At 50.1% G+C, this 60,948-nt stretch overlaps 2 protein-coding genes across 3 annotated transcripts; both read right to left on the reverse strand.

Moving 5' to 3' along the window:
* Positions 1 to 6,684: 6,684 nt before the first annotated feature.
* LOC120239205 (cytochrome P450 4F3) lies at positions 6,685 to 26,525 on the reverse strand. 2 transcript variants are annotated; one of them, XM_039243370.1, is made up of 12 exons: positions 26,311 to 26,525; positions 21,987 to 22,131; positions 20,853 to 20,906; positions 20,634 to 20,761; positions 18,944 to 19,065; positions 18,014 to 18,284; positions 16,805 to 16,871; positions 16,484 to 16,613; positions 7,801 to 7,934; positions 7,641 to 7,705; positions 7,369 to 7,451; positions 6,685 to 7,038 (listed from the first exon to the last, which is right to left on the reverse strand). In XM_039243370.1, exons 1-12 carry the CDS (start codon positions 26,506 to 26,508, stop codon positions 6,861 to 6,863), a joined length of 1,575 nt encoding a protein of 524 aa, XP_039099301.1. In that variant the 5' UTR covers positions 26,509 to 26,525; the 3' UTR covers positions 6,685 to 6,860. The 2 variants fall into 2 exon arrangements, with proteins under 2 accessions (XP_039099301.1, XP_039099302.1); XM_039243371.1 differs by lacking the exon at positions 21,987 to 22,131 and adding an exon at positions 23,690 to 23,834.
* An 11,260-nt stretch (positions 26,526 to 37,785) lies between these two features.
* LOC120239207 (cytochrome P450 4F22) lies at positions 37,786 to 57,248 on the reverse strand. Its single transcript, XM_039243374.1, has 12 exons — positions 57,026 to 57,248; positions 53,480 to 53,624; positions 48,520 to 48,573; positions 48,271 to 48,398; positions 47,975 to 48,096; positions 43,896 to 44,163; positions 42,071 to 42,137; positions 41,830 to 41,959; positions 40,004 to 40,137; positions 39,075 to 39,139; positions 38,362 to 38,444; positions 37,786 to 37,971 (listed from the first exon to the last, which is right to left on the reverse strand). The coding sequence occupies exons 1-12, from the start codon at positions 57,245 to 57,247 to the stop codon at positions 37,794 to 37,796; spliced, it is 1,596 nt and encodes a 531-aa protein (XP_039099305.1). The 5' UTR covers position 57,248; the 3' UTR covers positions 37,786 to 37,793.
* Between the last annotated feature and the right edge of the window lie 3,700 nt (positions 57,249 to 60,948).

The following is a 60,948-nucleotide window of genomic DNA, read 5'->3' on the forward strand; positions in this document are numbered from 1 at the left end:
AATTGATATCACAAAAGGCCTCCCATTGTAAGAAATTCCTTTCTATGACTTCATCTTGTTGCTGAACCTTAAAATAAAGATACCAAAACCGACAGGACAGAGATGCCTGCCTGGTGATCAGAAAGAATCTCGGGGCTTTCTCATTCTCTTTCGCCGACACCGTCCATCCTTCAGGGACCCCTGGACCTGTCGGAGCCGGCGCGGCCTCCGACATCCGAACCCTCAAACCCCACCAGATGAGAAGTCTGTCTCTCCCTTCCAGCCCAGATCTTTGACACTCAAGGACCAGGGGGAAATTGCCCAGCCCCCACCACTCACTGTCCCCGGACCAGGTCTCTTCACCCTGTCATCTCGTCTGCCTGGCCTGTGTTCCCCAGTCAGGAAGCCAGGAACTCGGCCCAGTGAGCTCAGCTGCACTGCCAGTAGCTGACACGCATGCACGGGGAGCTTTGGGATGGTAAGGCCGGCCTCACATGGAGGAGGGAGGCCCTGCTGCCAGAGCCAGGGCCCAGATCCAGGTCTGCGGGCCTGTGAGCCACTCTTGTAACAATACGTCCTTCCTCTGTTTCTAGAGTTGTTCTCTCCTCCCTTAGTCTTCTCATTAGTCCTTCCAGACACTTCCCCAAGTCCATCCTCTATCCCTGGCACACCTTGATGCCTTTCTTCCTACAGGTGACCATGGTATATGAATAAGAACACCATTGGAGCACCTGGGTGGCTCAGTCGGTTAAGCATCTGACTTCGGCTCAGGTCATAATCTCATGGTTCATGGGTTCAAGCCCCGTGTCAGGCTCTGTGCCGACAGCTCAGAGTCTGGAGCCTGTGTCGGATTCTGTGTCTCCCTCTCTCTCTGACCCTCCCCTGTTCATGCTGTCTTTCTCTCTCTCTTTGAAATAAATAAAACATTAAAAAAAACAAGAGAATACCATTGCTATTCATGAACAACATTCCACGTGCCAGTCCTTAAACTAAACACTGCCCTTAAGTCTTCTTAGAAACTGCTTCCAACAGCCTCTGAGGTGGGTTCATCTAGAGCCCCCTTCACACAAATGATGAACTTGAGGCTCAGAGTTTAGTTCCCTCACCCACGGCCATGTCTGTCTTCAGGGTCAGAGCTGGGATTTGAACAGCTCTGCCTGACCCCAGGGCCTGTGTTCTCACTGCTCCGCTGCCTGCCTCGGGTACCCTGTGTTCTGACCTTGTTCACTCCCCACTCTTTGTGAGGGCAGCTCTCCATTCTTCTGGGTCCAGCTCCAGCTTCCAGTGATGGATCACAGGAAGTGCCTCCCAAGCTGGGGATGAGTGGAGGGTACAGCTTCCCTCTGCATCCCACTCCATCCCTACAGCAGTCAGGCTGCCCCAACCCAATGGCCATCCCTTCTCCAATCTCTTCTCTGCTTGGGGGGCACCTTCATTTGTGGGATGGACACTGGGGGGGTGGGCTGGGTCACTCCAATCACCTCAGCTTCCAGCAGGCCAGTCTTTTCTCTTTTGTTGGGATAATGCTGAGGAAAGTGACCATCAAAAAGAGAATTAGAGTCTGTCAGGCAAAGAACTTCCAGGGATTTGTTCCCATCATCCTGGGGAGAAATTCATTCAAGGAAGGGCAGGGGGCAAAGAAGAGCTGCCTGTCCCCCCTGAACACACTCTTATCCATGGATTTCTGGGCTCACCCTCTGACCCACTAGGTAGTGAATTTTCTGATGCTGATTTTCTTCCTGATAAGGGAGAAGAGATGGATACATCTACCTGGCCTTCTGCCTGGATGCCGGGTCCTAAGCTAAAGCATGACTTATGGAAATGATTTAAAATTCTCCACACACAACTGAGCCTTCCATACAGAGGAATGTTAGGAGCAGAGGCCAATGGGGTCAAAGGAGAAGAGCCATAAACCTATAATCCAGCCTGTCGGGGTGGAGCAAAGGTGTACAGTGCCCAGCCCTTTCTCGCCTGTTTGGCTGGAGGTGATGCAGTCTGACTGGAGGTGATGAGGGAGTATGAGGCAGGTGGAGGGCAAAATACAGGCTGGCACAACCCCCCCCCCCGGGGGTGATATTCCTCAGACACCCCCAGCTACCCAAGAACAAAGGAAAAGGGTGTAAGTGCTGGCCATGGTAATGCGGAAAACTGAGGCAAATGAAAAACTAAAGCCCCTTACTGCCTACAGCCCATGGACAATCCTTAAAACCAGCAGAGTGACCTCCTTTTAGGAGCTCAGCTGCCTCGATGATGACACTTTGCTGGGGGCAAAAGAGAACCTCAGCTTAATATTTTCCCACCTCAAGGATCCTGTAAGTCTACTTCTTTTATCTCGACTGCCCCAAGATATATGCTGGCAATCATACACCAAGCATATGGCCCCTGATATGCATCTGAAGGGTCTCATGACCGAGGTTGTATTAAACAGTAATAAATGGCATTTCCTTAGCAACAGTCAGGTCATGGAAACATTGCTTCCAAAATTCCTTAGAGACTTACTCTATCCTGACCCCCTCCCAACCGGAGGTATATAATGAGTTACCGGCGGGGCCCCAGTGCAGCTCTTCCTGCCCATGGGTCCTGTCCCCATGCTTTATAAAATCACCTTTTTAGACCAAAGACATCTTCAGGAATTCAGACCCTATGGCTCCAGACCCCACAAATGCTCCATCAACCCAAAACTTCAGAGGTTTGGATCCCTGGGCGGTGAGCTTCAGTGCAGCCCTCAGACACTGCAGGTGCCTTGAGCCGCCCCCACTGTTCTCGGCTATTCTCCTCTGTCCTTGAAAGGAAACTCTTGCTGCCCTTCAGACCCCCCACATTTCTCTTCCTTCCTGGATCAGCACAGAGACTGAGCTCGGCAGATGGATCATTATCAAATAGTGGTGGGAAAGAGAATCTTGTGATGAGCACTGAGTAATACATGTGAGGGTTGAATCACTGTATTATACACCTGAAAGTAATATAACACTGTAAGTTAAGTATACTGGAATTAAAAGCAATTTTTTAATGTTTATTTATTTTGGAGAGAGCACAAGTTGGGGAGGGACAGAGAAAGAGGGAGCCCATCTGAAGTGGGCTCTGTGCTGAAAGCAGAGAGCCCAATGCAGGGCTCAAACTCATGAACTGTGAGGTCATGACCTGAGCCAACGTTGGAAGCTCAACTGACTAAGTCACCCAGGTGCCACCCCCAAAAAAATTTTTTAAATGGCCTCTTCAAAGAAACCTGTGAGAATCACATGACTACATTTTTATACTGTCCTTCAATACTTGCATAAATATTTACACACTAGTTACAGAAGTATGTCAATATTACATACATGCCCTGTGTTTCCCTATAGACATCATAATTTTTTACCAACTACATAATATTGGTTCATCATCCACCCTTGATCTATCCAAAAGATATATATGGGAAAAAGAAAATAATTAAAAGAGAATGTACAGTGGATAGAAAATATGAAAAGCCCGTGGCAATAAACTCTTTAAAAAATTTTTTTAATGTTTATTTATTTTTGAAAGAGAGAGACACAGCATAAGGAGGGGAGGGTCAGAGAGAGGGGGAGACACAGAATCTGAAGCAGGCTCCAGGCTGTGAGCTGTCAGCACAGAGCCAACATAGGACTTGAACCCATGGACCTTGAAACTGAGCCACCCAGGTCCCCCTCCACAGTGGCCATAAACTTCCAAAATAAGAATTACTCCTAATGTATGAGTAAATGTAATTGGGCTAAAATCACCAGTTAAAAAAACAGCTTTTAGATTTAATTTAAATAAGAAACAAATGTCTTGAGGCTCCTGGCTGGCTCAGTCAGTAGAGCATGCAACTCTTGATCTCAGGGTTGTGAGTTCAAGTCCCATGTTGGGTGTAGAAATTACTTACAAATAAACTCTTTAAAAAATGTCTCACAGTAAGGGCATATACAAGACACTCAATTAAAACATAAGAATATGGAGGGGCACCTGGGTAGCTCAGTCAGTTAAGTGCCAACTTCAGCTCAGGTCATGATCTCGCAGTTTGTGAGTTTAAGCCCCGCATCAGGCTCTGTGCTGACAGCTTGGAGCCTGGAGCCTGCTTCGGATTCTGTGTCTCCCTCTCTCTCTGCTCCTCCCCCACTCATGTTATGTCTCTCTCTCGCCCAAAAATAATAAAAATTTAAAATATATATATAAGAGGGGCTCCTGCGTGGCTCAGTCACTTAAGCGTCCAACTTCGGCTCAGGTCATGATCTCACGGTTCGTGGGTTCGAGCCCCACGTCGGGCTCTGTGCTGACTGACAGCTCAGAGCCTGGAGCCTGTTTCAGAGTCTGTCACTCCCTCTCTCTCTGACCCTCTCTTGCTCATGCTGTCTCTCTCTCAGAAATAAATTAAACATTAAAAACTTTTAAAAAACATAAGAATATGGAAAGGTTTAGAAAAAAGGATGAGGGAATGGAGAATGACTACTCAATAAGAATAGGATTTCCTTTCAGGGTGATGAAAATGTTCTGGAACTAAATAGAAGCAATAGTTATTCAACATTGTGAACTTGCTGAATGCCACAGAACTGTTCACTTCAAAATTGTTAATTTTATTTGAATGTCACTTCACTTTTTAGAAAATAGAAGATATAGCCCACAAATATTAAACCTGGGGTGGCAATCTCAATCTGAATATTTGATACAATTAAAGGGAAAGGCATCTTATGTGACAAATAAAGACGCTATGTATTTTTTAAGGGGTCAAAAAAATTAGGAGTAGACATAAACTCGTAAATGATAATCCACAGTAGCATCAATTCTAATACTTGGAGCTTTTACCCCAACCCTCTTACAAATTGATAACTAAAGCAGACAAGACTCAGACTTAGGAATATATTATCTAAATAATGCATCTTGGAACTGTGGAGCACTTGCATGCCTCAGTTGGTTAAGTGTCAGACTCTTGTTTTCAGCTCCGGTCATGATCTCACGGTTCTTGAACTCGAGCCCCAAATCGGGCTCTGCGCTGAGTGTGGAGTCTTCTTGAGACTCTCTCTCCCTCCCTCTCTCTTTCTGCCCCTCCCCCACTCATGCTCACACTCTCTCTAAATTAATTAATTAAAACTTTTTTAAAAAAAGGTTTGAGTTATAAAATACAGAGATAAATGTACACCCGGGGGGAAGGAGGGGAAAGACTCCTTTTCTTCAAGCACATGGGGAATATTTATAGAAATTAATCATGGATTTGGCCCACAAAACACTCAACAATTCCAAAGCAATCTCTTTATGTGTTCAGCTGCATTGCCGTAAAATTAAATGACAAAAAAAAAAAAACAAAAAAGCAAAAAACAGCTTTAAAAAGGCACCTGTCTGCCGACTAAGTCAATGAAACCACTTTTCAGATCAGCAAAGGAGCAGGTCTGGGGTGAAAATGAAGCATTTGGTTTAGATGCAGTGAGTCTGAGACAGCTCATAACTTCCAAACACGAATGATCACTGAGTTACCATCTATTTACCAGCTTTTATTGAATTAACCAATGTCTCTGTTTTCTGTCCCCAAAAACACTGGAAATGGCAAACATCCTTTTACTACAGTCTGTTAGTTTCACTTAACTAAGGGGCCAACTTCAGTTCAGGTCATGATCTCATGGTTCATAAGTTCGAAGCCTGAATCAGGCTCTGTGCTGACAGTGCAGAGCCTGCTTGGGATTCTCTCTCTCTCTCTCTCTCTCTCTCTTTCTCTCTCTCTTTCTGCCCCTCCCCCACTTGGGTGCACACATGCTCCCTCTCTCAAAATAAACAAACCTTAAAAATAAAATGAAACAAAATTTTGTTTCATTGGGAAATAATCCAGATGTACTGGCTTTCTTGGTGCTCTGAGAGTTTTGTTTTTATTTGGTGTCCTTCTTTTCCATATTTTTGTCTTTGATATTGTATTACATTTAAATATCTATTTTGGTTTAGTAATACGTGAACCTGAGTAAAAATAAATCAGAGTGGGTGAATGAATAAATAATACATCCTACAACGGAATATTATTCCGCACTAAAAACAAGTGAGCTATCTAGCCAAGAAAAGACGTGAAGGAAATTTAAATGCATATTACTAAGTGCAAGAAGCCAGTATGAAAAGCCAACATATAATATAATTCCAACTACATGATGTTCTGGAAAAGGCGGAACTACAGAAAAAGTAAAAATACCAGTGGTTGCCAGGGGCTGAGGGGAGGAAGAGATGAGGAGGCAGAGCACAGGGGGTTTTAAGGCAGTAAACTACTCTGTATGATACTATAATAATGGACACATCTCATTATCCATTTGTCAAAATCCAAAGAATGCAGAACACCAAGAGTGAACACTATTGTAAACTATGCCCTTTGGATAATGATAATGTGTCAGCGAAGGCCCATCGTATGGAACAAATGTAGCACTCTGCTGTGACACATGACGCTGGGCAAGGCTGTGTGTGTACGGAGCAGGGGGTACATGGATGGAGGGCTGGCACGCTGTCTGGAGACCCCCTCCCAGCTGCTGAATGTAGACAGTATTTGGAAAAGTTAGAATTTTAGTATGCTTTTCTTTGTTTTATTTATTTCTTTCAACTCTTAAAATGATCTTTCTTTTATTTTTTATCTGTTCATTGGAGATATGGCGTAACCATAGGTTTAATTTTGAAAGAACCCGCAATCGGCATGGGGGCCTGTGGTCCGCTGGGAAGGCCCTCAGGCTCCTGCGCTCACACAGCAGCCTCCCCTCCCCCCCCGCCACGCCCACCCACTGCGGTCCCGCAGGTCCCTAGCGCCACCTGCCGGCCGTCGGTGGCGCCCGGGCAGAGGAGCCCACAGCGTTCTGGTTCCGGGAATCCGCCAGGGGGGGTGTGCAGGTAAGGCCGCGGTGGAGCCCAAGCCAGCAGCTGGAGGGTCACTGGGGGCGCGCGCTCAGCGGCTCCACCCGCAGCCAAAGTCCGCCCTCGGCGCGCAGGATGAGCTCCGGCTTCCTGCGCGGCTCCTCCTCGTCGGGCAGGACCCGAAAGCGCAGCAGCGTGAGCGCCAGGACCACCTTCATCTCGGTCAGGGCGAACGTCTGCCCGATGCAGTTCCTGCGGGCGGCCGTGGGCGCGCTCACTCGCCGGGGCCCCGGCAGGCCCCACCGCGCGCAGACCCGGGCCCCGAGCCCCCAGCACGGCCCGCAGGGAGTCGGAGGCCTGAGCTTGGCTCAGACCCCAGCCCTCAACTCCCAGACGGCGGGGAAGGGGCTCCCGGACCACGCAGCGCTCGTCGCTCCCGCCCGATCCCCACTGCCCAGGGAGAGAAGAGCCAGCCTCGACACCCGCCCCCGCCTCCCCGCCCCCACAGCCACGTCTGGGGTCTCAGTCCCAGACCCCCGCCCCCACCACCCCTTGCCCACCTCAGACGCCCGCTGTGCTCACCTGGGCCCCGCGGAGAAGGGAATAAAAGCCAGGGAAGACCTGTCCTGGGTGTTTTCGGGGTCAAAGCGGAGAGGATTGTATACCTGCGGGCGGAGAGAGGCGGGGCTGTTGGAGGGGGTCCCGGGACAGCCAGCTTCCGAGGGACGTGTGCGTTTGATGAAGGGAGGTGGTGTGTGATTTGCCAGGTCAGCACCCTGCGCCCGCCCCTGGGTCCCTCTAGGGAAGCAGCCAGGTACGAGGGCGGGTGGAGGGGAGGGGGGCGGAGGCAGCACCTCAGGGTCCGGCCACACGGATGGATTGTGGTGGGTCCCGAAAATACTAATGAGGCAGATAACACCTGTGGAGAGGAGGGGCCAGTCAGGGAGGGTTTCACCCTGTCTGATGGGCCCCTCTTCTTCCCCAGGAGGCTCCTCCTCCTGATGTCGTGGGCACCTTTGGGGATGACCCGGCCATCTGGGAGCGTGAAGTCCTGGGAGCAGCAGCGAGAGACGGCTGTGACCGGGGGGTGCAACCGCAGACTCTCCTTGATGCACATGGTCAGGAAGGGCAACTGGGCCAGGTCGTCCCTAAGGAAGCCCCCCAACAATTAGCCAGTGAACAAAAACAGAGACCCTTCACCACCCCCACCCCCACCCCCGTCCTCTACTGCCCCTTGAGATCGTCTCTCCTTGTAACAAAATAAATTCCAGATGGATCAAATATCTCCAACCTCATTAAGTTGTGTGCATTAGGTATGTACAGCTTTTTAATATGTCAATCACACCTCAATAAAGTGGTATTTAAAAGAGAAGAGCAGTATCACAGAAGTAGGAGAGGAAATTTAGCTGGGTATTTTCAGAAGATTTTCTGAGCAAACCACAACGCCCATAATCTGACCACAAAAAGGTTTACAAATTTGCATTAAAAATTAAATACTGTTTATTGCAAGAGAGCAAAATCGAAAGGCAAATGAATAAGAAACAAAAGAAACAGATCCAATGTTTTATTTCTCGTGGTACTAGAGATCCTAGCTAATGCAATTAGACAAGAAAAAAGCAGAGTAATGCAATCTGATATGTGGGAGTAAACATGTCATTCTGGGCAGATAGTGATTCTATGCTTACAAAGCACAAGAGAATACACCAGAAAACTTTTATAAACATTGAAGATCCTAAGGGGGAACAGTGGATTCTTTTTCTTTAATCCCCTTCAATTTGTTGGTGATGTAAATTTGAATGATATAGTTAACTGGCTCAAAACTGGAAAATTATAAAACGCCACTCTTGTGACTCAACACCACTCATTTCCCATCCTCACCATTTGCCTAGGTTCTTTTTTTTTTTTTTAATGTAGTCTTTCAGTGCTACTTTTTTGCATTAAAAACAATTATACAGTAGCATACTATATACTATACACACTGTTCTTTATCTTTTTCAGGTAGCAGTATAGCAATCTCTTCTTGTATATTTCCTGAGACCCTTGTCAAAAATAATGGCTTCCTTATTCTGGAGCTATAAAATAATTTCCCACAGTTTTATGTAGAACTTTAAAATTTTTTTATTTTAAATTTTATTCCCTCCAGGGGCACCTGGGTGGCTCAGTCAGGTGAGCATCCAACTTCAGCTCACGTCATGATCTCAGAGTTTGTGAGTTTGAGCCCCATGTCAGGCTCTGTGCTGACAGCTCAGAGCCTGGAGCCTGCTTCAGATTTTGTGTCTCCCTCTCTGTCCATTCCCTGCTCTCACTGTCTCTCTCTGTCTCAAAAATAAATAAACATTAAAGAACAAAATTTAATGAAATATTAAGAAGAGGAACTCACTCTACCAGATATTAAGACTTATCACAAAGATGCAGTGATAAAACCAGCAAACACACAAACAAACAAAAAACAGTGTGGCCCTGCTGCAAGAATAGGAAAATAGACCAACGGAACAGAAGAGACACATAAGTGAAGTCTTAACATCTGGTAAGAAAAGCACACAAAACCCTAGGATAAGGATAGACAGTATGACTCTAAAAGAAAACTTGGACAAATCTGTGTCTGTAAAAATTAAGTAGAAGTGCCCCTCAAAAGTCAAAAGGCAATCTTTTGCAACACAAAACAGAAAAAGGATTACTTTTTTAAATGAGTTGTTATCAGTAAATATGAAAAAAAGAGAAAAACTCAAAGAGGAAAAAAAAGATGAATACTAATCACATAATGAGAAATAAAATGGCTTATCAATGTATGCAGAAGAAGCGTCAGAATAAATGTTTTATTTTTATTTCTTTAGTTTTTTGGAGGGGAGGCAGGGGACAACGGGGTAGGGTGGCAAAGGGAGAGAGACAGAGAGAAAAAGAGAGAGAGAGAGAGGGAGAGAGAATATCAAGCAGGCTCCATAGTCACGACAGTGTCCAGTGAGGGTCTTAGTCCCTTGACCCTGGCCAGGAACATGACCCAAGCTGAAATCAAGAGTCAGGCGTTCAAATGACTGAGTCACCCAGCGGCCCCTGAGCAGACAATTTTTTAAAGAAGACATACAAGTAATCAATAGGTACATAAAAAGGTGCTCAAAAACACCAATTATCAGGGAAAACCAAACAAAAACCATAAGGAGGGGCACTCAGGTGGCTCAGTTGGTTTAGTGTCCAACTTCAGCTCAAGTCGTGATCTCATGGTTCGTGGGTTGGAGACCGGAGCCGACTGAGCTGTCAGCACAGAGCCTGAGCCTGCTTCGGATTCTGTGTCTCCCTTGCTCTCTGCCTCTCCCCGACTCATACTCTGTTTCTCTCCATCTCTCAAAAATGAATAAACCTTAAAAAAATTAAAAACACAAGGGAATATCACCTCACAGCTGTTAGCATGGCTGTTACCAAAAAGACAAGAAAGAACAAATGCTGATGAGGATGTGGAGAAAAAGGAACCTGTGCACTGTTGGTGGGGTTTTAAACTCATGCAACTACTGTGGAAAATAGTATGAAGCTTCCTTAAAAAAATTTAAAAATAGAACTATCATGCTATCCAGGAATCTCACTTCTAGGTAGTTATCCAAAGAAGATGAAAACACGAACTCAGAAAGATATATGTAACCTTATGTTCATTGCAGCATTATTTATAAAAGCCAAGGTTATGAAAACCACCTGCGTCCAAGAACAGGTGAATGGATAAAGAAAATGTGATCTATATGTGCAGTGGAATATTACTCAGCCATTAAAAAGAAATCTTGCCATTTGAGACAACATGGAGGGATCTTAAGGGCATTGTGCTGAGTGAAATAAGTCAGAAAGGGGAAGACAAGTACTGTATGAACTAACTTATATGTAGAATCTGAAGAAATGAGCAAACAACAAAAACAAGCTCATAGAGGGGCGCCTGGGTGGCTTAGTCGGTTAAGCGTCCGGCTTTCGCTTGGGTCATGATCTCGCGGTTCGTGGGTTCGAGCCCCGCGTCGGGCTCTGTGCTGACTGCCAGCTCAGAGCCTGGAGCCTGTTTCAGAGTCTGTGACTCCCTCTCTCTCTGACCATCCCCTGCTCACGCTGTCTCTCTCTCTCTCTCCTAGAAATAAATAAAAAACATTTAAAAAAAAATTAAAAAAAAAAAAACAAGCTCATAGATACAGAAAATAGATTGGTTGTTGCCAGAGGTGGGGCAGGGGGTGGGAGGTGGCCAAATGGGTGAAGGAGTCAAAAGGTAATAACTTTCAGTTATAAAATAATTAAGTCATAGGGATGTAATGTACAGCATTACATAGTTACTGTATTTTAGTTAATAATACTGTGTTGACTGTAGTTAATAATACCGTGGTTAATAATACTATACTGCATATTTGGAAGTCGCTAAGAGAGTGGATCTTAAAAGTTCTCATCACAAGAAAAAAAATTCTATAATTATATATGGTGACAAATGTTAGCAAACTAATTGTGGTGATCATTTTGCAATATGTTCAAATATTATCTCCTTTATTGTACACCTGAGACTAGTATAACGTATATCAATTATACCTCAGTATTGAAAAGTATTGAGAGTAGTCCCCCAAAATGTGCAAAAGATGTTTAACCTCTTATTTAAAGAGATGTTCATGAAAAGAGGAAATATGAAAACTTGGCAAAGATTTAAAATTCAATACAATAACTCTATAGGTAAAGGTATGGAAAGTTGTAACTTCAAATTCAGCTGATAGGAACAGATTTGCCATAGCTCTCAAAATGACAAAAACTGAAACTGTCTTTGATTCAGCAAATGTCCTTCTGGAAATTTGCAGCGGAGAGACTTTTACATGTGTAAACATGGCTCAGTGTTCACAGATGTGGGCTTATTGTTTATTTTAGCAAAAAGGTAGAAACAATCCAAATATCCATCAATGGGAGATAATTTAGATAAATTATGGCACAGCCATATGGTAGAATATCACACAGCAATCAAAAAAGGAGGAAGTAGGGAGGCATGTAGGTGGCTCAGCTGGTTGAGTATCCATCTCTTGATTTCAGCTCAGGTCATGATACCAGGATTGTGGAATCGAGTCCTGCACAGGGCTCTGTCCTGAGTGTGGAGCCTGCTTGACATTCTTTCTCTCTCTCTCTCTCTTGCTATACCTCTTTTTCCCACTCGCGTGCTCTCTCTCTCTCAGAAAAATTTTTTAAGCTTTTAAAATTTTTTTAATGTTTTTATTTATTTCTGAGAGAGAGACAGACAGACAGCATGAACAGGGGAGGGTCAGAGAGAGAGGGAGACACAGAATCTGAAGCAGGCTCCAGGCTTTGAGCTGTCAGCACAGAGCCCTACGCGGGACTCAAACCCACAAACAGCGAGAACATGACCTGAGCTAAAGTCAGATGCTTAACCAACTGAGCCACCCAGGTGCCCCTTAAGCTTTTAAAGGAGGAATATAGAGGGCACATGAGTGACTCAGCTGGTTAAGCATCTGACTCTTGGTCTCAACTGAGGGCATGATCTAATGATAGGTGGATTTGAGCACCACACTGGGCTCTGCACAGACGGTGCAGAGACTGCTTGGCATTCTCTCTCCCTCTCTACCTCTGAATGAATGAATGAATGAATGAATGAATGAATAGGATGTGGTTCACAAGTCCTATCACACATTGTAGGATGAAAGGTAAATCAGAACAAAGACTCTGGAAAGCAATTCACTCATGTCTATTGTAATTGAGAATACTAACATAAGTCTCCTTAACAAAGGGGGGACTCAAGTAAACTATTGAAAGTTATGCAGCACACAGAGAGAAGGAACTATAAGACAGTTTTGAGTGAATAGAACAAGTTACAAACAGTATGTATATGGAAATGCAGAATGTGTTAATGAACAAAAAAGAAAGAAAGAAAGAAAGAAAGAAAGAAAGAAAGAAAGAAAGAAAGAAAGAAAGAAAGAAAGGAGGGAGGGAGGGAAAGAAGGAAGGAAGGAAAGGAAGAGAGAGAGAGAGGGAGGGAGGGAGGGAGGGAGGAAGGAAGGAAGGAAGGAAGGAAGGAAGGAAGGAAGGAAGGAAGGAAGGAAGGAAGGAAGATAACTATGGAAAGACCATTAGCAAATCAGTGAGTCTAGAAACCCCTCAGGAAACCAGAAGGGGATTAAGTTGGAAGGGGAGGGTGTCAATCATGACCGTAGTCTCCTTTGTAACATCTCAGAGCAAGAGGAACTTGTTCTCATCATTGCTTTTGTAGTTCAAAACTATTTTTCCAAAACTCATATTCTGAGAAAAAGAAAAGATCTTAAAGATATGTTGTTAATGTGTAGGCCTTAATTCCCACTTGGAAGGGGAGAGGAGATCATTTTCATATGAACATGGGTATAAGGATAGATGTCTTTTGGAGGATACACAGGAAATCACTGAGAGGAGTTACTCCTAGGGTGAGGATTTTTTAAAATGTTCTTTTCTACTATAAGCTCTCTTTTATATCGTTGTTTTTTGTTTGTTTGTTTGTTTGTTTGTTTTTTACCAAGTGTATAATTTGTTTGAAGTCTTGGTCGAAAAAGAATATAAAATATTTCTCTACCACACAGGACTGCTGTGCTGAGTGAAGACTTGGAGTGGAAAATATGGCCTACAAAATGCCCTGTCCAGTCCAATGCCTCTTCAACATCCCCCAGACTCTGACCTGGCCAGGCCTCAGAATCCTCTCCCTTGTGTCTATGCAACAGCTTGTCCTCTCCGGTATGTTCCCCACACTAGCCCTAGAAAGATCTTCCTGGGGGTGGGGGGTGCCTGGTTGAGTTGGTTGAGTGTTCAGCTTTTGATTTTGGCTCAGGTCACGATCTCACGGTTTGAGTGATGGAGTCCTATGTCAGGCTCTGCAGTAAGCATGGAGCCTGCTTAAGGTTCTCTCTCTCTCTCTCTCTCTCTCTCTCTCTCTCTCTTTCTCTCTCTCTCTCCCTCTGCCCCTTTATCCTGTTTGTTCTCTCTCTCTGTCTCTGTCTCCCTTGTTCCCTCTCTCTTCTCCCTCTCCCTCTTCCCTTTGACCCCTCCTTTTCCCTTTTGTCCACCCTGTCTTATTGAATTAACTGCACCCCACCTGTACCCAAATACCTACCGATCATCATGAGGGTCTCAGCTGAGATACTCTCTCTACTCTTATATTCGCCTCTATTACTCTCCATCTTAACCCTGTCCAGGGGGTGGACCAGGGGCGACCTGACCTGAGTCTATTCCCCCACCAGCCTGGAGCTCCAGGATACAGAACGAGCAGGTAAGAATTGGAGATGGCACACAATTGGGATGGAAAGGCAGTGTGGCCGTGTTCTCTGAATGGGGACTGGATGGATGAAGGTGTTCTTGGACAAGAATTGAATGATTTAAATTCCTACGTGTCCCCTGTGAATCCTGAATTGAACAGTATGGAAGGAATTAGGAGGTAAGGGACAAGCAAACATTCAGGGAGTGAAGATGTTTGGGGAGACATGTGATTTAGGAGAGAAAAGTAAGGGAGTGGAGTGGAAGTTCACTTACTGAATATGTGCTAAGTGGTATCATCTGCCTTCATACATTGTCAACAATTCTCTCAGCAGCCCAGATCTATCTGTCACTCTCTCCTGCTCCCCAGGCTGGGCACCAGACCCCTGCCTCTGGACTCTGCTAAGCCCTATTACTAAGCCCTATTGCTAAGCAATAATGACACAATCAACAAAAAGTTCTTTCTCCTTCCCCAACAGAGGAGCAGAGCCAATGAGAGGGGTTCAAGAACAGGACATGAGGACCTGCACTCACCATTCAATCTCTTTAGACTCACGGTCTCTCAGGAGCTCCTGCACCTCCTGCCGGCAGCGCTCCTGATACTCTGGGTGCTTCGCAAGGTTGTACAGGACCCAGGAGAGACCACTGGCCGTGGTGTCATGGCCTGAGAGGCAGTCAGACAGGCTTGGGTCTCTGGGCTTGTTCAGCACCAGAGGGGCGGACAGCGCCCTTAATCAAGGCCCTCAGGGAGGATGGGGAAGATGGGGTGGGATGGGGTGGTCCAGGGCCCACCTGCCAAGTCCCTGGGATTGGACAGACTCCTACTGCCCTGTGGTCCCACACTGGGACGCTTACCCCCAAACATGAAGGTGTCAGCTTCAGCTCGGATGTCCTCATNCGCCCCTGTATACCTTAAATTTACACAGAATTATATGTCAACTATATCTCAATAGAGCCAAGACAGAAAAAAAGACAAAGGCTCAATATATCCATTGTAAAGCATTTCACACCATTTGAATTTTTACCAAGTGCATTAAGTGTTTGCACAAAAACACTTATCCACTTCACAGAACTGCTGTACTGAGCAAAGCCTTGAAGCTGAGGGCACTACTTCCCACGTGTTGAGTCCAATAGCTCTTCTCCATCCTTCAGCCCTTGGCCCCAAATATCCCAAATATCCCAGGCTCCACCTCATCTCCTCCAGTTTGCAGATATTTTTAATTCGAATACCTGACTTGTCTCTCCTATGCTCAAACTTCTCCTGTGGCTCCCTCTTGCCCTTCTATATTAGTGAGGAATCTCCCTTCAAGAAAGAACTTGCTGTCCAGCCCCAAGGAGTTCAGTCGGCTGACAGCCTTCAGTTATAGGGTCTCTGGGCTCTGCAGCAGCATTCAAGCCAAGGCCACATTTTCTTGGGCACGTCCCAGCTGATGACAGAGCACGGTGGGCCCCTACCTCCTGATCATTTCTGCCCAATGTGAGACTCCCTCCCTGAGAGCAGTATCCCTGCCCACTTTTATCTTTTATCCAATACTGGCTTCCCAGGGGACTTGAACTGACACCTTTGGAAAATCTCCACATAGTTTCCAAAGCAAACCAAGAAGGACTTCCAATACCAATTACCAGCTCCAGCCTCACTGGGAGCCCCTCAGATGCTTCACAAGAATCTGTAAATTTCACAAGGATCCAGCCACTGTTACTTCCTCCCAAACACACCAGGTCCACTGCAGCATGCTTCCGCCCTGGTCTTTTGCACAAGCTATCCCCAAGGCCTAGATCACTCTCTACCATTCACACCCAGAGTGGTGAATTTATCTTTGCTGCTTTGCTACCCAGCATCGTCCCCTTCTTTCCTCTATGATCTAGCCTTGCCCAAGTAGGACTTGGATGGGACTGGGCATGGAGTTTAGAAGGGCCAGCAGTGTGAATATGTTTACTGAACAAGGCAATGGGTAACTTTTTTACCCTCAAAGACCTCTTGTGAATCCCTGGAATAGAGAGTAGGTAGGAATTAGATATAAGAGCAAAAATTAAGAGTCAGAGTCTGTGGGGGGAAACGTGCAAAGCAAAGCAAGGGAGAGGAGAAGTTCATTTACGGAACACATGCTGGATGGTATCTGTTCTACACACAGTGTCCCGGTTCTCCAAGCAGCCCTGAGGGGGAGAGATTCCCTGACCTGGCCTGCCCCCATTTACAGAAGAGAAAGATGGCATTCAGAAAAGGGAATTGGTTTTCTTAAAGTCACATAGCAAGGAAGCAGGGTAATAAGTGTGGACACTCCGATCTTTCTGTTGCATGATCCTAATTTCCCCTGCTCCCCAGGCTGGGCACCAGGCCCCTGCCTCTGGACTCTGCTCTTATTCTTGCTAAGCAATAATGACACAGTCAACAAAAAGCTCTTTCCCCTTCCCCAGCAGGGGAGCAGAGCCAATGAGAGGGGTTCAAGAACAGGACATGAGGACCTGCACTCACCATTCAATCTCTTTAGACTCACGGTCTCTCAGGAGCTCCTGCACCTCCTGCCGGCAGCGCTCCTGATACTCTGGGTGCTTCGCAAGGTTGTACAGGACCCAGGAGAGACCACTGGCCGTGGTGTCATGGCCTGAGAGGCAGTCAGACAGGCTTGGGTCTCTGGGCTTGTTCAGCACCAGAGGGGCGGACAGCGCCCTTAATCAAGGCCCTCAGGGAGGATGGGGAAGATGGGGTGGGATGGGGTGGTCCAGGGCCCACCTGCCAAGTCCCTGGGATTGGACAGACTCCTACTGCCCTGTGGTCCCACACTGGGACGCTTACCCCCAAACATGAAGGTGTCAGCTTCAGCTCGGATGTCCTCATCTGACAGTTGTTTTCCATCTTTGTCCTGGAGAGAATATAAGACCACCCCACCCCACCCGCCCACATACACAGAAAATCATATCAGCTTGAGAGCTCATAAGCCTCACTTGAGACAATCTCTGAAGCTCCATAATCCATCCAGAAACTATTGCCAGAGGCCTCACCCCACAGGCCTTCTCCTCCTTAGCCTCTTTGCCTCCTGTTTTGTTCCTGGTGAGAGGGATCAGTGATCCATGAATATTTTCATGTTTCTACATGAGGAGGACTTACTGGAAAGAACTTATTGGCCATCTGGATTACAGGAGGCTGAATGACAACTTCCCTTGGAAGTTAGAGATGAACATTGCTCCAAAGCCATTTGCTCTCATTCTAGGATAGTAAATCCAGAGATTCCTCATCTCCCCTGGTGATAAGCCACCAGAACCTGTAGACTTTGTCTTCTCAGTGAAGAGGATTTGTTTATACTCCAGAAAACTTTTCACTGTTTCTCTCTCTCTCTCACACACATACACACAGAAGGAGAAGGAGAAAGAGAGGAGAAGAAGGAGAAGGAAGGGAAGGAGAAGGAGGAAAAGAAGAAGAGTGAGGACAGCGAAGAGGAGGCTGAGGGAAAAGGAAGGAGAAAGAGGAAGCAGAGGGGAGGAGGAGAAGAATGAGAAGAAAGGGCAGATGTATCAGCAGTCCTATATAAGTTCCAAGATTCATAATGAAGAGTTACCGCTCCTGTGATGAAAGCATGGTTGCATGTACAGATAAAAGCACCATGAAACTCACAGGAGAATTTCAGAATGAGGAACCATGGCTACATTTCTACTCTGGCCTCTCTTATTTCCATGAGTAATAACTGGGCTTCCCTGGCTTAGGATTCTAGTATATTCTAGTATACAAATAAACACACACGCACACACACACACAGACACACACACACACGACTGTGAACCTTATGAAGAAGAGTAAAATCTCAGGCTCTTCAGTTTCAGACTTAGCATCCCCTGCAGGTTACATTCCATAAAGTCATCTCTAAAACATATCCCTAACCCATCCCTCCTTTCCTCAAACACCTTCCATGCCTCCCCAGTGCCCTCTGGATCAAGTCTAAGTCTCCAATCTGAAATTTGAAATCAAGGTCCTTTCCGTCTCTTCAATCCAGATCCCAGAGAAACCCACCTTGGTCAGCAGGAGAATATCAATGAAGTCCAAAGTCTTGGACTTAGCCTTGGCCTCAAGGAAATCATCAACACCCTGAAGAGGGAGAGTGCGGCGCCTTTCCTGGATGACAGCGTCTGTGAAGTTGTGCACCAGGCGGCAGGCTCTGCGGAAGCGTTGTCCATCTGGAGTGAGGTAGTACAGGAAGTCCATGTGCAAGAAGATCTGCTGGTGCCGTTTTGCCACAAGGGCACTGAGCTCTAAGATGGCAGCTATATATTCACTAGGCTTCCTGCAGGAAGAAGACATGACTCTCAGCCTTCAGGGCTGAGAAAATGCATGCAACCAGCAGCTGGGAGCGACCACCCATCAGAAAACTGAGTATCCAGGAGCGGACGATCCCACAGATACATGGTGGGGCTGATCCAGGACATGTGACTCTCCAGACTTTCTTCTCTTCCTGATTCCCATTTCTGTGAGCTGCCTCCATGAACCCAGGCTAAGGAACCAGTCCTGTCTCTAGTCTTGCATCCAATTTCAGCACCATACATTGTCTACACATCATTTGATCTTCTCTAGAGTCAGATGTCCAAGAACTGCTTTGCCCAAGATGCTCATCTGCTCAAACACCTTCCATGCCTCCAGCAAAACCTCAGCAAAACCCTTTGCTTGGCTTTGAATGTCCTTAAAATATAGCTCCTGTCAACTCTTCCAACCTCATCCCAAGGTGACTCCTCACTGTGGCGCATGGTTTGCTCATCCTATTCTTTTCGGCCTTTATCAAATATTTCTGCTTACCTGACAGGATCGCTCTTTCTCTCGCCCTTCTTTGTCCCACTCTGATACATCTCCTCCAGGAAGTCCCTTCTGATTGCCTTGGTCAGCCTTCCTCTCCCCATCTACTCCCTTGGGTCTATGGCCCATGTTCTCAGGCCCCAGGTAGATACTCACTCCTGGCAATTGCTGTCAAAACTGAAGACACATTTCTGCAGACTGTCCAGGGTCATGAGGCTGATGTGTTCAAACATGTCCAGACGGGTGCTGCCCTCTGAGACCAGGCGCTTCCACTTGGCCTGGGCAGAGAAGGAGGTAGAGCTGAGGCTGGGACCTGCCTCCCCTAAACTCCTCTCCATCACCAGCCACCAAGAGGGGACCCCACCATGCCCAGGCTCCTGGTCCTCCACCCCAGGCCCCCATTCTCAGGGAGGACTAGGTTTGGGTGGGAGTAGAAACTCTTACTATTAAGACCCCATGGCTGAGGGTCAGAAGGCCTGAGTTCAAATCCTGGCTCTGCATCCTACACCCCTGTGTGCCCTTAGTCAAGTCATTGCTGCCTAGGAGTCTATCTGCCAAAGCTACAGTTAACAGGTAAGATGACTTGCTCTGGTGTCAGACAAGCCAGGTTGGAATCCCAGCTCCACTTATTAGCTCATGTGCTAGCTGTGTGAATGTGGGCAAGGTCCCTAACTATGCTGAACCAATTTTCACCATCTTTAATGAGGTAATAATAATCATGTCTACCTCATATGGTTGTGGAAATCAATTATATAATATATGTCATGGAATGTCCACATAGATTCTGGCATATAGTAAGTGCTTGAGAAATGTAAGGTTTCATCGTCCTAATTGTTATAAATTAAGAAAAAGTCCTCTACGTTGAAAGAGGTAATCCATGGGCCCTGAGCACCCCTGCACCTTCTTGTTGGGTATGCCCAAAAAAGACAAGGCTCTGATGTTCTTTACCTGAGGTATTTCTCAGAGTTGTGTCTGCAGCAAACACCCTTGAACGATAAGGTGATATTTCCCCCAGACAAATGTCAGGCTTGCTTTTAATTGCCAAAAGTCATTGAGTCCCTAAATCTGGTAGCCCTCCCCTGTAATGCAACATACTGCATAAGCATTGAAGCCCACCTGTGTTACCCTCGTGGGATTTGGTGGCTTAGAGAAAGAATGCAAACCAAGAAGTATGTGTGCTTGCTGTGCCATGTATAATAAACTGTTCTTTGTCTCTGACACAGAGCAATGTGACTTTCGGCACAATCCAGAAAACAATCTCACTCCTTAGCTCGCAAGTATCAAAACAATCCCAGGCCCTTCCCCAAACCCCCACCTCTAATTCTTCACTTCCCTATATCAACACCCTTTGCAATGTGATTTTTCAGCCACTCCCATTAATAGATGGAGGCTCTTTCACCACCTTTTGATTCTATAATGGCCTTTTGACTTGTTTTGGCCAATCAACCATAGTGAAAATGATGAGATGATTATCTTAAATCTAGATCTCAAGAGACATTGAAGCTTCCTCTCAGTCTCCTTGAGCCCTGCCTCAGCCATGTGAACAAGTCTGAGATGCCTTCTGGATGGAAAAAAATCACATTAAAGAAAGTTCAGCTCACTTCTTTGTAAGGGAAACATCAAAATTAACACCTTTTGAGCATCTACTCTGTGCCAGGGACATGAATACATTCTATTATCTTGACTACCTTGCAGAGTGGGGATAAATATTCCCATTATTGAGGCTTGGAGAGGAAGAGCAGTGGCCCCAAAGCTATCTAGGAGAGCCAGAATTCCAGACAAGATGTCTCAGAGCCCCCAACACCCTCCAAGGCTTCAGCTGGGACCCTGGGTTTAAAAGACTCACATGCATGACACTTGCGCTGTCGTTGAAAATCTTCACATAGGGCTTCAGGATGTTGAAGTGGAAGGCGGGTGTCAGCATGCGGCGGTGGCTGTTCCACTTGTCACCAGCACTCAGCAGGAGCCCATCCCCTAGAAAAACAGACACAAGCAGAGGGCAAGGGCAGTGTCTCCCCCTGGGTCCCCAAGGTGGTCCCTAGCCCCCTTCACCCAAGTTACTCACCCAGCCAGGGCTTCAGGAATCTGTAGAAGACCATGTCCTTGAGTGCAATGGCAGCTGACACGAATGAAGAATGAGGAGTATCAGGGGTCATGGAGAAGGGGAGGGGAGGGGCTTTGGGTTGGGGGTGGAGGATCCCCGCCAGGGAATGCATACCTCCTCCAAAACCAGTTTAGCAGGATGGGGATAAGGGCAGAGGAAACATTGAGTGAGGAGGTGAGGGGGCACCAGACCAGGCTGCAATACAGAGCACAGCAAGGCAGAGCCTAGGGACATACAACTATGTATTAGATGCTCCCTAATGTAGCACAACACACCCAGCATGCCTTGACATGGCTTCTAGCCAGCCCAACAGGTTCGAAACACCCAAGCACAAATCGGCTCTCCACAACATGCCTTTACAGGGACCTAGAACACTGCATCTGTCCCAGAGCCCTCTGATATCTCCTGGGACTTCTGACATGGCCACAACATGTGTTAACATGTCCTGTCATGAAACAACATGCATAACTCACACTGACATGATGCAGATGCTCTTAATGGACCCAAAGACAATCTGACACGACTTCAGTGTGTCTTATAGATGGTCCCAGACAGGACTCAACATGGCCCCACTAATGTCCCAGACATGAATCAGGCATGACCCAGCCATATTCTAAAACCTGCCCTGGACAAGACTTACATAAGGCCTCAGCATTTCTCAGAAGGACTCAGGGTTACAGGCCTCAGACACCCCAAATGTGGTCCAGACATGAACAGGAGAACCAGACAAATGGCATCCCTGACCAAAAGCAGACAGGCTCCCCACATGCCTCAAACACCCTAGGCCACAGCTGAGCTCCACACATGACTAAGGCCATCTTCATTTGATCCCAGGTGTAACCAGAACCAGATATAAAGTATATCCAACTGTAAGCAGAACACAGATGGAAACATAAACGTGACCAGAAGGGGCCATATAGCAGACATCGCACAATCACAGTCTAGGAGTGAGCAGATGTGACCAGAGATCTGGCAGGTGGGGTCCAGGTGAGACAGAGGCCGTGGCATCTCCACAGCTGCACCTGGGTCACCCATCAAGCTGCAGGCAGCACAGACACTTCAGCAGTGAGCAAGCCATGGCCATGGGGTGTCTACCTGGAGCAAAGAGCACAGGCTTGATGCAGGTGGGGTGGAAGATGCGGATGACGGCGTGCCAGGGACCCACCCACCAGCAGCACACATCCCCATAGGTGCTTGCCAGGTTTTGTGTGTACAGAAGACCTTCCTCCGAGCTCCGAATCTGAAGAGAAACAAAGAGGGCCCGATTGACGGTCTTTCTAGATGGCAAGATAGAAGGACCAGCAGAGCAAAGACCCAGACCTGAGCCCCATGCGTCCTCTCCAGCAGCTCAGCCTCCTCCTGAGGAGATCTCTCCGCAGACCTTTGATACAACAATTGAAGCTCCTTGGTTACAGGAACAAAAAGGGTCCTTCTCCCATTTGGATCCCAAAGACCACATTCACCTGACTTCTCTTCTGAACCCATTTTCCATACAAGAAAACTGAGGCTCTGAATGACAAAGCCATTTGCCCACACTCTCCCAGATAGTAAGTGGCACGGCTGAGATCTGAGCCCAGGTCCGTTGGAATTCCAGGGCCTGAGTTCTTAGCCATCGAACTGCCTTGAGCCCCAAAACAACAGCTCTGAGAACCTGCACTTGTCAAGACTGGGCAATCAGAGCCACAGTGATTAAATGAGAAACTGACCCTGGGATGAAGGCCAAGAAAAGTAAAGAGAGTTTTGCAACTTTTCCCCTGGAACTGTTGGGAATAGGCTCGCTTTCCCACGGGTGTTGAGCTTCTTTTCCAGAATGAAAGTCAAGCCATCACAGAGGAAAACAAAACCAAAACAATGAAGATAGATTCTTGATGATGTTATTTGAGACCTGGATCCAGCCATGCATGAAGACAATGCTCCCTGGACTTCACTGTAAATAGATTTCCTTTCTTTGATTAGACCATCGAGGGTTGAGTTTTCACCACTCACAGCTTGGTGAAAAAAGACCTTGGCAGCGAGAGAGCCGGGTGCCTTCCCAGAGCCACGCGGAATTTGGGTGTTAATGGTAAGGTCTGTGTAGGCCGCTGCTTCTGCCCCTGCTCAGCCTGGTCTGTCTAGAAGTGGAAGAAGCAGAAGAAGGGAAGGGAGCCAGGCTGGGGTGGGGTCTCCTCAGGGAGATGCTGGGGGCCTGGAGCAGGAGGGCAATGAACTTGGAGAAGACAAGCTATAGGACAGGGCGGAAGGAAGCAACCCACCAGAGGTGGGGGTCACAGAAAGAGCAGCCCAGGTACTCCATCAGCTGCCAACCCTCATTGCCCTGGGGTTCGTGGGACTGAGGCCAGGCCCGGCAGGGGACCTCGGATGCAATCGATGCTCATCGCATCACTCTGCCCTCTGCTTTAAAAAAAAATTCTGCTTGTCATTCCAGGCCCAGTTCCAATCATTCCTCCTCTAGGAAGTCTTCCAGCCTGCCCCAGAAGAGGTCTTGATTCTCTTCTGAGCTCCCACACCCATGTTCCTCTGGCCAATTCCTTACTCCACCAGGTCAGGGACCTCTCCGTCTAGATCCATCTCCTCAAGATGGGGGGGATGTCCCAGTGGTGCCCAGGACACCAGGGTGGGAGTGGAGGGAGGAGGCAGTGCGATGGGGGTGGGCGAATACAAGAAGGGAAGAAGATGGCTGAGAGAGAAGAGGGGAGGTGGGGCCAAGGACCTGCTGGGGCTGCGGGAAGCTTGGCGGTGGAGGGGCGGGCAGCCCTGGGTTGTTTCACAGCCCACCGCCACAAGCTCTGCATGAGTACCTGAGGCATTGGTGATCATCCGGATCATGTCAGGGTGGCACAAAGTGATAAGAGGGAAGGTGGGGCCCAGCCACATCACAAACATCTGGGGGTAGCTGGCCACCATCTGATTTAAGACCCTCAAGCCCTGCTCCGTGGGGCTGACCTACAAGCAAGACAGGAGCCGTCACCGCCCCAGAAGGAGCCATGGCAGGTCCCCCAGCAGCCTCTGCAGTGGACGGTGTCTCCAGACTCTGCATGGATGGGGGGATCTCTGCTTCTTCCTGCTCCTTCCCTTGGGGGCAGAGGGGTCCTGGAGGCCTCTCCACGTCCCCAGGGACCCTCCCAGGACACAAGGAGAAGGCATGCTCTCTGCCCACAGAGAGGCAGACCTCGGCTTGAGAAGTCAGATCTTTCTTCTCCTGGGAGTGGTTCCAACCTCAGGGAGGTGCTCACGGGGGAGGATTGGGGGCAGCAGGGTGGCCTCAGGTCTTGTGCTGGGCCTCGTTCCCACATCCGGTCATGTCCTGGCCAGTCCACACAGCCCCCCAGTTTCTCATATGGTGAAGGTCTGCAGACCCCAGGAGACAGGTGTGAGCTCTGCCCATCTGTCCGGAGGGCAGCTCCCACCTACGTGCTCTTCTGCCCACCGGGCTGTGCATAGTGCATCTTGTCTATCTGTCTATCTATCTATCTATCTATTTATCTATCTATCATCAATTCCATCTATCTCCCCTGAACCTATGGACTCTCCCATCAGTCGTGACATTTACAAATGAAGAAACCAAGGCCGCATCTCCAAAAGGAGAAGGAGGGGGTCGTGGCTCCAATGAGGCATCCCCTCCAGTCCCACAGGAAGCCCCACCCAAGCCTGACAAATACTTCCAGGTGCTCCAGATGGGTGGACATAAGTCATTTTCTTTTGTGACTGCTCTCTGCTCCCTAAGATCCCTGAGGCATTTAATGAGAGTGGTTCAGAGAGGGAGAGTGACTCAGCTGAGGTCACACAGCAAGAGGGACTGGAGGAGAGAAGAATGACCAAGACTAGCCTCCATGGCCAAGTCCTCGTAGACGGTGTAGGAACTGCAGTCATTTTACAACATTCCTGCTACCTCCATAAATTGCTGAGAAGTTTCCAAGACCCAGAATATGAGGCAACATTCAGGACAAGCTTAGGACACCCTTTTCTGTAATGAGCTGGCCTGCAGGAGGGCAGGGGTGGGGCTGGACCCCCATCCCTTTGGCATTGCATGACCAAGGGAGGTGACGGTAAGTTCGTCCAGACAAGGCCTCCACCATGGCATTATCCAACATTTAGTAAATGCCAACTCTATGTCAGCTCCTGAGCTGGGCATTATAGATATCACATCAGTCTGCCAGTGCCACTGTCTAGTGGCAGAGAGATAATAAACAAATAACTGGACAATTAACTGTTAAAGCGTCAGAGGTCAAGGTCAAGGTCAAGGGGGGAAGTCAAGGGAAGCTCGCAGAAATTATACACTTGAGCTGAAAATGTGATGAAAAGGAGGAATCCACTCATTGGCTGCAGGAAGGGAAGCCCTCCCAGACAAAGGAGCAGCACAAGCAAAGGGCCTGAGGTAGGAAGGGTTTGGCTCATGGAGGAGAGAGAGCAGGAGCTTGGAGTATCCAGGGAGTGCATGGGGCCAGGAGAACAGCAGGGCCTGGCCAGGCTACACTTGGCCTCTCTGTCTAGAATGATGACCAGTCTTACAGAATGGTTTTCAGCTGAATAGTGGTGCTAACAGAAGCTACATTTCAGAAAAATCTCTCCAGAGCTAAAGACAGAAAGGACCTCAGGGGAGGCTGGGGCTGGAGAGCTGGAAACTTGTAATTCATATTGTGGCAGTTGTTGATGGCACCCTTGGGAGTCAGAGCCCCCTGGGTGAGGCAAGGATCTGGGGAGGCAGAGAAGAGGGAGGGCAGGTTAGGACCCCGAGGGCTCCCCGCATGGAAAGGTGGGGTGAAGGAAGGGCCGGGTGGAGACCAGGGCAGCGTGGTGTGCTAGACCCCAGAAGACAAGCAAGTTCTGGGCAGCTGCGGTGGTGAGCAGGGCCAGATGGCTTGCGGGCAGTGATGAGGCCATGGAAGTTCTGGAAGTATGACAGGAGTGGGGAGTGGGAACCTGGCTGAGAGGGTGAAGATGGACTATTGAGATGCTGGCACTGAGTGAAACCGGTTTGGTCATTAAGGTCGAGGCCAGAGTGATTCCTTCTGAAAGGGGAAGTGGTCAACTTTTATCCAGGCTGGGCGATGGGGACTGTCGATGCATCTTGGGAATGAAGGCAAGGTCACAAAAAGCAGGCAGGGGAAGAAGAAGGCAGACAGCCCACCCCCTCCTCCAGCCCAGCTGCACCCCAGGGTGGGAGAGGGGAGCAGAGGTCAGAGCTGACTCCTGGGGGCCCGCCAAGGCCCAGAGAGGAGCACTTGCTTGCCTGAGACCAACAAACATGGACCAGGCAGGGAGTGGACCCTGGACCCTGGACGGTGGCCCTTACAGGACAGTGGGGACAGTAGGGGACCTGGCTGTTGGCAGCCCTTCTCTACTGTCCCAGATCCCAGCCCCACCCCTGGGGAAGTGCATCCACCCCAGACCCCAGACCCATCCTGACACCCACACTCACCAGACCCAGGTGACCCCAAAACCAGTTCCGCTTCGGGGGCTGCGGGAAACACCGGAGGCGGCAGCAGGTCTCATAGAAGCTGTAGCTCCAGGCCAGGACGCGGGCCAGGAGCCAGGAGGCGCCCACCAGCAGCAGGAGCAGCCCCGGGGAGACTGCCGCCTGCCCGAGTCCCAGCCAGGACAGGCTCAGCTGTGGCATCCTGGGGGCAGAGTGTCCTGGGGGGAGGAAATGGGCAGAAGGAGAGCTCACACGCAGAGGGAGAGGGTCCAGGTCGGGAGGGGCACGGATGATGGGTGTGAGGACCGGGCACACAGCGGCTCAGACAGGGGAGGAGGATCTAGGGAATTCCAGAGGAAGAAGCAGAGTGAGTGGGAGAGAGTGGGTTGGAGGAGGGACAAGGAGGAGAGAGAGAGACACTGATGAAGAAATACCCACACAGAACTAGCGGTAGGTTGCCAGGAGCTCCGGTTACAAGGAAGTCATCAACCCCCAGCAGCTGGATCCCACTTCCGCCTGGGGCAGTGCGCCTCCCGCCCCAGACGGGACCCCAGACCAGAACACTCAGCTTTGCCAGCCCCAGCCTGTCACCTTGGGCTGGACGGACTTATTCCACCCAAGCTCCTCTCCCTTCTTCCTGCCGTCTTTCTTCCTGGTCCCTGACCCCGAACCGGAGGAGGCTGGGCTTGGCTGGATCAGCCAATGCTGTGACGCCAGTTTGTCTTCTACCCACCTGGCAGCCACCCAAGACCTGAAGACCCAGCCAGCTGGACACGGAGAGGAGCAAGCCCAGGGTCACGTGGGACGGGCGCTGGATTCTCAGAAATGAGCACCGCCCACGTGGGGTGAGGGGTGAGTTGGAGAGAAGGGCAAGTTAACAGCCAGCCCTTTCCTTTCAAGGCCAGCAGAGTGCAGCACCAAAGAGCTTGAACTTGAGAGAGCAGGTGCCACGGGAGCACGTCTGGCCAAGCCTACTCCCAATACATCTCTGGGCTCCTCTCCACATGCGAGGCTGGCAGGTGGCACGCGGCTTTCCAAGTGCAGAATCAGGAAGCCTCGGGCCTCCGGGCTGCACAGCCTGGCAGGAGTTCAAGTCCTGCCTGCAAGCAGCCCAGGGTCTGGGCTGCGACGAGAAACACGGCCGAGAGCAGGAACAAAGAAGCCACTCTGACTGGTGGCTACTTGCTCAGACTCAGGGGGTAAAGGGCCCAGTGGGAAGAAGGCGCCTGGAGGCGACGGGGTAAGGTGGGCAGACAGGGGCTGCAGGGGGTGGGCAGACAGAGCTGGGAGACCCTGCATGCACAGTTCTGCCCCCTCCTGGCCCTGTCTGGGCTCAGTCTTGCCATCTGGGAAATGGGATGTCAGATGAGGGCCTGAGAGAGGACTTCTCTTGTTCGGATCCTGTCCTGAATTCCCGAGTGAGGAATTCCCCCGCCAGCCAGGTGTCTCCATGTCAGACTCCGAGGTGAGGGTGAGTCTGAAGGATGGACCTGCTGAGCAAGAGGATTCGAACGGATTCCTCCTGCCATGACGGGAAGTCCGTTCCCTGTCCCTGACCCACACATTCCTTCCAGCCCGACCAGATCCAGCTGCCGGTGGCTGTTCTAGATTCCCCTTCTCTTCTGCCGCAGTGGACCCACCTGCTGACAGTTCAGCCAGTGGAGGGTCAGGGCCAGGGCCAGATGGGCCTGAGGAGAAGCAGGAGGAAAGAGAAGGAAAGAAATGTGCGGCGAAATCCCCGCGAGCCACACAGCAAAGCCATTCAGTAGGACAGCACAGGGGAAGGCGAATCCTGGCACATAGTGGGTGCTCGTTATCTACTCAGGGAAGATATAGGGACTTTTGTAGCCATGAGCTCTACGAACTGACCGCTCGAAACGTGGTCCTCAGACCATCAGCATTACATCACCAGCAGCATCTTGCATCTGCAGCATCTCAGTCCCAAACCCAGACCCACGGAGGTCTTGGCTGTAATTGTTTTGCTATTGTCCTCAGCCAGGGGAGGAATTTATTTCCCGTCTCCTTGAATCTCCCCCGGCCTGGAACTACTTAACCAGTAGCGTGTGGTAGAGGCTGGGCCCTGACAGTTATGGGGCAGAAACAGGGCCGGCAGCCCTCGCCACGTGCGCTCTTAGAACACACCCCCTCAGGGGCGCCTGGCTGGCTCAGTCGGTTAAGCGTCCGACTTTGGCTCAAGTCATGATCTCACGGTTCGTGGGTTCGAGCCCCGCGTCGGGCTCTGTGCTGACTGCCAGCTCAGAGCCTGGAGCCTGTTCCAGTCTGTGACTCCCTCTCTCTCTGACCCTCCCCTGCTCACGCTGCCTCTCTCTCTCTCTCAGAAATAAATAAAACATTTTAAAAATTTTAAAAAAAAAGAACACACCCCCTCAGAACAAGGCTGCTGTGTAAGGAAGTCGAAGCTGCTTGGAAGGACCTCACTCTTACGTATCTCCGATCAACAGCCCCAGCCGATTTCCCAGCAAGCCGCTAGCATCAACTGCCAGCCACGCGAAGGGGCCGTTCGCACGTTTCAGCGTCACAAGAGAAAATAAAGTGGTCCTTTGCTTTAAGCTACCGAGTTTGGGGGGCTGTTTGTTATACAGCAGTAGATCATTGGGAGGCCAGCTGAATCAGAATTCGTGGTTTCACCAGATCTCCAGAAATTCGTGTGCACCTCAAAGCTTGAGAAGTACTCTTTCAAGAGGCCCAAGCCACAGGCTCAGCAACGCACCTCCTAGGAAATGTATCCAGTCTGTCCTCACTTTTTTCATTTGTCAGACAAGGAAAAAAATCCATCATTGCCAGGGCTGTGTGTTTATTGAACACCTACTGCGTGCTGGGCACTATTCTAGATGCTAGGGATGCAGCAGTGAGCACAGCAGACCCCGTCCCTGCCGTGAAGGGGTCCATATCTAGTGGGGAGACAGTTGATATCTTGTTCGATTGAACAAGTGATCAAGAATGTATCAGACAGTGATTATGACATGAGGGCTTCCAGGAGGAGGTGACCTTTGAGCAGATACTGAATGAAGAGGGGGAGTGGGAAGTGTTGTTGAAAGGTCCCCACAGTCATGGGGTAATACACCCAGCAGCGAGTATGTCCTTATTCCATCGACACCCGCACTGTGGGTGCAATCTACGTGTCCTTCAAGGAGCCAGCCAAGGGGGCAAAACTTGTTTCAATATTCAATCCGGAAGTAGTTACTGAAGATCCCTCCACTACATCCAAGAACTCAAAGGCCAACAAGCCTCTGTGGCCGTGGAAGGACAAGACCCATGCATCCGGGACCCCTCACATCCCGGGTCGGGTGACAGGAGGCAGAAAGGAAGCAAGAGACCCAGTGTGGGAGGCAGGAAGCCTCAGGTGGGGACTTTCTGCTCTGAGGCACAGGCGGGTGGAGCGTCCCCCGGGGTTTCTCATCCAACAAGGAATGTCTCAGCTGCCAGATGACACAAGGCTGGCTTAGGGATTGGCCCCCAGCCAGCACTGGTGGGAGGGGAGCCACACACAGAAAGGCAGAGGCTGGTCCTTCTCCGGGGGACCTTCCACCCGCACCCAGAGTCAGGCAGTGGACAAGTGTGTGTCTGGCCAGAGCTGGCAGTCACTCTGTGAGTCAGCCCTCTGAGCCTCAGTCTTCACGTCTGTAAAATGGGCTTGATAAAACCTCACAGAGCATTGCGCGCGTGTGTGCGCACGTGCGTATGTTTCACATGTGGTGAAGAAATTCCAGAAGATTCCACACATCACAGTGGAACTGGAGAAAGGAGAAGTGGAGTCTTTACCCTTCTGACTTGCTGCTTGTCTCAAATACTTTCTCCCTCACTGAGCTGCTGTAACTTTTATCACCAAGATACTAAAAGGACTTGGCACAGCAGGAGCACATAGTTGGTGCACAGAACAGATGAGCAGTTTTCCTTTTGTGTCGCCATGAAGACACACCTCCCAGGAGTCAGCCTGGGATCCCTCTAGAGCAAGCATGGAGGCTGCCTGGTGGCTGGAGTGTCTCTTCTCCCCTCCTCAGCCTTCGGGAAGGAACAGGTTCTGGATTCGGCCCAACAGAGTTCAGATCCCAGCCCTGCTCCTCACTGGCTGTGTGACCTTGGGCAAGTCACTTGCCTTCTCTGAGCCTCATGCCCTCCTTGCTGAAATGGAGAGGTGGACCTATACCTCCCAGGCAGTTCATTCTTTAACAACAAAGTGTACTTGGGCATTTACTCGGTACCAGGCACAGTGCTGGGACCCAGGACCTGGGCTGAATGAGACAGATGAGGTCTCTGGATCATGGTGCTCGTTTCCCAACAGGAAACAAGACCATGTCAGATGGTGGTGGTAATGAGGGAAATTAGCAGAGTGAGACATTCTAGCAAGTGACCAAGGGGGCTATTCAGATGGGGCAATCAGGGAGGGCTGCCCTGTGGAGGTGACCTTTGAGCAGAAACCTGAAGGATGGGGAGGAGCAGTGCATGCCGGAGAACCACTCCCTGAAGCCGTGCCAGAACTGTGAAGGGCCAGCACAGGGTGAGGCCCTCAGGTCTGTCTTTCTTACACAGGCTTATTCTTGCGGAGACGATCAGGGCCAGGGCCTGCGATCTGGTGGTGGAGGCAGCGAGGAGCAGCGAAGCTGGAGCCCCCAGGATGGTGGGGGAAATGTAACCAGAGCTCAGCCCACAAGCTGGGGCTGAGGTTTTACTCCACGCAACCAGGAACTTGAAACAGGCTTCTGAAGCCCAGCGAGGACGGGCACGAAGCCCAGAGGAAAATACAGGAAAATCCCAGAGGGTGCACACAGCTGGGAACAATCAGAGGGTGCTGTCATGGGCATTGTACTCCTTTTTTTTTTTTTTTTAATATTTTGTTTATTTTTGAGAGAGAGATAGAAACAGCATGAGCAGGGGAGGGACAGAGAGAGAGGGAGACACAGAATCTGAACCAGGCTCCAGGCTCCGAGCTGTCAGCACAGAGCCTGATGCGGGGCTCAAACCCATGAACCGTGAGATCATGACCTGAGCCAAAGTCAGACGCTTAACCGACTGAGCCACCCAGGCACCCCATGGACATTGTACTCCTTGATACCCTTCCCTCCTCCTCCCTACCCCCTCTCTTCTCCCTCCCCTCCCCTCCCCTCCCCTCCCCTCCCCTCTCCCCTCTCCCTCCTCCCCCTCATTCTCTCCTCACTTCCTTCTCTCTCTGTCTCCCTCTCTGATTATTGGGTGATGATTGCTCACAAAAACTAGCCTAGCCACCACCAACACCCCAAGCCACAGAAGAGAGACTTGGAGAAGGGACCCTCGGACAGTGTAATGTCATAAAAAGAGACCATTTGTTGGGCGCCTGGGTGGCTCAGTTGTTAAGGGTCTTCGGCGCAGGTCAGATTTCATGCTTCATGAGTTCGAGCCCCACATCAGGTAAGCACAAGCCTCGCTTCGGCTGAGCCCCGCTTCTCTCTCTCTCCCTCTCTCTCCCTTTCTTTCTCTCTCTCTGCCCCTCACTCACTTACGCCCTCTCTCAGACAGAGAGAGAGAGAGAGACGCTTTGCCCCCTCTCCTCCCCACGTGGTAGATTACAGGTAGCAGTGAGGTCTTTACTACCCCCTTCCCTTGAGAGATTGTGATAATTATATCTGCTAGACTAGGCCCCAGTACCCAGCTATTTACCTAAACATTTATTAGGTGTCCCTGCAAAGGTGTTTTGTAGATAGAATTAACACCTACGATCAGTTGACTTTAAGTAAAGGAGTCAATTACACCACTCCAGTGCAAATGGGCTTTGTGCAGTGGAAAGGCCCGAGGAGCAAAAACTAAGAAACTCTGCTTGAGACTACAGCCGACCCCTGCCTGAGTTTTCAGCCTGGCAGCCTGCCGCCTTACAGACTTCAGGCTTTCCGGCCCCCTAGACTCCTGAGCCAGCGCCTTAGGATAAATTTCTCTCAATAAACAAATAGATTGATGCTATTCTGTTTCTCTGGAGAACACTGACTGACACAGAGATGAAGCAGAATTCCCTTCTCCTTGAGCCTAGGCTGTCCTCAGTGACACTGGGGACTTGCGAGTCTAGATTGTGAGAAGACTTCCAGCTGCCTGGGGTTACACCTTCCTGGATTCAGCTGCCATGTTAAGAGGGAGCCCAAGGGGTGCCTTGGCGGCTCATTCAGTTAAGCATCAACTTCGGCTCAGGTCATGATCTCATGGTTTGTGGTTTCGAGCCCCACATTGGGCTCTGTGCTGACAGCTCAGAGCCTGGAGCCTACTTCAAATTTTGTGTCTCCCTCTCTCTGCCCCTCCCCTCTTCACACTTTGTCTCTCTCAAAAATAAACAGTTAAAAATTTTTAATAAATACAGAAAATAAAATGGTGGATTTGGGGCTCCTGAGTGGCTCAGCCTGTTAAGCAACCGACTCTTGATTTTGACTCAGGTCATGATCTCAAGGTTTGTGAGTTTGAGCCCCACATTGGGTTGTTGATTGATGGTGCAGAGAGTGGTTGGGATTCTCTCTCTCTCCCGCTCTCTCTGCCCCTCCTCTGCTTGTTCTCTCTCTTTCTCTCAATAAATAAACAGACATTTTTTAAAAGATATTTTTAAAATGGTTATGTGAACAAAAATGTTTATATGTACATTAGAAAATGTTCACATTTGCAATTTTTTTCAAGCTGAAAAAAAAAAATCACACCAAACTGCTAGGCTGGGAGTAGGGAGTGGAAGCTGCAGTGGAAGAATTTTGCTTTTAAATTTCTACAGTTGCATAAACAAAAGCGTAATTAAGTTTCTACAATTGCAATTTTTTTTTTTACCTCAAGCCAATGTAATACTTGGAGAGAGAGGAGATAAATGAATAAAGTACTTATAACACTGCCTGACTCACAGTCAGTACCAGGTATGTGTCTGCCATTATTTCTCTTATTCTGTGACAGATCAAGGACATGAGCACCAGCCAGGAGGCTTGGGTATCTCTTAGACACATCTCAGGATCTTACTGATTGTGAATCCCTCCCCCCTCCTTAATTCCCTTAGTTCTTATAAAGTAGGAAGCTCTCGGGGAGAGCAAGTGCCAGGGTCAGGTGGCCCATGGTCAAAGCCCACTTTTGCCATTCTCCAGCTGTGTGACCTCAGGCAAGTGACTTGCCCTCTCTGAGCCTCAGGCTACTTCTTGGTAAGAACGGCAATAATAATAGGCTTGTGGGGATTGGAGGAGCAACTTGGGTGTCTGGATTTGGTTTCCCTGGAAGTAGACTCTAAAGCAAGGATTCAAGTACAAAAACTGTATTCTGAGACAAGAATTTAACTGCCAGAGGGCAGTGAGGAGGAGTGAGATGAAGGGAAGGCAGCTGGGAAAGGGGGTTTATCAAGGAAGTTCCCACTGGGGCACCTGGGATTCAGTCCCTCTGGGGACCTCGGGGAGGGAGCAGAGAACAGGCACCCACCAGGCATTACTCTGGGCCACTGCCAAGGGCATTATTTCTCCAGAATGTCCTACTTGCTCCAACAGCTGAGACCGGGTGGAGTTTGGACAGTGGCCTGATGTGGACACTTACAGTTGTTTGCTGAGTGGGGCTCTCCCTCCTCTCCTCCCGGGACACCCACACACACTCTCACACACACACGCACTCACACGCACATGTGTACTCACAAACGCACACCTGTGTGCAAGCACACATTCTCACACATACACACAATCCCACAATGCACCCACACTTGTGCACGTACACACACTCGCGAGCACACATGGTCACACGCTCACGTGCACACACCCACACACCTACTTACACACATGCACAGACACGGTCACACGCACAAGCACGCGTGCACACACACTCGTACACACTTTGAACTAATGGAGGAGACGAGACGCCGTAAAGCTTGTTGTCCCCGAACCGTCCAGCAGAGGGAGCCTCCGACACACTCAGGAGAAGGAGACACACCACCGGCTACTGGCCCGGGCCTGGGCGTGTTTGGAGAATCGGACACGCAGATTCAGCGGGTCCCGGAGACCCACGAGCCCCATGCCTCCCCTCCTCCCTCCCTCATTCAGTCACCACCACCGACCTTAGCGGAAAGTCAATGTGCATGAGAAGCATGATGGGTGAAAAACCCACACGGCAAAGGAGAACCGAGGTGCAGAAAGGGGCAGTCACGTGCCCAAGGCCACCGCGAGGAAGGGGCAGCGCCGGGTTTTAAACCCACGACATGTCGTCTCCCAAAGACCAAGTTTTTTTGCTGGAGGATGAGTGGCCTCGAACTGGGGATTCTGGCCGACAATCCCAGCAGACGCCACCTGGGGGCACCCCAGGACACACGCCGCAGTCGTCGCCTGCATCCCACCTTCCAGCTTTGACTTCTCTCCACGCCCCCCACCCCCACCACGCACCACCCACGCCTGCCACCACCCCCTTATAGGCAAAGCGAGGCTGGGGACCCAGACCCGCACTAAAGCCTCAGGGGTAAGCCACCCCGTCGAGGCCACAATATGAGAACATCGTCATCGGACCTTGGGTGAACCATCTCACTCTGGGGAAATCAGTTTCCACTTCCATTAAACGAGATAATAACAGTACTCGTGAGAATTAAGTGCCAGTATTTGGGAAGGACACACAGGAAGCACTCAACTTTCAATCTCATTATTGTTATATCAACTTTGGAGCCCCCCCAGGGGATTGGTCCTTAAACCACTCCTTCTTACACACACACACACACACACACACACACACACGGGGATCTCGCCAGTCTTGGGGCTTTTGAAACACCAGCTGTGTGCTGAGGTTTCCCAAATGTATACCAGCCCAGAACTCGCTCCCGAATTCAAGACCTGCCTTTGCAGCTGCCCCCTTGACATTCTCCAAATCCACCTGGCCCCAGCTGATATGCTGATCTCAGCCCTCACCCACCCCTGCAGAAAAACCCTCCTCTATTAAGCATTCTCCATCTCGAGGTGGCACTTTTATCTTTCCAGATGTTCAGACCCACATCTAGTGTCCTCCCTTTCTCCTGAATCCTCCGTTCAAGGCATTAGCAAATCTGCCAGCACCACCTTCATAAAGCAATCAGCCCTCATCAGAATCCAAGCACCTGCCTTCACTCACAGCCCACAGCTTGCTTGGAGCCACTGTCATCACTCACCTGGACACATCTGGTCACCCCGTCCTATCTCCCTAGTCCCATCCTTGCCTCACACTACATAGCAGACAAAGATTATATGACAAATCTTGTCCCTCCTCTGCCCAGAACCCTCCATGGCTCCTTATTTCTGTCACAGTCACAGTCAGTGGACCCCAAGGCCCTGTGTGACCTGCTCCTATCCCCTCCCTGACTTCATTCCCTTCCATGTCCCCCCTCTAGCCACACTGTTCTCCTCAATGTCCCCTAAACACCCCAAGCTTGTTCCTACCTCAGGATTTTTATGCGCTGTGTTCTCTCTGCCTCAAACACTCTTTCCCTAAATATCCACATGGCTCCTGCTCTCCCCCACCTAAAGTCTTTGTTGAAATGACCCCTTCTCAGTGAGGGCTTTGCTCACCACCTTAGAACCTCCTTCCCTCCACCCCGAATTACTGAACACCCACACATATACACACACATATCCAATTTTTCCAGTGCACTTACCACTTCTCTCCCACATGGGCCAATGTAGTCACCCCAGCTGGTCTCCCTAGCCTCACCCTTGCTTTCCCACAGAGCAGCCAAAGGAACACTAGAAAGACCAAATGACAAATCTGTTGCTCTGCTCAGAACCCTCCCATAGCTCCCCATGTCTGTCACAGCAAAGTAAAAATCCTCCAAGGCCCTGTGTGAATTTACTTATTTGCTCATTTATTGTTCGTCATCTATTAACCTCCCCCCACCCCCAACAAAGGTCAATTATGGAAGGGCTCAAATACCACCTGGCTCACAGCAGATGCTCAATAAATATTTGATGAATTAATACAGTTATTGTAGACCTCGTCACTGCCCCATCTTCTATATCATCATATCAGGGACTACACCATCACCTGTTCCCCCAGCCAAAGACTGGGGAACCACCCTTAACTCCTCCCTCACCTCAGCTCCTGTGGCTAGGTAGTACCCCCTCCTGTCCCACCCGGACCTCAGTCTCCCTCCTCCCCAGGTTTCCAGTCCCCAGTTTCCCCCCCTTCCAAGCCACCTGCCTGCCAGCTCATATCTGACCAGATCCTGTGCTGCCCCTGCTCACACACTTTCTATAGCTCCCTATTGCCTTCAGCATAAGACCTGAACTGAGATGGGCCTGCAGTTTCTGGGCAGTTGGCCCCTGCCCGACCTCCCTCCAGTCTGCACCCCGCCTCCAGATCCAGCCTCCCTGGTGGTGTTCCTCGAGCACCCCACTCTCTCCCTCACCTGGGGACGTTTGCAGATGCTGTTCCTCCCACCTGACAGGCTCTTCTCTCCCTGTTGCCACTCAACTTGTACCCTCACTTCAGCATCAGAGAAGCTCTCCCTGACCCCCCCTCCCCCCACGTTGTGTTCTCAACAAGGGCCTGCCTTTTGGCGCACTTGTCATGGATTGTGAATAAATTTACGTGTGGAAGTATTTGTTCAACATCTGTCCCCTGCTCTCCCGACGGCAGGAATTGGGCCCGGCTGTGCTCCGGGCCCAGTGCCAATAAACACTTAATTAATATGTGGTCTGTTGATGAGATAAATGAATGCACAAACTGTCCCCAAAAGCCTGGGTTTATATCCGAGGACAAATGGCCTCCCAGCCTCTTAGCCCATAGCTTCCCTTGGTGGCCTCCCAACTGTCCGGGCACCTTCATTGCCTTCCTGGAGCCCAAGGGAAGTGTCTGGCTGAGCTAGGGGCTGGCCGGTGGGAGATGTCTGCATCCCTTGCTTTTATTCTACAAAAATCAGAACACTCAGCAAAGGGCCTTTTGGCAAGGGAGGAAGGAAGAGGCTTTCCAGGGAGGGTCTAGATTTACAAAACAACAACAGAAGCACACATCCTGAGCCCTGGGGTGCAGCCTGATGCCAAGGAGTTCGCCCATGTGAGCTGGGGATCCCACGCAGGTGACGTCCGGGTCCAGGGCTCTTACTTTGGACTCCAGCTCTCAACTTAAAAGCCAGCAGGGATCCACGGGGGACAGGTCCTGAATCCCAGAGGCCTTAGGTGTCGGGTCATAGGTCCTCAGATGGCTGGGTGGGTGGGGCCTGAAGGCCCGAGTGCTCTGGATCCTGGGAGTGGGTCTGGGCCCGAAGGGACGCGGCAGAGCCTGGTCCCTCAGGCAGGAAAGCAGGACCTGACCTGGACCTCAAGCGGCGGGACCAGACCGTCAGGAGGCGGAGCCTTGCCGTGAGGGGCGTGGCCTGTACCTTCATCATGCGGCTCCGTGGAGGAGCCTGGTCCTCCGAACCAGGCCTCCGAGGGGCGTGGTCTCTGCCCTCAGGGTCCTGGGGGCGGGATCTGGTTCCCTCGGGGGCGGGGCCTGGGCCTCTTTGGGCGGGGCCTGGGCCCCCGGGATCCGCTGGGAGGCGCCGGCGATCAGGCCCGCGGAGGCAGTGGCTCCACGTTGAGCCAGATGCCGTTCTCCGTGCGCAGGATGAGCTCCGGCTTCCGCCGCACCTTGCGCGTTCGGTCCACGCTCAGGCGGAAGCGCAGCAGCGTCAGCGCGACGGCCACGCGCATCTCGGCCATGGCAAAGCTCTGTCCGATGCAGTTTCTAGAGGAAGGGGGACGAGGGGTGGGGAGGGCTCAGGTGCAGCCGCCGTGTGCCCCGGGAAGGGGGAGTCCCTGAGTAAATGACCGACTTCCCACTCTGGGCCTCAGTTCCCTCATCTGTAAAACGGGCGCAATGGCATAGAGTCGTTGGGAGCATATGAACCTAGAACTCCGGGCCTGCCACACAGTAGGTGCTCAATACCAGGGATGCTGTTGCAGAGTCTGATTTAGGGGCTTCCCAGGACACTGGAGGCATGAAGAGTGCTGGGTTGGCAGAAATCACATCTGGGTGGGAGGCGATCTCTGCTCCTGATCTGCACATCCCTGACCTTCCACTGCCCATGGCGCTTCTCCTACGCTTGGCTTGGACTGGGGGAAATAGAAGAGTTACCTGGGTCCGGCGGAGAAGGGCACGTAGGCCAGTGGGGAGCGCTGCTGGGGGTTGTCCGGGTCAAAGCGATAGGGGTTGTACACCTAGGCAGGAGCAGCCAGGAGGTGAGCCTGGGGGCTTGGCCCATCCATCCCAGGTTGGCCCTGATCCTTCCACTGGACGGAGAGAACCTCACTACAGTCCAGCCACACCTTCCTCTTTCTGTTGTTCAAGCATGCCAGGCTCATTCCAACCACAGGGCCTTTGCACTTCCTGTCTCAACTGCCTGGAACAGGCTTCTCCCTGCTCTTCACACTTTTCAGGTCTCAGCTCCAACACCTCTTCCTCCCCAAGGCCTTTCTTCACCATGTGAGCTGAAGTGCCCCCCCCCACGCCCTCCAGTCTTTATTTCCTTTGTGCATGTATCACAACCATAGTTTTTGCTTATTTTCTTCCCCTGAACTTCACAATGAGCTCCATGAAGGCAAAAAACAGTATCTTTCTCCATCCTCCATGCCCAGCACAGAGGCTGGCAAACAGTAAGAGTTCAATAAATATTTGAGGACCTAATGAATCAACAGTGAGCAAATACATGGGGGAGGGGCATTCAAGCTCTGCACTCAGCCAGGCCATCTGGGTCCCTGGGGAAGAGGGGAGGGAGGCCTTACTGCCCCAGGACCACCCGTCTGAGGAAGAAGAAGCTGAGGCAAGAGAGGATTGAGGAGGGCGCTCACCTTGGAGTCAGGCCACACTGTGGGGTTGTGGTGGGTTCCGTAGATACTGACCAGACAGATGATTCCTGTGGGGAGGGTGGCGTCAGTGGGGCCACTGGGGCTGAGGGGACCGGGATCTCTGGAGGTCTCCTCCTCCCCTGCTCTTCCTGAAGTCATGCTGTTCCCATGAGCCATTCTACCACCCTTCCCTACCCATCCTTCTCTGAAAAATTCCACTCCCCCTGTGCTCCCTGAGAGGTCCCGACCACCTCCTTTCTAGCTGCTATGCTGGCCACACAGGGATCTTTCTCACTCACAGATCTGACATTGTTCCTCCTCACCTCAAAAACCTCCCATGGCTCCCTACTGTCCTGAAGATCAAGTTCAAGTGCCTCGCCCTAGCATTCAAGGTCTTTCACTACCGGCACCCTGAGACTCTGCTTCATAAATATGCTCTCTCTTTCACTTTCAACCTTCAAGGCTCACCTCTCATGCTGCCTCTTCCAGGCAGACCCCCACCCTGAATTACACCCCAGATGAAGTCATCGCTCCTTATTTTGGACTCTTTCAGCCCCGGTTCCTTCCTTTAGCCCATCCCTGACCCCGTGTGATGGGGAACATCTGTGCCCTGCTGTGTCTTCCCCAGACTGTGTGGTACTCAAGGTCTAGAGCAAAGCTTTGTCTCCAAGGGATATCTGGCAACTGAATGAAACCATTCCTTCCTCACCTGCACCCTCACGGGGCCCACCACACCACACCCACTCTTGCCTTTCCACCTGGACCCACCCACCTCTCTCTAGCCCCTACACGTTGGGTCTCCTCCCTCACCCCAGAAGCAACAGCCACACAGGGAGATGCCCCGTCTACAGGGAGGGTGCACCTGGGGCAGGTATGACCACGCCCCCACAGGCACCAGAGCAGCCTGGCAGCCAGAAGCACAATGTGGGCACCTTTGGGGATGATGCGTCCGTCTGGAAGCTTAATGTCCTCCGTGCAGCGGCGGGAGACCAGGGTCACGGGTGGGAACTGGCGTAGGCTCTCCTTGATGCACATAGTGGTGAAGGGCAGCTGGGTCAGGTCATCCCTGGGGAACATGGAACGTGGAATGGCGGGTGACTTGGAGCCAGTCTAGAGCAACATCCCGTCCCCCACCCCCCCCACACACACAACACACGCTCAGAAGCAACCATGCAGGAAACCAGTCCAGGATTTCAGACTTGCCCCAGCTTCCGGTGTTTGCACTCATGCCATGCACACATCACTAATCCTCAGCATGCTAAATATCTGACCCCCAACCAATCCAAGCAGCACCAGCAGGCTTCTGCATGCCCAGCATTAACCCTTAAACTGATAGATTATGTGGCAGTCAGAGGATTGCCAGGAGAGGTGACAGAACAGGCAGTGCCCACCCCCCCCCCCCGGCAGCAGCAATTTACCAGCCTGTGTGGATCAATTTCAGTATTCAAAAACCTGTACATTCTCTCCTTATGTTATTACTAACTTCTTTCCATTGGACTCCAGGGCCCAAAACTGGATTAATTATAACCCTTGTGATCTAGATCATTTTCTTTTTCTTTCAAAGAAACTTTGCATTGCTACTGTAAAGGGCAAACGGCATGCCCGGCATAAAAGTACCCATAACATAGGGGTGCCTGGGTGCCTCAGTCGGTTGGGCATCCAAACTTCGGCTAAGTCATGATCTCATGGTTCGTGGGGTTGAGCCCCGCGTCGGGCTCTGTGCTGACAGCTGGCTCAGAGCCCGGAGCCTGCTTTGGATTCTGGGTCTCCCTTTCTCTTTGACCCTCCCTTGCTCACGCTGCCTCTCTCTCTCAGAAGTGGATAAAACATTTTAAAAAAAGTTTTAAAAAGTACCCATAACATAAACACCACTGGGAAAACAGATGAGTTATTAAATTCTGGCTAGACATCATCTTCTGCCCAGTCCTCGGAGCCTGGGCCATCTTTTCCATTCATTAAAAAGGCAGGTTAGCAAGGAGTTGAAGAATACCACGGCACCCAACAGAGAGTATCTCCCTGACATTAATATCTAAAAGGTTGACTCTGGGGGCCTGGGTGGCTCAATCGGCCTAAGCATCTGACTGCAGCTCAGGTCATGATCTCACAGTTCAGTTTGTGAGTTGGAGCCCCGCACTGTCAGCACGGAGCCTGCTTGGGATTCTCTCTCCTCTTTCTCTCTGCCCCTCCCTCTCTTGGGCTCCCCCCACCCAAAATAAATAAATAAACTTTTAAAAATTAATAAAGAAAAGGCTGACGCTGAACTGAAAAGAGCTTTCTCTCTATTGGATGCTATTTAATGCTGTGTTTTCTTTAAGTCACCCAAAAATCAGCTCTACATGGCACACATCTCAATTCTATACCCCATGCCTTTTGCATGTGATTCTGCAGTGCCTTCTGCTCAGGTGGGTGGAATATATGTCCTGCCGCATTCACGTTGGGCTTGGCTCTGTGACTTGCTTTAGCAAAATGGAATGTTAACAGTGCAAGCAGAGGTTTTAAAGTGTAGCTCTTTGCACTTCCAGAATCTGCCTTGAGAAGAACACGCCCCGGGTAGCTGTTGGTTCAAGGAGAATGAGGGGGGACGTGTGGAACAGACGTAACGCACACCTCCGTTCGGAAGCCACCCCGCTCAACTGAACGGCACCCTGCAGCAGCAAGAATAATATACAGGCAAGAGCAAGAAATGGGCGCAGACCAGAGCAAGAAACCCATACGCAAGCTCTAGACTCAGTCCATCCCCGACCCCCCCCAAACTGACCACTCCAGCTCCTCCAGCTCCCGGCCTTGCATGACCTCCTGGATCTCTTCCCGGCACTTCTCCTGGTACTCTGGATACTTGGCCAAGTTGAACAGCACCCATGACAGCCCACTGGATGTTGTGTCATGACCTGTAGGCAGAGGAGGAGCTCACGTGGAGGCTGCCTGAGGACGGCGGAGATGCGATTTTCTGACAACAGGGTCCCTCCCCGCCTCCCCCAGCACCCCCCCAACATCCTCACCTTCAAACATAAAGGTGTCCGCCTCGGCTCGGATGTCTTCATCAGACAGCTCCTTCCCGTCTTCATCCTGGAATGAGCGGGAGAGGATGCTCGGCCCACTTCATCCCCCCCTCCGCGTCCCAGGGCTAAGGCCAAGATACTCCCCCCTCTCTCAAGCCAAGCTGTGGGGGGGTGGGGGGAGGATTCCAGGCAGATAGAGGCACATGACTTGTCTAAGATGGAAAGTGAGAGGGAGAGCCAGAGGTGAAGGCAAGAAGGGAGTTTGTATTCCTCGAGCAGCCAGGAGCAGCAGGCATCCTGCTGGACACCCAACCCGGACCTGTGATCGGGTCTCGTGATGCTCGTGTCGTAAATGAGGAAACTGAGGCTCAGAGGGAAGAGTCAGGTGACCAAGGTGGAGGGTCCGCTGGGCAGCAGGACCAGAGCAGGAACCCAGGACACCCGGGTCCAGAAACTAAGTGCCTCTCAGGGACCGTGGAGGGGGTTCCTGGGCTCAGTCGTGAAGCATCGGGCTATTACTTTTTTTTTTAATGTTTTAGTTATTTCTGAGAGAGAGAGAGACAGCGTGAGCAGGGGAGGGTCAGAGAAAGAGAGGGAGACACGGAATCCGAAGCAGGATCCAAGCTCTGAGCTTGTCAGCACAGAGCCCGACGCGGGGCTTCAACCCACAAACCTGTGAGATCATGACCTGAGCCGAAGTCAGACGCTTAACTGACGGAGCCACCCAAGTGCCCCGAGCATCTGGCTTTGGTTCAGGTCATGATCTTGCAGTTTGTGAGTTCATGTCTCACATCAGGGGGAGCTCAAGCCCCACTTTGGGTGAACATGAGCCCCTCTTCCAGTGAGCCTGGCTTCTTTCTCTCTCTCTCTCTGCTCCTCTCTCTGCTCTTTCTCTCTCCCTCTCACTCACTTGTACCCTTTCTCTCTCTGAAAGAAAGAAAGAAAGAAAGAAAGAAAGAAAGAAAGAAAGAAAGAAAGAAAGAAAGAAAGAAAGAAAGAAAGTTTAACAGAAGCAATCTCTGCAAGTGTCATATTTTTTCAGACTTGGATTTCATTTTTTTTTAATTTTTTTTTTAATGTTTTATTTATTTCTAGGAGAGAGAGAGAGACAGCGTGAGCAGGGGAGAGTCAGAGAGAGAGGGAGTCACAGACTGAAACAGGCTCCGGGCTCTGAGCTGGCAGTCAGCACAGAGCCCGACACGGGGCTCGAACCCACGAACCGCGAGATCATGACCTAAGCGAAAGCCGGACGCTTAACCGACTAAGCCACCCAGGCGCCCCAAGGATTTCATTTTTTTTTTAAGTGTGGTGGACAAAATCATGTCCCTTGCCTCCCCCCCGGCCCCCAACACCAATCCTCTAGAATTCATATGGTGAAGTGCTCACCACCCAGGACCTCAGAATGTGACTCCATTGGGAGACAGGGCCTTTCGAGAGGTAATTAAATGATAATGAGGTCATTATGGTGGGCCCTAGCCCCATATGACTGGTGTCCTTTGAAGAAGGGACATTTACACAAAGACACAGGCCGAGGGAAGACAGTGTGAGCGCACGAGAAGGCGGCCATCTACAAGCCAGGGAGAGAGACCTTCGAAGAAACCAACCCCTGTCAGTGCCTTGATCTCAGACCTCTAGCCTCCAGAACTGTAAGAAGATGAACTTCCGAGGTTTCCCAGCAAAACTGCCGCAGTAAGTCTTACGTGTGCTGCACCTGCCTGCCTCCTAGATCTGTGTTATTTGGGACATTTATCATTTTACAGAGTCGGTGCAACTCACACGGGGCCCTGTCCTAGGCAGGGCTCCACCCTCCTGGGCCCAGCCTCACCTTGGCCAGGAGCAGCACATCGATGAAGTCCAAGGTCTTGCCCTGTTTGCCCTTAAGCCAGGCCTCAGCCCCCTGCTGGCGTAGTGCCCGCCGCCGCTCCTGGATGACCTCCGTGGTAAAGCGGTGCACGGTGTCACAGGCCTGCCGGAAGCGCCGCCCGTCTGCCGTGAGGTAGTAGACGAAATTGATGTGGTGGTGCAGGCGGTACTGGCGCCGGACCACGAGGGCGCTCAGCTCGATGATGGCCGAGATGTAATCGCTCATCTTCCTGCCGGGGAGAGGAAGGACCGTGAGCACCAGAGTGTTCTCCCCGCGGGGAGGTGACCCTGGCCCCTCCCAGAGCTAGCCAGTTCTTAGCGAGTGCCAACAACTCACCCAACAGTACACCTTTCATGTGCCCACCAGACAGTCCAGAGCCCGCACACTGAAACTTACCAGGCTGGGCCACTATCTCCAGGCCTTAATCACTGGACAACTAGGGACAGCCCCTGCCCTCCAGAGCCCCCTGTAGTTATTCAAACAAGTCAGTGCTAGGTCTGCAGAACTGCCATCCTGCTCCTTCCCAAGGAAACCACAAAAAAAGACTTTGGCCATCCTCTCTCCTGACTGACACTGTGGCCTTGGCGTGTGGACCTGAGTGGTGTAGCGCGTCCCCTCCGTTTGGGAACTGTAAGAACGATCATCTCCTGACCTGTTGGCCTCATCGTATCTGAATAAAACCAAAACCCAGGTACACTTTAACACTGGCCCAGAGGGGGATGAGGACTTCCCAAAGACTAAATGGCTTTAGAGTAAGAGAACTCATATATCTGATCACAAACTTGCATCTAAAATATATAAAGAACTCCTGGGGCACCTGGATGGCTCAGTCAGTTGAGAGTCTGAGTCTTGATTTTGGCTCAGGTCATGATCCCAGGATCATGGGACGGAGCCCCACGTCAGGTTTTGCACTGAGGATGTAGCCTGCTTAAGATTCTCTCTCTCCTTCTCCCTCTGCTCCTCCCCGGCTCACTATCTCTATCAAAAAATAAAATAAAAACAAACAAATAAATAAATAATATAAAGAACTCTTAAAATGCACTGGTAGACAAATAATCCAATTTAAAAATGGGCAAAACATATGCATAGGCATTTCTCCAAAGAAGATATACAAATGGCCAAGAAACACATGAAAAGATGCTCAACAGCATTAGCCACTATGGAAATGCAAATCAAAATCACAGGGAGATACTGTTTCACCCCAACTAGGAATGGCTATAATCAAAAAGACAGATAATAATAAGTGTTGGTAAGGGTGTGGAGAAACTGAAGCCCTCACATACTACTGGTAGGAATATAAAATGCTATATGCCCTTCTCTCTCTCTCTCAAAATAAATAAACCTTAAAAAAAATTTTTTTAAATTTATTTCTAGGAGAGAGAGAGAGACAGCGTGAGCAGGGGAGGGTCAGAGAGAAAGGGAGTTACAGACTCTGAAACAGGCTCCAGGCTCTGAGCTGGCAGTCAGCACAGAGCCCGACGCGGGGCTCGAACCCACGAACCGTNAAAAAGTAAGGGAAATATTGATCTGAATATCATTTGGAATTCTGTTCTATATAAATTCTTGATTAATTTCTTTTTTTAGATTAAACATTTTTAATGTTTTTATTTATTAAAAAAATTTTTTTTTTAAATATTTTTATTTACTGCTAGGAGAGAGAGGAAGAGAGAGACAGCGTGAGCAGGGGAGGGTCAGAGAGAAAGGGAGTTACAGACTCTGAAACAGGCTCCAGGCTCTGAGCTGGCAGTCAGCACAGAGCCCGACGCGGGGCTCGAACCCACGAACCGTGAGATCATGACCTAAGCGAAAGTCGGACGCTTAACCGACTAAGCCACCCAGGCGCCCCTAAAAAAAAATTTAAAAAGGGGGGGTGCCTGGGTGGCTCAGTTGGTTGAGCATCCGACTCTTGATTATAGCTCAGGTCATGATCTCACAGTTCATGGGACCAAGCCCCACATTGGGCTCTGTGTTAACAGCATGGAGCCTGCTTGGGATCCTCTGTCTCTCTCTCTCTCTGCCCCTCCCCCACTCACACTCATGCTCTCTTTCTCTCAGAATAAATAAATAAACATCTTAAAAAATGGAAAAAAAAATGAGGGGCACTTGGGTGGCTCAGTTGGTTAAGTGTCCGACTTCAGCTCAGGTTATGATCTCACAGTTCGTGAGTTCAAGCCCCATGTCAGGCTCTATGTGACAGCTCAAAGCCTGGAGCCTGCTTCCAGTTCTGTGTCTCCCTCTCTCTGCCTCTCCCTTACTCATGATTTCTCTCTCTCTTTCACTCTCTCTCTTTCAAAAATAAAGATTAAAAATTTTTAACAAAAGAACAAAATGAAATCACTGGGACAGGTGTGCAAGGGGCTGTCCTTGGTCCTTAAGTATGCTTGTTGTTTCCACACCCATGTCACAGTCTGTCATTTTCTTGTTTACTTATTTGGTCATGGTTACTGCTTTTCTTCCCACCAACAGGTAAATTCCAGAGGAGCAAGACTTCGTCTATTTTGTTGACCATTATATTCACAGTGCTTAGTCCAGGAGTGGCACATAGTAGGCCTGTAATAAATATTTCTGGACTGATTACTTCATTCATTAACTAATTAATCACTAAAGCCATTGTCACCTTACCCAACTGAAATATAATCCTACAAAGCCCAGAGTAACAAAGTCAGCAGCTTATCATTGAGAACCTACTATGTGCTACAAACTTACCAGTTATGATGTATCTTATTCCTTATATCCCCACTTAGACTATAAATTCCAAGGAACTGGGACTTAGTCTATTGCTCACTACCATATTCTCAGGAGCTATCATAGTATCAGGCCCATAGTAGGTTCACAACAAATATCTGATGAATGAATGAATGGATGGATGGATGGATGGATGGATGGATAGATGGATGAACCAGGACAATGGTTATTTCATTCATTCATTCAACAAATATTTACTGAACATCTACTGTGTGCCAGGGCAGTGCAACATCACCTTATTCTTTTTTTTAATGTTTATTTATTATTTTTGAGAGAGAGAGAGACAGAGTACGAGCAGGGGAGGGGCAGAGAGAGAGGGAGACCCAGAATCCGAAGCAGGCTCCAGGCTCTGAGCCATCAGCACAGAGCCTGATGCGGGGCTCCATCTCACGAAACGCAAGATCATGACCTGAGCTGAAGTTGGATGCTTAACCGATTGAGCCACCGAGGCACCCTTAATGTTTGTTTATTTATTTATTTATTTATTTATTATTTCTAGGAGAGAGAGAGAGAGACAGGGTGAGCAGGGGAGGGTCAGAGAGAGAGAGGGAGATACAGACTCTAAATAGGCTCCAGGCTCTGAGCTGGCAGTCAGCACAGAGCCCGACGCGGGGCTCGAACCCACGAACCGCGAGATCATGACCTAAGCGAAAGTCGGACGCTTAACCGACTAAGCCACCCAGGCGCCCCAATGTTTATTTATGTTTGAGAGAGAGAGACAGACAGAGCGACAGAGCATGAGTGGGGGAGGGGCAGAGAGAGAATCCCAAGCAGGCTGCAGGCTCTGAGCTGTCAGCAGAGCCTGACAAGGGACTCAAACCCGTGAACCACAAGATCATAACCTGAGCCAAAGTCAGACGCTTAACTGAACCATCCAGGCGCCCACATCATTCTATTCTTAAAGCGTGTCTCAGAGGGTCGAGAATTGTCATCCTTCTTTTACAAAAAAGGAAACTGAGGCTTATAGCCTGAGGAGACAGTTTCCAAAGGCCAAACTATTCCTCGTGGAGGAATGAGGGAAACTAGTATTTACTAAGCACCTACTCTACACCAAACCACCACCTTACATTACCTCACTTAATACTCACAAGGCAACTATGGGGAAGGAACTGGAATTCCGTTTTTTGGATAAGACCCAGAGAAGTGCAGTTTTCAGAAACACACAGCCTGTCAGTGGCAGAGTAGCAACAGCCCAGGGATGTCGAGCACACCTGAGAACTTCCTTTCTTCTCCCCCCACCCTGCCCTGGGGCAGCTGGCTCTATCACTCCCCTGCACCAGGAAGGCCACACTCACTCCTGGCAGTTGCTGTTGTAGCTGAAGACACATTTCTGAAGACTGTCCAGGGTCATGAGGCTGACATGCTCAAACATGTCAAGGGAGACCACCGGTCCCTCCGCCAGGCGCCGCCATTTAGCCTGGAAGAGAGATAGGTGGCAGATTGATGCAGAGACGGCCGGCTTCGAGCCAGGCTGACAATGACGCCCCAGCTGCCTGCTCGTCGCAAGCCCATTTTATGGGTAAAGGAGGTGAAGCTTCCTGATATCACCTGGCTTCAGGACACCCTCTTCCCAAGAGACTTTGCGACTCACGTGCATGATGTCAGTGCACTGGTTGAAGACCTTCATGTAGGGCTTCAGGATGTCGAAGTGAAAGGCGGGTGTCAGCAGGCGGCGATGCCGGCTCCACTTGTCACCTTTGCTGAGCAGCAGCCCATCTCCTGGGTCCAGGAGACTGACATTAGGAACCTCTCCTACTAGTCTGAATCACTACAAGGAACCCCACACCCCTCCCCCTCTTCCCTGAAGCCCCAGCCCCAGCTCATGCAGCCCCACACTCACCCAGCCATGGTTTCAGGAAACCATAGAAAAGGTCATCCTTGGGGGCTATGGCAGCTGTGGAGAGAGAAGAGGTGATGATAACTCAGAAGAGAGTTCTGACCCTTGACCTCTGCTTATAACCTCCTTGGGCCTCCTCTCTGAGGTCTGATCTCCCCCTTACCTGTCCAGTCTGTTCTCCACACCTGCCCCAGAAAGACCCTCATAAGATGGTGATCTGAACATGTGCCTCCCCTGCTCAGATACCTCCCATGGCTCCCTATCACCCTGGCAAAACAAGTTCAAGCTCAGGTTCGCACTGAAGGCCCCACCCGTCTTGTCTCTGTGTGCCTCTCCTATCTCACCCTTCAACATACACAAAAATAGCCTCGCATATTGGCCGTAGTTCCTACTTTGTCTGGGCTGTGCTCCCCATCCAGAATGACCTGCTTCACCCTAATCACCCCCTCTTTTCAGGCCATCTGAATTCCACCTCCTGTGCTCTCAGTCTCCAGGGCAGTCTCCTCCCTGCACTCCGGTCCCAGGAAGTCCTATCAGACGCTAGATCTGACCATGTCCCTTCCTGCTCACACCCATTAGCCACAAGCACCAGCCGTTTGGCCCATTTTCAAAGCCCTGCATGATCTACCCCAGCCCAGACTTCCCTCAAAACATCTCTATTATCCTCAGGGTGCCTGGGTGGCTCAGTCAGTTGAGTGTCCGACTTTGGCTCAGGTTGTGATCTCACCACTCGTGGGTTCAAGCCCCGCATTGGGCTCTGTGCTGACAGCTCAGAGCTTGGAGCCTGCTTCAGATTCTGTGTCTACCCCCGCTCTCTACCTCTGCCATGCTCATGCTCTGTCTCTCTCTGTTTCTCAATAATAAATAAATGTTAACCAAAAAAAATTTTTTAAGCTCCTTAAAGGCAAAAACTATTATAAAAAAAAAAGAGAACATCTCTATCCTCCATTCCCTACATACTCAATGTTCGAACATCACAGAATTTTCTCATCTCCTTGAAAAAGCCACATTCTCTCTCTGTTCTTTCGCCCACATGCCCTCTCTGCCTCAAACACCCTTCCTTCATCCTTCGAGTCTCTGCTTGGATGCCATCCCTCCCCCACCAATCCCTCCAGATTGGATCCATCCAGACACAAGTCCCTGGAGGGAACAGACCATGTTGAACACTGATATATCAGTGCTAAAAAAATTTTTTATGGAATGAACCAGCCAAAGGATGAAAGAATGCAAAAATGGATGGATGGATGGATGGATGGATGGATGGATGGATGGGTGAGTGATTGAATTCCCTTTCTATGGGCTGAACAGATTTGGGACCGAATGGGCAGGGGCTCAGGAAAGAAGTACCTGAAACTCAAGTGATGTCACTTTTACCTGAGATGTGACTCATCCACCTACACACAAACTACCTAGGAATTGGCCAATTGTGCACACAGTCATCTGTCCATTCATTCTCTTATTCAGAGAGCTCTGCCACCCTTGGTACCCAACCCATGCTGGGCAGTGCTGGGGATCGGAGAGGGCTCAGCTGCACACCCTGCCGGGAGGAGATCCAGGTGGGGTGAGAGAGGAAAGTGGAGGCACGCCATGCAAATATCGAGGATGTAGAAAGTGTGCCAGAAGCAAAGGGAGGCACAGAGAAAGGGCTGCTAGACAGCCTTCCGGGCTTCCGGGAGGAGGTAACATTGGAGAGGAAGGTGGAAGTCTATCTAGTCACTGAGATCTTTCCTCTCTGAGATCTGGACTCCAACCTAGGCCCCTTGAGGTCTTTCCGATACACAGACGCATTCAACAGTTGCCCAGATCAAGCACCATTCCCTAACACCCCCAAGCTAAAACACAGGCTCATTTGCTTTGCACACAGGTGCTCTGAGTCCATCTCCTGTCTCATTGCCGACTCATCCCCACACATCACCTTCACTCCAGACCCCCCGAGTCACCTGCATTCCGCTGGCACTTTCGCACATCTGCACCTTTGCCCTGGTAGAACCTTCCACCTGAGTCTTCTCATACGGCAAACTCCTACATGTCCTTCAAGGCCCAGCTTCATTGACACCTCCTCCATGAAGTCTTCTCCAATCCCCCGCCCCTACCCCAGACTAAACCTTTGCTCTCCCATCCTCAGATCCCTACACCACTCCAACTTTGACCACTAGATTCCAGGAGAGTCTGTGTCCAGGCTGCCTTTTCCCTTTGTGTCCCTTTCAGTAAAAAGGGGATGGTTTACCCTGGAGGAGGTCATATAAGAAAAGGCCCCACCCAGTGCTCAGCAGGAAGCTACATATCCCTGTGTTTAAGAGCTTGGCCGCTGGGAGGGCCAGATCTTGGTTTGAATCCCAGCTCCACCACTAACTCGGTGTGTAAACTTGAGGGCATGTTAACCATGCAGACCCTCCATTTTTTTCATCTGCACGAGGAGAAATAGAACAATCCTGTCTGTCTCGTGGCATCCCTACAAAAACTCAATGAGCTAATATGCTCCCGGCACACGGCAGGTGCTCATTAAATATTTGTACACATAAATGAATAATTAACCAACCGCAGGCTATTTTTATAACCATGATTATAATTATTGGTCATTGGTGTCAAGAACTCAGGAGATGATTACCTGCACCCACAGTTCACAGCAAGCCCCCACTAGTGAAAAATAAAAGCACAGCCGCCGTGGAAAGCTGTTTGGTGCCTCCTTAAGAAGTTAAATGTAGAATTCCCATATGGCCCTGCATTTCTACTCCTCAGTATCTACCCAAGAGAAATGGAAATATACATCCACACCGAAACGCATACAGGCATATTCATAGCGTCATTGCTAACAGCATAAAGGTAGGAAGGACCCAAATGTCTGTCAACGGATGAGCAGATAAACAAATTGTGGTATATCCATACAACCACACAATAGACTATTACTCAGCCTTAAGAAAAATTGGGTGCTGATAATTGCTACAATGTGGACAAACCTCGAAAACATGCCAAGTGAAAGAAGTCAGGGCAAAAGGCCACATTTTGTATCATTCCTTCACTGTGCTATATCCAGAATCGCAAAGCCACAGAGATAGAAAATAGAGTGGCATGTCCCAGGAGATGGGGGTGGTGGGGGGAATGGGAAGTAATTACTTAGTGGGTACAGGCTGTTTAATGGAGCCGTGAAAAAAATTTGAACTAGAGAGAGCAGAGGGCTGCGCAACATTGTGAACACGCCAAATGCCTTTCGGTTTCAAACTGTACATTTTAAAATGGTTAATTACATGCTATGTGCACTTCATCTCAATAAAAAATAAATGTATAAAGACAAGCTATAATGATATGCCTATATGTCACACTTCATTCTCTATAACGCGTTTCCCCCTGCTTCCTCCCATTAACGCTCTCCAGCCCAACTGCCCAATAGAAGATGAAGAAACAGAGTTTCCAGGGGGAGCTGTGCCTTTCTCAGGGCCCATGGGCTGTGTGGGTTTAGCCCCAGGGTAGCAGGGTCCCCAGGTGTGGGCCCCAAGGAGGCCCCGGTGGGGGATGGGATCCACAGCTTGGGGCCAGACCGTCAGTCCTGACTCACAGCCCCCCCCCCACTCCCACTCCCCCAGCAGAGGAGGCCCTGGATACCCTGCCTGTCCTGAGGGAGGGGAGAAGGAGAGGCCTGGGCATCTACTATGCACCGAGGCCATGCTGGGGGCTCTACTCCCTACTCTATTTGGGGTCTCACAACCATGTACGATGGTCCTCGGGAATCTGAGTCTCTGAAGACAAGGAAAGGGGAGAAGGAAGAGGAGGTGGAAAGAAAGAAAAACAGGATGTGAGAAAGGCAGGAGAGAAGAAACCCTCATGAGCACCTACCCACATCATAGTGAGTCTTCACCACCACCCCATTTTACAGATCAGAAACTGAGGCCCTGAGAGCCGACATGAATTTCTGGGTCACGCAGCAAGTATGGCTGTGGCCTGGATTTGAGCCCAGAGCACCCAAGTCCCGGCCCAGGGCTCTTTCGACAACTTGAAGCCCATCTCTTTGAGGAGTCCCCTTTCCCCGGGTCCCCGCTCCCGCTTTGTGCAGTGGGGATGGGCATCCCACTAACAAATGCAATCATGGGGAATGAAACGTGGGGATGGCAGCCCCTTCCTCTTTCACGGCTCTGACGTGGCAGCCTTGAAGGTGGTTTCTAGTCAAAGAGAGGTCTCAGCCTCTCTTTGCAGAGGCGCAGGCTAGGGCTGGAGGTCCTAAAATTCCTGGACCTCCCTCATTCCTCCCTCCTCTCTCAAATGTCCCTGATGCCTCTGGAGGTGCCCAGATACGTGCAAGGCCACTCTGAAGATGCAGGCTCCTATGGGGAAGACAGAGCTGGACGCAGACACACTCAGTCAGCCCTAGAAGGTTAGGACGGAGAAGGGAAAAGCTCAGAGGAGAAAACCATGATCTGTCTGGAGGGTCAAGGAAGTCTTCCTGGAGGAGCAGTTTCCCTGGATCTGGGTGTTTAAGGTTGAGCAACAACTTGCCAGGCACACCCAGGAGTCCTACACCTTGGGATTGGTGTGGATTCAGAAGGGAGAAGCAGTCCTTCTAAGTCTCCTCTTCCGCCAGTCGGGGTCAGCCCAGGTGAAGAGTACAGGCTGCAGGCTGGGATGGCCACAGCGGGAACATCAGAACTCAGACGATGGGACTGCCGTGGCTTAGAATTAAGCAGCAGCCACTAAACAAGATCTTGGGCAATTACCTATTTGAACGTGTTTGACTCTGACTTCTAGGTGGGTAGACATCCTCTCAAAGTTCCTACGACTTCTAGACACCGTCACACCTCTTCCCGTGCTGTCCCCACTATCTGTATTACCATGGCTGCTTTGGTGAACTCCTATTCATCCTTCAAATCCCTATTCAAATGGCCCTTCCCCCAAACAGCCTACATGTCCAGAAGCCTAGGTGATTTCTGGGAGTTGAGGGTTTAGCCATCACTCAAAGGCCCAGCCCACCTACCTGAGGCACCCACCACGGGCTTGATGTAGTCAGGGTGCACCAGAACCAACAGTGGCAGAACAGGGCCAATCCACACCAGGATCACATGGTGCATGTTGTCCAGCACCTTCTTCTCATCTTGGAGGCCCGTCTCGTTTGGAAGATACTGCAGGGGGTGGGAGGGAAGGACAGTGAGGAGGAACCCAGCCCCCAGCTTCCCCTATAGCCTTTCCCTCCTTCCACCGCCCATCCTCAAGAACAAGCCCGGAAGAGCTGTCTGATTGCGCACATATGATCGGCAAGATGGCTGCACCTTGCCGCACCTCCATTCCCTCATCTGGGGAGTGGGGAAGAATCAACCCTCTGTCTGAGGCCAGCTGAGAAAACTTATGAAATAACAAACTGAAAGACACCCCCTCCCCCCCAGCACAGGGGCCTGACACATAGCCGGTGTTCCAGAAATAAAAACAATAACCGTACACCTGATACTAATGATCAGCATTTGTCGAGTACTTGCTAGGTTAGTAATAAAACACCACTAGCATTGTTATCTTTAACACTTGCATGTGCTTACAGTGTTAGGTGCTGCTGTGGACACTGTTCATATAGTTAATACCTTCAACCTACCCAAGAATTCTATGCGACAATTGCTACTATTTTCCCCATTTTACTTTGCTTGGAAAAGTCCAACGACTTGTCTGAAGGTACAGGTGAGTAAGTGATTGTCCTGGTTTGGGCTTCCCCAGAGCCGCCTCCCAAATTCATGGCCCCGGGAGGCAGGCTGGGCCTACAGGGTCAACATTGTCCACATCGACCCGGTTGACTCTGGGCACCAGGGCCTGCCCACTACCTTCAGGACCACCATGAAAGCCAGATGGCTCTTGGAATAAGAGCATTGGGTACGGGCCATGAAGAATGAGTAGGAGTTCATCTAAGTGACAAGGATATTTGGGGCAGAGGGCACAGTCCCAGCAAGGACCATGGAGGTGAGAAGTCAGAGCCTAGACTAGAGCGAGTAGGGCGGGAGTCAGAGTCTAAAGGGACTTGGGCACTAGCCGAGGAGCTGAGACTTTCCCCAGACAGCAGTGGGGAGTCATGGAGGGTGTGTGATCAGAGGGGGGACATGGGTGGTTTCGAGAATCCTCCCGGAGGCCAGGACGGGGACAGACTGGAGACAGGAGCCCAAGGAGGAAGCTGGACCAAGGTCCAGCCGAAGACAATGAGGCCTGAGCAGGGTGGGGGGTGAACGGGAGGAGGGAGACTTGGGCACAAACAGGCGAAACCTGGTGAGTGTGGTGTCAGGGGAGCCATTCCTAAAGCCACGTAAAATATTCTTGGAGCTCTTAGCAGAAACGAATCTCCTGCTTCCTTCCTCTGAGACACTCACTGCAAGTAGCGTCTGAAATATTTCTAGGGGCGCCTGCGTGCCTCAGGCGGATAAGCGTCTGACTCTTGATTTCAGCTCAGCTCATGATCTCACACTTCGTGAGTTCCAGCCCTGCCTCGGGCTCCACACTGACAGTGAGGAGCCTGCCTGGGATTCCTTCTCTCTAACTCTCTCTCTCTGCCCCTCCCCCGCCCCACTCACATTCTCTCTCCCAAAGTAAATAAAGAAACGTAAATAAAACAAAATAGCTATTTCTGGAATCACTCGATACTTCCGGTCTCTGCAGGACTCAGGGCTTGAGCACACCCACCACCGCGTGGCAGGGTCAGTGCCAAGCGCCACAGACAGGACTTCAGGAATTGTCAGCACATCTCACGAGGTTATCAGGACCCATCATAATCCCCACACTGCGGATGGGGAAACCAAGGCACAGGCAGGTGAAGTCGTTTGCTCAAGGCCGTGTGGCAGGAGAGGGTCAAAACGGACATCGAGGTCACACTGGTGACCACTGCCCGTGAACGGCCTCTCCAAAGTCCACGTCTGCACTCAGCATGAGGCCTAAACCAGGAAGGTCTCCACAACCATCCCTCAGTTTCATTTAGGGTTAGAAGGGGGCCCAGGCGAGTGCAGTAGGCCGTAAGGGACTGGGCTCTAAGATCCCAAAAGCCGCAGTGCCCTCAGAAGTCTGGCTTTCTTCCCACCACTGAAGCTCTTTTAGAAGAGCGCAGGTTTTCTCAGCCAGAAACAAGAGGTGGCAAAGGGTACAGACCTAGGAGCAGGCAATCTGGGCCAATGGCCTAGTCTTGAGTCCCAACTCTGCCGCCTACAAGCTGTGTGACCTAGGGCCAGTTACTTAACTTCTCTGTGCCATAGTATCTCAGGAGCAGAATGGGGATCATGGTGGGACCTACAGCCTAGGATTGTCAAGAGGACTGAGTGAGTTACTATTTTTAAAGTACCTGATATAATTCTAAGCACATGTATGTGAAATAAGAAATGAAAGGCGGGATTTCTGGGTGGCTCAGTCGGTTAAGCGTTCAACTTTGGCTCAGGTCATGATCTCGCAGTTCGTGAATTGGAGCCCCACATCAGGCTCTGTGCTGACAGCTCAGAGCCTGGAGCCTGCTTCGGATTCTGTGTCTCCCTCTCTCTCTGCCTCTCAAAAATGAAAAAATGTTTTGGGGCACCTGGGTGGCTCAGTCGGTTAAAGTGTCCAACTTTGGCTCAGGTCATGATCTCATGGTTTGTGGGTTCGAGCCCTGCATCAGGCTCTGTGCTGACAACTAGCTCAGAGCCTGGAGCCTGTCTTCAGATTCTATGTCTCCCTCTCTCTCTGACCCTCCCCTGCTCACACTGTCTCTATCTCTCTCTCAAAAATAAATAATAAAAACCAAAAACAAAATTAAAAAATGAATAAATGTTTTTTAAAAATGAAATGATTTCACCATGTGTAGCAACATGGATGGAACTTGAGGGTGTTATGCTGAGCAAAATAAGTCAGGCAGAGAAGGATAGATACCATATGTCTGCACATATAGGAGGATTAGGAGGACCTTAACGGAGGACCATGGGGGAGACGAAGGGGGGAAATAGTGGGGGAGAGGGAGGGAGGCAAACCATGAGAGACTCTTGAATGTTGAGAACAAACTGAGGACTGATGGGTGTGGGGGGGAGGGGGGAGATGGGCACAGAGGAGGGCACTTGTGGGGATGAGCACTGGGTGTTATATGGAAACCAACTTGACAATAAACTATTTAAAAATAAATAAATAAATAATAAAAAGCAAAAAAAAAAACAAAAAAGAAATGAAAGGCAAGGCAAGAGAATGAAAAAGAGGGTGCAACCACACTGGGGGGTGGGGTGGAGCAAAATCCACAGGGGTTCCCCTCACCCCGCCCTGGAATCACAGAACCTGACGACTTTCACGAACACTGGTGACTGTTGCTACAGCAATAGGCTGAAATTATAGAGGACACTTCGGACTCAGCTCTGCCTCATCCCAGCTGTGTGATCTTGGGCAAACGGTTTGCCCTCTCTGAGCCTCAATCACACTTATATCCTGTACAATGGGTCTGTTCATGGCTCCAAACTGATTCTTAGTGGAATGAAGAAGCCATCAGGATCATCCTCCTTACTGAACACCTGGCCCCTGCCCAGCCCGGCTGCCCAGCTGCACACACCATGCCCAGGTGGCCCAGCAGCCAGTTGCGCCGGGATGGCTGGGGGAAGCAGCGCAGCCGGCAGCACATGACGTAGAAGCACCAGCAGAACCTCAGGAACTGGATCAGCAGGCAGAAGAGGAAGAAGAGCAGGGAGAGGAGGAGCGCAGACCCGGCGTACAAGCGGAACGCGGTCTTCTCCAGTCCCAGGAAGCACAGCAGGTGTTCTGTGACGGGCAGCATCCTGGGGGAACACACGCGACGGGGCTCAGTGCGGGGAGGAACCAGCCACTCTGGCCATGTGTGTGCCACACACACGATGGCCTGTGGAGTCAAGCATAGTGTACCAGGCACACCGGATGTGCTCCATCCACATGAGTCCCAGACACCAAAAATACCCTCCAAACTTCCCCCAGCAGCGACCTTCGGAGAGCCGGCCAGATGGATGCACCAGTGCCCTGTGCACACGCCCTCAGCCTTCACTCTGCAGGGCATCCTTCCTGACTCCTCCGCCCATGCCTGGCTGGCCAGAGTGTTGGAAAATTAAAACACATACACTTGCGCCTTGAAAACAGCTCATTTTTTTTTTTAATTTTTTTTTTTTTTTTTTTTTAGGAGAGAGAGAGACAGCGTGAGCAGGGGAGGGTCAGAGAGAGAGGGAGTCACAGACTGAAACAGGCTCCAGGCTCTGAGCTGGCTGTCAGCACAGAGCCCAACACGGGGCTCGAACCCACGAACCGTGGGATCATGACCTAAGCGAAAGTCGGACGCTTAAGCCACCCAGGCGCCCCATTGAAAACAGCTCTTAACCAATGCCTGATGAATATTGCTAGATAAATCCCTTCTCCCCTTGGGGCAATGACCTTGAGATGTGAGTTTCACACGCGCTACCGGGGTTCCGCAGCAGGATTAAATTCCAGCTGCCCACAGAAGAAACTGCCTCTATTAAGTGCCTTCCTTCCCCTGTCTTCCCTCTTTTTCTTTATTTAATTGAGGTGAGATTCACCCAACATGAAATGCACCATTTTAAAGTACAGTTGACCCTTGAACAACGCAGGGGTTAGGGGACCCCAAGCCCCTGTGCAGTCAGAATTCCATGTGTAACTTTTGACCCCCAGAAAACTGAACTACTCGTAGCCTACTGCTGACTGGAAGCCTTACAGATAATGTAAACAGCCAATGAACACGTATTTTGAATGTTATATGTATTATATACTGTATTCTCATAAGAAAGTAAGCTGGAGAAAAGAAACTGTAATTGAGAAAATCATAAGAAAGAGAAAATACATTTACAGTGCTGCACTGTAAAACAAAACAAAACAAAAATGGATGTAAGTGGACCCTGAAGTTCAAATCCGTGCTGCTAAGAAGTCAATGGTATACAATTTGGTGGCACCTAGCATATTCATAGTCGTGCATCCACCAGCTCTATCTACTTCGAAATGGTTTTCATTGCCCCGAGAGGATATCCCATCCCGATTAGCAGTCACCCCCCTCCCCATTCCCCTGGCAATCACTAAACTGCTTTCTGCCTCAATGGATAGTTTATTTCATCCAAATGGGACCATACAGCTTGTGACCTTCTGTGTCTGGCTTCTTTCACCCAGCGTGATATTCTTGAGGTTCAGCCACATTGCAGCACGTGTCTGAACTTCATCTCTTGCACTGCTAGGTAATATTCCATTCTGAGGATGGATCATAATGTTAATCCTTTTATCTGTCGATGAGTATCTGAGCTGTTTCCACCTGCCATCGATTGTGAAATGTGCTGCCGTGAACATGCACATACAGGTATTTGTTTGAGTCCCTGTTTTCGACTCTTTGGGATTCACTTCCTTCTTCCTTACTGGTATGTTCTGTGACCACTTCCCAAATAAGCTCCTTGCACTCAAATCCTTGCTCTAGGGTCAGCTCTTGAAGGAACCAAAACAAAGTGGGCAGTTAACAATAATATTAATAACACAGCGACCAGGTATAGAGCATTACAATGAGCCGTGTACTACACGCAGGGACACGCATGCATGCCTCATTCTATGGTATCTTAAAGTGGGCCGCAGAGTAAGGTCCTACAATTCTTTCCACTGTTGGGACAACTCAATATCTGTTCCTCTAACTCAAGGGAGCTGGAAGCTGGCAGAGGCCCCCTGAACCCCTGTCAAAGGCCAAACTCAATCACGTTGGGGGCCCACAGATCTCAGACAGTGCCAACAAGATTCCTGAAAACGGTTGGGTCTTGCCCTCCTTTCCTTAGTCTGGCTGCCCAAGGGTTCCCTCTGTGCCCCACCTCCTTGGGCAACACAGCCAAAGGAACCCTACCCTCTAGGTCCTCACCTGAGTCCCCAGTCCCCACCCACCCCTGCTCATGGTTCCCTCCATTAGGGCCCCAGAGTCACTGGCTTTCCCACCAGCCAATGACCAACCATGTCATCCATGCAGAAGATGTGAAGTTTCTACTGGTTACCGTAACCTGGGAAACCAGCTGGGTGCATCGTCACCAAATCTGGAGAGTCCCATTGGGATGGTCTGACCTAGAGTACCAGTCACGCAGGTGACATGACCACTCATCAGGACGGCTAGCATGGAGGAGAGAAAGAAAGGAAATAACAAGTGTTGGCTAGGATGCAGAGAAACCTTGAACCCTTATGCCTTGCTCGCGGGGATGTAAAATGGTGGAGCTTTGCTGTGGAAAACAGTATGGAGGCTCCTCAAATATTAAACATAGAATCACCACATGGTCCAGCAATCCCACATCTGATCAGATCCCGCAAAGAAGTGAAAGCAGGGACTCAGACAGATATTTGCACACCCATGTTCACAGCGGCATTAGTCACAAGAGCCAAAAGGTGGAAACAACCCAAGCACCTAAGAAAGGATGAATACAGGGGCGCCTGGGTGGCTTAGTTGGTTAAGCGTCCGACTTTCGCTTGGGTCATGATCTCGCGGTTCGTGGGTTCGAGCCCCACGTCGGGCTCTGTGCTGACTGCCAGCTCAGAGCCTGGAGCCTGTTTCAGAGTCTGTGTCTCCCTCTCTCTCTGACCCTCCCCTGCTCACGCTGTCTCTCTCTCTCTTCTAGAAATAAATAAAAATATTTAAAAAAAAAAAAGAAAGGATGAATACATGGACATAATATGGTCTATCCATACAATGTAATGTTCTTTGGCCCTAAAAAGGACAATCTGACACATGCTACAACATGGATGGACCTCAAGGACATTACGTTAAGCGAAATAGGAGACATAAAAAACAAATGCTCTGTGGGGCGCCTGGGTGGCTTAGTCGGTTAAGCGTCCGACTTTCACTTAGGTCATGATCTCGCGGTTCGTGGGTTCGAGCCCGCGTCGGGCTCTGTGCTGACTGCCAGCTCGGAGCCTAGAGCCTGTTTCAGTCTGTGACTCCCTCTCTCTCTGACCCTCCCCTGTTCACGCTGTCTCTCTCTCTCCTAGAAATAAATAAAACATTTAAAACAAAACAAATGCTCTGTGACCCCACTTACAGGAGGTCCCCGAGTCAGATTCTGAGACAGGAAGTAGAATGGCAGGTGCCAGGATCAGTGGGAGGGAGATAGGGAGTCCGTGTTGAACGGGGACAGAGTTTAATTAAAGAAGATAGAGAAGTTCTGGAGACGGATGGTGGTGATGGCTGCATGACAGGGTGAACTATACTCTGAAATGGTTAAGCTGGGGGGCAACTTAAGAAGAAGCTAAATAAAAGGGGCTTTCTCATTAAATGCACATGTGCACACACACACATAGCTGGGTTCTTTTTTTTAAAATGTATGTATTATTTATCTTGAGGGGGAGGAGGGGCAGAGACAGAGAATCCCAAGTAGGCTCTGTACTGTCACCACAGAACCTCATGTGGGGCTCGAAACCACAAACTGTGAGATCATGACCTGAGCCGACATTAAGAGTTGGACACTTAACTGACTGAGTCACCCAGGTGCC

This window comes from Hyaena hyaena, unplaced genomic scaffold, assembly GCF_003009895.1.
Source record: "Hyaena hyaena isolate Hyena2069 unplaced genomic scaffold, ASM300989v1 scaffold_227, whole genome shotgun sequence".
Taxonomy (NCBI): domain Eukaryota; kingdom Metazoa; phylum Chordata; class Mammalia; order Carnivora; family Hyaenidae; genus Hyaena; species Hyaena hyaena.

Bases quoted from the DNA above. Each gene is read 5' to 3' on its own strand.
- LOC120239207 (XM_039243374.1), bottom strand. From the start codon at position 57,247: ATGCTGCCCGTCACAGAACACCTGCTGTGCTTCCTGGGACTGGAGAAG. The intron at 53,625-57,025 runs GTGTGTGCAGCT...CACCCCCTGCAG, and splicing joins TGCTGGGCCACCTGGGCATG to TATCTTCCAAACGAGACGGG. The intron at 48,399-48,519 runs GTGAGTGTGGGG...TCCTGGACCCAG, and splicing joins TTTCCTGAAACCATGGCTGG to GAGATGGGCTGCTGCTCAGC.
- LOC120239205 (XM_039243370.1), bottom strand. From the start codon at position 26,508: ATGCCACAGCTGAGCCTGTCCTGGCTGGGACTCGGGCAGGCGGCAGTC. The intron at 16,872-18,013 runs GTGGGTTTCTCT...TATTCTCTCCAG, and splicing joins ATATTCTCCTGCTGACCAAG to GACAAAGATGGAAAACAACT. The intron at 7,452-7,640 runs GTGCTGCCTCCG...CTCCGCCCGCAG, and splicing joins CCGTGTGGCCGGACCCTGAG to GTATACAATCCTCTCCGCTT.